The 72,089-nt window shown below is 34.7% G+C and overlaps 8 protein-coding genes across 8 annotated transcripts; 3 read left to right on the forward strand and 5 right to left on the reverse strand.

Annotated features, from left to right (window-relative positions):
* Nucleotides 1–3,510: 3,510 nt before the first annotated feature.
* LOTGIDRAFT_170025 (hypothetical protein) lies at nt 3,511–4,632 on the reverse strand (the record flags this gene model as incomplete). The annotated part of the gene is made up of 2 exons (XM_009068654.1): nt 3,511–4,396; nt 4,448–4,632. The coding sequence occupies 2 exons, from the start codon at nt 4,630–4,632 to the stop codon at nt 3,511–3,513; spliced, it is 1,071 nt and encodes a 356-aa protein (XP_009066902.1).
* A 2,441-nt stretch (nt 4,633–7,073) lies between these two features.
* Nucleotides 7,074–8,588, reverse strand: LOTGIDRAFT_170026 (hypothetical protein; the record flags this gene model as incomplete). The annotated part of the gene is made up of 1 exon (XM_009068655.1): nt 7,074–8,588. The coding sequence occupies one exon, from the start codon at nt 8,586–8,588 to the stop codon at nt 7,074–7,076; it is 1,515 nt and encodes a 504-aa protein (XP_009066903.1).
* Nucleotides 8,589–10,561: 1,973 nt separating this feature from the next.
* On the reverse strand, nt 10,562–11,629 carry LOTGIDRAFT_94166 (hypothetical protein; the record flags this gene model as incomplete). Its single annotated transcript, XM_009068656.1, has 1 exon — nt 10,562–11,629. A coding segment is annotated over one exon (1,068 nt), but the record flags the coding sequence as incomplete, so codon positions are not given.
* Nucleotides 11,630–16,099: 4,470 nt separating this feature from the next.
* LOTGIDRAFT_134668 (hypothetical protein) lies at nt 16,100–17,269 on the forward strand (the record flags this gene model as incomplete). The annotated part of the gene is made up of 1 exon (XM_009068657.1): nt 16,100–17,269. One exon carries the CDS (start codon nt 16,100–16,102, stop codon nt 17,267–17,269), a length of 1,170 nt encoding a protein of 389 aa, XP_009066905.1.
* Nucleotides 17,270–21,462: 4,193 nt separating this feature from the next.
* On the forward strand, nt 21,463–34,575 carry LOTGIDRAFT_134594 (hypothetical protein; the record flags this gene model as incomplete). The annotated part of the gene is made up of 12 exons (XM_009068658.1): nt 21,463–21,619; nt 25,249–25,383; nt 27,990–28,272; nt 30,889–31,027; nt 31,410–31,544; nt 31,865–31,968; nt 32,280–32,404; nt 32,647–32,759; nt 33,092–33,220; nt 33,495–33,594; nt 33,935–34,035; nt 34,396–34,575. 12 exons carry the CDS (start codon nt 21,463–21,465, stop codon nt 34,573–34,575), a joined length of 1,701 nt encoding a protein of 566 aa, XP_009066906.1.
* A 4,781-nt stretch (nt 34,576–39,356) lies between these two features.
* LOTGIDRAFT_170030 (hypothetical protein) lies at nt 39,357–41,996 on the reverse strand (the record flags this gene model as incomplete). Its single annotated transcript, XM_009068659.1, has 4 exons — nt 39,357–39,404; nt 39,447–39,448; nt 40,064–40,895; nt 41,460–41,996. 4 exons carry the CDS (start codon nt 41,994–41,996, stop codon nt 39,357–39,359), a joined length of 1,419 nt encoding a protein of 472 aa, XP_009066907.1.
* Nucleotides 41,997–43,282: 1,286 nt separating this feature from the next.
* LOTGIDRAFT_170031 (hypothetical protein) lies at nt 43,283–46,320 on the reverse strand (the record flags this gene model as incomplete). The annotated part of the gene is made up of 6 exons (XM_009068660.1): nt 43,283–43,460; nt 43,991–44,205; nt 44,649–44,815; nt 45,077–45,653; nt 46,119–46,163; nt 46,276–46,320. 6 exons carry the CDS (start codon nt 46,318–46,320, stop codon nt 43,283–43,285), a joined length of 1,227 nt encoding a protein of 408 aa, XP_009066908.1.
* A 9,596-nt stretch (nt 46,321–55,916) lies between these two features.
* On the forward strand, nt 55,917–58,616 carry LOTGIDRAFT_237010 (hypothetical protein; the record flags this gene model as incomplete). The annotated part of the gene is made up of 2 exons (XM_009068661.1): nt 55,917–56,018; nt 56,676–58,616. 2 exons carry the CDS (start codon nt 55,917–55,919, stop codon nt 58,614–58,616), a joined length of 2,043 nt encoding a protein of 680 aa, XP_009066909.1.
* Nucleotides 58,617–72,089: the final 13,473 nt, after the last annotated feature.

The following is a 72,089-nucleotide window of genomic DNA, read 5'->3' on the forward strand; positions in this document are numbered from 1 at the left end:
CAAATGTTCTACGTCATTGGCAGTATATATAATTGTATATAATTGTACTTTCCTTACACGATTCACATTTCTTAACTTAACGTTATGCATTCTAAAAATTAAATTTCACTTTTTGCGCCTTAAAAATCTGATTTGTTATAATTGACATTTCTCATTTACTAAATTAATTTGTCCTGCGTCTAACCTGTACAATTGCTGTTTTTTGTTCCATTGCAATGTATGGTTTGAATAGATGTCTCTCAATGAACCTTTTACATGACCCCTCAACTCCCCCCCCCCTACCTCCGCCCGCCGAGGTTTTAATTTCATCCGCTCAGCAGATGCAAAGCGAGCAGAAAAAATGAAAGGTATTGTTTCTGACGCAACCTCTTAACACTTTATCAGCTCAGTGAGTTCACTGCGGCTACCAGACCTCAAAATGAATGAGTGAAAAAAAAAAACAGGTGGTAGACATCAATCAAAAGGCAAGTGAAATGATAATCACAGGAAGAGGTGTTTCCTGATTCAATAAAAATGACGACCTCGAATTAATAAATCAAATGTGTCATTTCAAAAATCTTTCTATCATTTAAAATTTCTGTGACACATCCCAGTCAAGCAACGTTATTTGTGCGCATGTGTTGTATATTTTGCATACTACATAGTAAAGGAATCCTATAAGCTAATGAATTACATCATTACATCATTACAAAAACTGCCTTAATATTATAAAAAAAAACCAAAAAATCCAATAAAATCTGTGAACCATTAAGACTTCTCGTGTTTAAAAGATAGTATCAGAGGATTGCCAAGTCTAAATTAAAATTCTGAATTCAAGGGGGAAATAAGCATAATTTTACGATTTAAGATTCACATACACGAACGTGAATTCTTTTCAATCATTTAAATAGGACAACTCTACAGTATCTGTTATGTTACATTAACCTTTTATAATTGCAGTGAACAGAAAGCGCTAACGCTCTTATCGAATACCCAACAGTCCCATCTTAGTCATTCATTTCATCTTCATAGATCCCGAAAAGCTATTGGATTCGTTCAATGGAATCTTGACTTTTGTATTACGATTGGTATAAGTGTGTTTTGTCCATGTGATTTCTAAATGTGAATGAGTAAACTTAAGGTCGGAAGACGATGTACGTGGTCCAGGATTGTTGATACAACAGAAAGCCAAATACATTCTGTGGAATATTACTTCTCGTGTCTGGATCCATGCTTCGTTTATTTGATTCTTCTATATTGTAGTGACAATCCTCAACGGACACAGTACTGGGTACCTTCTCTAGTCTATTACATGGTCTAATCCCATCTTTGGTCATTTATTTCACTATGAGAGACGAAGAGAAGCTATTGGATTAAAGTTTTAAGTTTGGTTATAAAGTATGGAAACCCTGCAGCGTTACATCACAAGTAAAATGTTAAGTAGACTTAGCAGTCCCTTCAATTGTGAAGTAAATGGCTTAATAATTACTGTATAGAATACAAGGAACCCACACTTACTTTATCTGTAGAAGTCATTAAAGTCAGAGGTCGCAGTGACATGTCAGATCTGTATTTACTCTACTTCTACTGGAAATTCGAATCCAAACTTAGAAAGATAGAAAATAATTTGTATTCGACACTAAGAAGTTATATTCAGTTGGGATGCTAATGAGTTTGTTTGAAAGGCTATGTTTTTTTACTACATCTTGTTATGAGAGTTCCGAATTCCAAAACACTATTAGAGTAGATGCCTTGAAGATGGCCCGACTTCATGACAAAAGCATGATCAAAACTTCAGCCTTACGGAACGCAGTACGTACATAGATCGTGGAACAACTTGATCGACAAAATGATAAACCAAGGCAACTCGCTTGATACTAAAATAGAACAAAGTCGACAAGTATTAAAGGCTAACACATTCCAAAATCCAAATATTCAATATTGTATGTTCTTAATCTTTAAATACTCATTTGCCTATTTAGTCTGTATGTCGCTTGCTAGTACAACTCACAGATACTGACTGTTCAAATTATGTTGTACACTTAATAAGACTTTGTCCTACTTATGACTTTAAATAATGGGAACTACAGACAAAAAATCGCAGTGAATGATCAAACACGATAAAGGTTGATGCTATTTTTCTAAATTTACTTTCTGTTCTCTTCAAATATAGTCAGGGCCATTAAAAGTTTTAAGGATTATGACCAGATTCTAAGCACTGATCAGGCTTTCATACGATAAAAGTGGAAACCAGTTAAATAATATTGTATTTCGCGATTAATATGGAAAGAGATAACAAATGAACTTGTGGAAATGAAAATATCTTGTGTTAAGCTTAGTGGAGTTACTTCCCATATCTAAATTACTAAATTGAAGACCGCATACTTATTTGCACATCTCTGCAAACTTTAATCTGTATGGAAATATTTGTAAAGAAGAGTACAGCAGCTTAACCATGCCTCAATCGTCAAGAGTCTCATTAAAAACACTATGACAGGCGACGATAATTTGAACCTTTATGTTCTTTTCAATTTTTTCATTTCAAGGGAAGTAACTCATACATGTACTAATCTTTGCTCTTACAAACATTAATGTTGCAATCAGTGGGCAATATTTCACAAAAATTCTCCTGATGGATCAATTATTAATTCGAACGAAATAATGTATTTTTATTTACCATTTAGAGTATGTGTTCAAATCTAAATGCCTAAGTATTAATTCATCAATAAAGTCCCAACAATAATTATACACCAATTTATTTTACGAGTTGTGTTATCGAAAACAAAAACGAGTCTTCCAAATGACCTAACATATCTCATAAAAAATTACACAAATTTAATATAATAATTACAAAATAGCTCCAGACCGTTCACCTATACTTCATTATATAGTTATGGTCTGTAGTTACATACGCTTCCACGGATTTCGGGTCATGGTACGTAGGGCCCACAGATGTAACAGATGACGACGTAAACAAATACAACGAAATAAAGGGGATATACATATAGTTTGCATTTTCGTGTCCTTTTTCGATTCGGACTATCTGTATCACATTTCAGAATGAAACATTCCGATTTTGTTGCTGTTGGATAAAAACGCACTGACGGATATTACTCCATGCTTATCGTGCAATGCCACATCTCCCATTGAGTAAATACTGATATTTTGCGACTTGAGCGCATCAGTCACACAATCTGTTATATAAACACGACATTTCCATCGATTCGCTTTACTAATTGAATACGATGTGGGTGTTGGATTTGCATTTTGTAAAGGTAACCGGAGAGGTGAAATACAGCTTTATCTGGTAGTGACTTGCTGGTCGACTTTATTAATTTAATTGAAAAATCGTAGCTTAGAGAGGCCAGTCTGCTTTTACTTTTAGTGATACACATATACGACAAATTCATTTCAAACGGAAGTAAATGATGCCAACCATAAAATTAACACATGTTCAAAGGATAGTGATAACGTTTAGTGATACCATGGTAGTTCTAGAAAAGGTGACCTTACATACGTCTTAGAAAAAATTCAATCGCCCTTTAATTTACGTGACACACATCTTCGAAAAATACATTTTAAACAAAAGTATATGATGCTGACCATAAAACTAACGCATGTTAAAAGGAAGGCGATAACGTCCAATAGAAAATATTGATACCAAGGCAGATCTATACCAGATGATCTGAGGTATTCACCACCAAACTTCAACACGTGTTCAATCCAAAATATAGCTTGATCCAAACCATTGAGATCACGAGCTTTCAGAATTTCAGATGCTCTTTGTACTTTCATTTTATATTCAGGATTGTCAATAACTTCATCAATTCCTTTGACAATTTCTTCCTTTGTTGCTTCAAATAAATTCATTGTCAATCCGAAACCTCTAGATTGAACTCTATATGCATTACCAGGCTGTTCAGCAAATAACGGAAATCCCAGCAAAGGAACCCCGTTGGATATGGCTTCTCCCAGACCGTTGGCTCCACAATGGGTTATAAACAGTTTAATTTTTGGATGCGTCAAGAGTAGTTTTTGTGGCATCCAATCAACAACAAGGTTTTTGTTTGTAGAATTGGTGAAGCTGCCCTTAATGATGTAGTTATATTTAGTTTCCTGAAACGCCGACACCATTTTATCCAATACGTCATTTCTAGTAGTCGGAGCAATACTACCAAATGACACGAGCACAACACCATGTTTGGAACGTTCAAGGAAATCTTCTAACTCTGTAGAAAGGGACTCTTTTCTTGAATGTTTTGGTGTTATTTGGCCAATTAGAATTACGTGTGGTAATGTAGGGACTGGATAATCTAAAACAAAATTCCATTCTATGAGATGAAGAGCAGCCTGTTTCTGTATTTCACGAACAGCAATGGACGGTCTCTCTGGAGCATACATGGACACGGCGTTACCTCTAGAAAAGGGTTGGTAGATGATCAAAAAAGCAAAAAATAGAGTGTTGTACAACCGTTCTGTAAATGTCATTTGATCCGACAGGGGTAATCCTTTATAAGGTACAAAAGCTGTTGAGAATGGTATTGCGGCAGAGAAGGGTTCAAAGTTCACGCCAAGGTAGATGAATGATATATTATATTTATACGGAATGACACATAATGTCTGAGCTATAGGTGTATTATCCAAGATAACCATGTCGAACTTCTGCTCTCTGATTGTGGTCATGAACAGTTCGTCTGTTAACATGATGTCGAGTATTTTAAGTGTTGGTTCGATTTGAAGAGGAAACTTCCCAGTTCTCCAGAACTGTTTGATAGGACTTACTTCTTCATCGTTTAAAACAGAATCCATGGCATCGTCCAGTTTCTTGGGATTAGAGAAGGGCACAGCTTTAATATTCCTTTCTTTTATTTTCAGTTTGTCTTGTAGACTATCTGGTGCCGTTAACCATGTCTCGTGGCCTCTTTCTTGCATATAGTCAGCAAGTGTTGCCAGATTCTGTAGATGACTGTAAACTGGGAAACTAAGAAACAGTATTTTTGCTGCCACGGCAATCTGAGACAGCATAAGTAAACACATAAAAATTTGTAAGATCTCCATTATCACTAGTGTGCTCGAGAAACGCTTGCTTCTATTCAAACATTATTCTCTCGTGGCTGTAGTGGATTTCGACCCGCCCAGTGAAGTCTAAAAATATACAATGATTTTTGTTTTTAAAAATTGGATTCACAAATACTTTCAAAAATATGGAACACACACTTGAATTATTAATTTTTGATAACGAATAACGAATCAGTAATGCCATAATTTAAAAGGGTGGTTCAAAGCATTTCTTCGGATCCATAGCAGTCGACACTATATAAGCACTCTTATAAATTAACAAACTACTAGCAACTATTGTAACAACTAATAGCAACAACTGTATGGTTGTGGACTCTGTTTGATAAGGAGGTGGAAACGAGCAGCTAACGGTATGTCCGTGGTCAGTGAGCTCAGGTCGAATAAGGATAGCACAGATTTCAGATTGACTGCGTCCGTTGCTAGCATTCTTTGAAATCTAGCTGTCTTTGGCAGTGGCAAGATCGACGGGATATGAAGTTATACCCCTGTCACACCGGATTGCAACCATATGCGAATTTATGGCGACTAAAAATTCACCAGGTCGCCGGAAAACGTGAAGGAAAGGCGAGAAAAAGTCGTTTATCAACTGCAAACCTATGCGACCATATCGAGTACTCTGTCAATTTTCCGTCGCAATTGCAGCGAAGTAAGGTCGGCTTTCCTGTATGATAGTGACAGACAGTATCAGTAACTTAGGTGACCAAATCAACTTGCCCCACATCATCACGTGTTTATCATAATAACTATAATTTTTTCTTATGTTATCAGTTTTCATTGCACCTCATTTCCATTGCTTGTATTCAATGGGATGGACAAAATAATTGACAAGACAGCGTATTAAGGTCAAGGTTCCGTCGAACTTAATATGCTTCATTCGTCTATTTTATACTGTATCTATAATCCGGCAGCGTACCCAGTCTATTCGCACCTGAAGACAGTGTAAAGATTTGTATGACCGTGTTCGTGGACAAATGTTTGATCGTCTAGACGGCTTTCCCAACAACTTTGAACATGGTCTAACACAGTAAAACAACATACCAGACACAGATCAAAAACAGTTAAAGGAGATAATGCACTTACATAAGATAAAGAGTCCATACAGGTGCTCCAAATATAATTCACCAAGGTTAAACAATACTTGCCTATTTTCTATTATCAATATATCACAGTCTATACTTTCAATATGATCAGGGGGTCATTATATAGGACAGGGCCATTCATATTACATAAAGAGAATTGACCTATTCACCAAATCACATGATAGTTATCAACATATAGGTACAGTTGAGGTTTGTTGAAATATCAACTTGCAAACGAGATCCGCTTTGCAAAGTCTTACTCATAATCTTCTTTGAAGTGTTTCAAAGGATTGCTCAGATGACTGGCGATTCGAAGCATTCGATCCATCGCGTCTGTGGACTTGGACGAAAGACTCTTACCCAGGGGCGTATCTAGAAAATGCCAGAGGTGGGAGGGGAGGGCAAAGATGAGAGGTGACTATGAGGGGTGGGAGAGGTTGGCCAAAATTTTGTGAGGTCCAAAGCCCAGAATCAAACAGATTCCAGATGCTCTGAGATGAACTTGGGGTATTTAGAGGGCTTAATCTTCACTTCAAGGGCACGACCAACTAAATACGCCATTGTCCTCAACAGATTATAAGATATTTTGGACAAATTAATATTGAGACTCCGACCTCCTCACACGGACGAATAGATTAAAAAATGGAGAACATGAGTAGCAAATGGCAACTGCGCAAATTCGGTAGCTATTTATATCTTGAAATAGTAAGCTACATCCATTCTGTGACATCGTTGAGGTTGTTGGTTTTAAATGATACTGTAATAATATTAAATCTAAGAAACATAATATATTGTTTCCCTACATACAGGACCCGAACACAGAGGACGCATAATGCCCTGTGATCTAAAAGCATCGGACCCTGGAGGTTTGAGACACACACTCTATGGAATGTGACGCATTTTAATTGTATACAACATTTTTATAAAACAAACGTATCATTCGCGTTTAGTCTTACTTTTAGAACACATTCTGTTACAAATACATTTACAAATAAGATACATAATAAGAATAACAACTATGATAATACAGATTAATACAAATATAACATCTAATAACAAATATTGATACAGTGGTATATCTACACCAGCAGACCGTAAATATTCACCACCAAATTTTAAAATAGTTTCTATCCAAAATACTGCTTCTAGTGTAGCATTACCTTTCTGAGCATTCATAAATTCTGATGCTCGTTTCACCGTGTTTTTATATTGAGGATTCTCTATTATTTCATTGATCGATTTTACAATATCATCTTCATTATCCCAATATAAATCCATTTTAATACCAAATCCACGGGATTGCATTTTGAACGCATTTCCTGGTTGTTCTGCAAATAATGGAAACCCTAACATAGGAACTCCACCGATAATAGCTTCTCTAATTCCATTGGCTCCACAATGAGTTATAAATAGTTTGATATTGGCATGTTTTAATAACGATGATTGTGGTATCCAGTTCTCAGCTAAAATTTGATTATCACTTTGAGTGAATTCTCCTTTTATGATGTAGTTGTATTTAGTTCGTTTGAAAGCGGATACAAGTTTCTTAAATACTGGTTTGTCTCCAGTACTTGCTAAACTTCCAAAGGAAACTAATACAACTCCATTCTTAGATCTGTCCGAGAATTTCTGGAAATTATTTGGAATTTCCAGGCTGCTTTTTGGAGTAACGTCTCCGATTGAAATGATATTTGGCAGTAACGGAATGGGAAAATGTAACATTATGTTGAATTCAAAGATCACGAGCTCACTTTTACTAATAATGTCCATGAGATGGATATTAGGTTTCTCCGGGGCGAAAATAGCAGCCTCATTTCCCATAGAAAATGGATAAAAAATAAGAATTGTGAGGTATAGCAGTGTGCTTTGAAGCCGTTCTATGAAACTCATCCGTTCGGTTGCTGCTAGTAGTGGTGGGGTTATAACAGCTGGTGAGAAAGGAATCCGATGTGATATAGCATCATAAAAAGGCCCATATAAAATAAAGGGAATATCAAATTTGTAAGGGATGATAACCAACATGTAGGCTATAGGGGAGTTATCCAATACAACCAAATCAAAGTCTTTTCTTTTGATCCTCGAAAGCAATGGCTGATCAGAAAGGATGCGATTCTCCAGCTTTAAAATTGGTTCAAAATTCCGTTGATGCCTCCCTGTCCTTAAGTATTTCTCAACACGCTCTGCAACGACCAGGTCAACAAGTTCCTCGATTTGACTTTCATTTGTAAAATGTATTGATTTTATTCCCCTGTCCTTTAGTTTCAACTGGTCATCTAACTTAGAAGTGGTCACCATCCATAAATCGTGGCCTTTATTGACCAACACATCGCTCACGAAGGCAAAGTTTCGAAAATGACTGTACATAGGTATTCCAATGAATAGAATTTTAGCAGACCATGCATAGTTAATACACAAAATAGATAGCACAGTACACCAAATGACAATTTTCATGTTTATTTTTCAGAGCAATTCTATAAACTATCTCCAGTAAAGTCAACCCAAGTTTCTAGCAGTAAATGGTATTATCCAATGTATTGGTTTGTAAAAAATATTATCCTCTTGTACGTCCTTAATATTACTCAAATGGTTAAAAGTGACACATACATTCAAACGAAAAACATTCAGTAACATACTCTACAAGCACAAACAATTAACAAAAGAGTTCAGATGGCGCGTCAACAGGAATATTATCACAGATAAATGTTTTGCTCTTATCAGAATGTACACTAGATATGCATATACATGTATATAAATTTCTTATATATATTCCAAGTCACTAAAATAACCACACCACAGATGATGCAGTTAAGATGAACTTCACCAGCCAACAATATCAAAGTTTTCAATTCAAATAAATAATATAGAAATAAAAACATATTTGATATTATATCTTGAATATTGACAACATCAAATGCTGCAACACAGAGTATCTATAGTTGTTTAACACTTCTGGTAAAAAGCTAATTGGTCTATTATCCATCCGAAAAACAAGACGCTCATATTGGCCTACAATTGACTCTCACTTAAAACTTGTACGCCTACAATCGTTCACGACACTTTCACTTACATTACATCTGCCTCTATTCAAGATGTCCCTTAAACCTCAACAAATAGCCACCGCTTCCTGTCGATTTCATTTCAGCCAGAATCTGTCAGGAAAGCGCCGCCGATATGCAAAACTTAGTCATTATCACAAAAACCGAGTTAAATTGACCCACCATTAGTCAGTAGTCTGTAGAGAACAGAGTTAATCTATTAAAGTTTGATTAACATTTGTGAAAAATAAATAAATTAATTAATGAAATTTTAATTGTGAATGATTTTTTGAGAATTAATATATCAATAACAAAAACCATTTGAATGGCTGTCGTGTATATTCATACATTATAATCATACATTATAACTTAATAATTAACTGCAAACAGAACTGTTTCGGCCTTCTGGGCCTCATCAATGGAGTGCTGACTGGAGTTGAGGTTTGGCTATATAGCCGCCTCAGATGATACCGCATATGTGTTACCATCGTACCATGCCAGAGTGCTCAAACTAGTGAGCTACGCATACATGCTAGAGACAATGGTACGCTCCAGATAGAGTGCTCGACAAGGTATGAACCAAGGAGCATAACTAAATAATCAAATAAATTTAAAATAAAGAAAATCTGTTTTAAACGCTTTATTCATCTGATTTTGTGCGAGTCAATTCAACTAGGCCCACAATATTACTACTATTGGACTGACTTGATTTACCAAATGATCGCCGAAATGTATTCAAAACCGACCATTTTATCATAAATAAGGTTATGTAGAGCTCTGATTTGCAATTAATATCATTCAACTCATTCAATCCGTTAAAACTAAACAATATTAGACGTAGTAAAGAGTTTTATAAGGCAACGATGAAGCAAAATGTGAAGGAGTCGGCAATTTTTATATAGAAAAGCCGCCATCTTGTAAGGGGAGATAACAATATGAAGTTATTGTGGTCTTATGGTTACGGTCTTGTTGGTTACGAATTCTCTTGTGGAGACTGTGTCATTTCCGGTTAATTCTCTCTGGAATTGCAGGAACCATAGGCATCGCTCGAAGAATTGGAATGTCCCAGATTCACTTATAAAGGCTAAAAAAAACTTTTTACGATCCCTTTAAAATAAACTATTTATTACATTCTCCCATAAATCGCTTGTTGGAAACAGTCAATGACCATTTAATTGCTCTCAAACACTAGCTAATAACATAGCAATTTCTATCCGTTTCTGTGACATCATTTTGTTAATGTAGTAAACGGCACTTTCTATGAAATGTGTACCATATTTTAATTGTATGTAAATTTTATTTAAATAATATTCAACAGATATATCATTCCCTTTTAGTCTTAGTTTTAGAACACATTCTGTTACAAATACATTTACAAATAAGATACATAATAAGAATAACAACTATGATAATACAGATTAATACAAATATAACATCTAATAACAAATATTGATACAGTGGTATATCTACACCAGCAGACCGTAAATATTCACCACCAAATTTTAAAATAGTTTCTATCCAAAATACTGCTTCTAGTGTAGCATTACCTTTCTGAGCATTCATAAATTCTGATGCTCGTTTCACCGTGTTTTTATATTGAGGATTCTCTATTATTTCATTGATCGATTTTACAATATCATCTTCATTATCCCAATATAAATCCATTTTAATACCAAAACCACGGGATTGTAGCCGGAAGGCATTTCCTGGTTGTTCTGCAAATAAAGGAAACCCTAACATAGGAACTCCACCGATAATAGCTTCTCTAATTCCATTGGCTCCACAATGAGTTATAAATAGTTTGATATTGGCATGTTTTAATAACGACGATTGTGGTATCCAGTTCTCAGCTAAAATTTGATCATCACTTTGAGTGAATTCTCCTTTTATGATGTAGTTGTATTTAGTTCGTTTGAAAGCGGATACAAGTTTCTTAAATACTGGTTTGTCTCCAGTACTTGTTAAACTTCCAAAGGAAACTAATACAACTCCATTCTTAGATCTATCCAAGAATTTTTGGAAATTATTTGGAATCTCAAGGCTGCTTTTTGGAGTAACGTCTCCGATTGAAATGATATTTGGCAGTAACGGAATGGGAAAATGTAACATTATGTTGAATTCAAGGATCACGAGCTCACTCTTACTAATAATGTCCATGAGATGGATATTAGGTTTCTCCGGGGCGAAAATAGCAGCCTCATTTCCCATAGAAAATGGATAGAAAATAAACATTGACAGGTGTAACAGTGTGTTCTGTAATCTTTCTTTGAAATTCATCCGTTCGGTTGCTGCTAGTAGTGGTGGGGTTATAACAGCTGGTGAGAAAGGAATCCGATGTGATATAGCATCATAAAAAGGCCCATATAAAATAAAGGGAATATCAAATTTGTAAGGGATGATAACCAACATGTAGGCTATAGGGGAATTATCCAATACAACCAAATCAAAGTTTTCTTTCCTGATCCTCGAAAGCAATGGCTGGTCAGAAAGGATGTGGTGCTCCAGCTGTAAAATTGGTCCCAAATCCAGTTGATGTTTCCCTGTACTTAAATATTCGTCAATGCTGACCGTCACAATCAGGTCAGCAAGTTCCTCGATATGACTTTCATTTGTAAAATGTATAGATTTTATTTTCCTGTCTTTTAGTTTCAACTGATCATCTAACTTAGAAGTGGTCGTCATCCATAAATCGTGGCCTTTTCTGACTAACTCATCGCTCACGAAGGCAAAGTTTCGAACATGACTGTACATAGGTATTCCAATGAACAGAATTTTAGCAGATCGTGCATAGTTGATAAACAATATAGATAACAAAGTACTCCAAATGATATTCGACATGTTTGAACTTTATTCTTCAGAGTAATTCTATAAACTATCCCCAGTCAAGTCATTAAACAATTAAAGTTTCTAGCAGTAAATGGCATTTTATCCAATGGTTAACAAAAGAAAACGTGGATATCGATCAACTTTGTTTGAGCTGTTTTTATGGGTTAGAATAGTAATATCCAAATACACGATTATTACTAGTTCGATCGTTTTAATCGGAACGCTGTTAAGTAGTTCACGTCTCGAAGCGAAACACGTCACACTTTTAAATTCGCCACAAGATGAACAACAAACGAATAGCTAACGCGTCCGAATGGTTTTACAATGAACAGCGGCCTCTTATCAGAAGATATACTATAGATAAACTTTGATTTCTGAATCAAAATATAGTCCAAACGTTAAATAACATAATAACCTAGGTCATAGTTACATGGGTGAACTGTGAACCTAACTCAGAAACGTTTCTTTAATCCTATTGGCTACACACCAGGTTATAGTTTAAACTTTTTAAGTGAACGCTGCTAGCGTATAAAGCGATGAACTGTTATCAGAATACGGTGATCTACACTGTCAGCAAACACTAACTAGTTTCTATTCTTACAAAAAATATTATATAACAAACTCCTTACGTGACTATAATATAGTTTATAGATAGACCTTTAGTAATAACAAATGACCTTCAATAGAGGTAAAACTGAAATACACGTACTAAAACTAACCCGAAACTTCTTATTTTACTGGACACGTTGAGAATAGCAGATACCCTGGGGATTTACCTTATCATTAGAAAACAAAAGAGGCAAATAGTGTTCATATCTTTTCGAAATAAAGATCTCGCAATTCCTTTTAACGGCTGTGTACAATATTTAACAAGATAAGATCTCGCATGTTTCGGACTAATGTAAGTAAACAATTCATAGTAAAAAATAAGGTTGTATATTGGCCTACATTACTAGTATGTATGACAAGCAGGGTTTTACTAAAACTACAGATTAGCCGCATAGAATTGTTGGCTATATAATTTAGACAATAATTGTGACCGATCGAAAATGTGCACACATGCAAGTATATAAAGCGAGCACACATAACACTTATAGTTTGCAATATCAGCATCCGCTCGACGCGAACGTTATCCAGTCATCTACCTACGTTACACTTATCGAGAGAACGATGCAATCACTGGGTTAATTTGAAGCTCAATTAAAGTACAAAAAAGCATGAGCATGGATATTGCAGCCCACAACTCGTGCTAGGTACACTTTTAACAAATTAATTTTGTATATTTAATGAGTACACGTATCCAGTGACCTAGCCCTAACCCAATTTTTTGTGTCTGCTAGGCATACAAAGGACAGCATGAGAAGGGTCTTATCGCTAAAACAAAAGGCTACGTGTGCTACAGGTTGTGCACAAAAAGATCCGGTTGCAAATATAGCTGTCATCCACCATAGCACATTGCAAAGAGGTGTCTGTCTAAGTTTCTGAAATCGGAGCAGAAAAGTAAGTCGTAAAATTGTATCTTAATAATAGTTTAATCTCTTAATGATTCTGACAGCTGGTAGGTTGTATCGACATTGGGAGAAAGTCTTGCACAGGCAAATTCAAGTTCACACTTGATTTGAATGCGATAAAGTATACAGGACGGTGTAAATTATTACTTATCTTACATGTTCATACTGAATATAAGACTGAATATTAAAGAGTTGTGTTCATATAGAAATCATTAACATGTTATTTTTATATTGCAGTGGTCGTGCAGTAGATTAATGTCGGTTACACCCATAGGTGTTTGTTTAAATCATCAGTTACGAGTTGAAATAGTGGCAAGGTAGAGTTCACAGTATTGTCACAGTGAGTAAATAAATACAATTGAGTGAGTAAGTCCAGTATATAGGACGGTCGAGTTATCGAAATCATACAATGTCCTTTTTATATTGCATTCGTCTTACTGGAGACGCATTTTAAAACAGTGTTATATAATTTGTATAAATCTTCACACACGTTCCTTTTGGATGGAATGCGTTAAAACGTGATCAAAGTGAGTTATCTTAAGATTTCTTTTAGAACACCGGGATAACGTCAAGCAGCTGGCGCTCTAGGCTTGTCTCCCGGGATAATATATTGTCATTTTTATCTCTACACTGTGTTTTCTGAATTCATCAAGTGAAGATTGTGTCATCGTTTCAATTTATTTCACTCCTTCGGCATATTAAGACTTTATAATATTTAGAGTTCTCCCTTTAATTCATATAAAAATAATCGGTTAAATACTGTTTTTAAAATGTTATTAAAGCTTCCAGTGAAGTTCATCGATTTGTACTCTGCATATTTGATTTTACAATAATAAAATAATTCACTGTTACAATAGTGCTCAGTACATACAATTGTAAAGCGACATAGAAATACCACTATTAAAATAGTGCTCAATACATCAATTGTAGATTGATATAGAAATACCACTATTAAAATAGTGCTCAATACATCAATTGTAGAGCAATATCAAAATACCACTATTAAAATAGTGCTCTATACATCAATTGTAGAGCGATATAGAAATACCACTGTTAAAATAGTACTTAATACATCAATTGTAGAGTGATATAGAAATACCACTGTTAAAATAGTGCTCAATACATCAATTGTAGAGTGATATAGAAATACCACTGTTAAAATAGTGCTCTATACATCAATTGTAGAGCGATATAGAAATACCACTGTTAAAATAGTACTTAATACATCAATTGTAGAGTGATATAGAAATACCACTGTTAAAATAGTGCTCAATACATCAATTGTAGAGTGATATAGAAATACCACTGTTAAAATAGTGCTCATTACATCAATTGTAGAGTGATATAGAAATATCACTGTTAAAATAGTGCTCATTACATCAATTGTAGAGCAATATAGAAATACCACTGTTAAAATAGTACTTAATACATCAATTGTAGAGTAATATCAAAATACCACTATTAAAATAGTGCTCAATACATCAATTGTAGAGCAATATAGAAATATCACTGTTAAAATAGTGCTCATTACATCAATTGTAGAGAGATATAGAAATATCACTGTTAAAATAGTGCTCAGTACATACAATTGTAGAGCGATATAGAAATATCACTGTTAAAATAGAGCTCAATACAACAATTATAGAGTGATATAGAAATATCACTATTAAGATAGTGCTCATTACATCAATTGTAGAGCGATATAGAAATATCACTGTTAAAATAGTGCTAAATACATCAATTGTAGAGCGATATAGAAATATCACTGTTAAAATAGTGCTCAATACATCAATTGTAGAGCAATATCAAAATACCACTATTAAAATAGTGTTCAATACATCAATTGTAGAGTGATATAGAAATACCACTATTAAAATGGTGATCATTACATCAATTGTAGAGCAATGTAGATATACCACTGTTAAAATGGTGATCATTACATCAATTGTAGAACGATATAGAAATACCACTGTTAAGATAGTGATCATTACATCAATTGTAGAGCAATGTAGATATACCACTGTTGAATCAGTGCTCAATATATCAATAATTGTAGAGCGATATAGAAATTTTAAAACACGCTTTGGAATCTTCAGAAAATTGACAACGGTTCTGGTTTTACTGAATTTAGGATTCATTTCCATATATATTACACATATATGGTTGCGTTATCGAAAATGTTAGCGTGACTAAACATATTTTTTTTCTTCCAGGTTTATCCACTGAAGGTCAGTCATTCAACATGGAGAACTTCATCAAGTGTTTTATATTTACTGTATTTCTAATGGTAACAGGTGTTGCTCCCGCGAAAATATTATACGTCGGAATACCTTTTTATAGTCATTTCCGTAACGTGGCTTTTATAGGTGATGAATTAACGAATCGTGGTCATGAAGTGTGGATGACTGCTCCACCTTCATTGGCGCAAAAGTTGAAACTGAGAGAAAGGAAAATGAGAGTGACAAAATTTGGGGATGCCGAAGCCCTTGATCGCGACACTGATGCATGTTCAGATGGAATTGCTACCTCTTATCTGCTGACGGGAAAACGACCTTTACCATTCGAACAATATAAAGCTTTACAACATAGAATGCTTAATGACAGTATGCTGCTCTCCGATATTAAAGAACAAAACTTTGATCTAATGATTGTTGACAGCACCCCGATAGCCGCCATGTTGGTTTTGATCCCTTATAAATTTAATGTTCCGTTTATACTGTGCGGTGCTTATTACGATCCTTTAGCACTTCGAGTCCCGTTCTCACCAGCTGTTACTCCTTTTGAAATATTGGAAAATACTGATAGAATGACATTTTACCAGCGATTTAGTAGCGCCATGTGGCATTTACACATAACGTATTACAGTCCCTTTTCGTACGCAAACGCCGCTGGAAGGTATGTACCCGAAAAACCAAACCTGTGCATTGTGGATATTATAAAGAAAACGGAATTAGTATTATATGAGTACAGCATATTGTTAAAATATCCCCAGCCAACAATGCCAAATATAGTACTTTTAGGGGACGTAACTCCATCAAGCGACACCCAGATTCCGAACAATTTCAAAAAATTCTTGGATAGATCTAAGAATGGAGTTGTATTAGTTTCCTTTGGAAGTTTAGCAAGTGCTGGCGACAAACCAGTATTTAAGAAACTTGTATCCGCTTTCAAACGAACTAAATACAACTACATCATAAAAGGAGAATTCACTCAAAGTGATGATCAAATTTTAGCTGAGAACTGGATACCACAATCATCGTTATTAAAACATGCCAATATCAAACTATTTATAACTCATTGTGGAGCCAATGGAATTAGAGAAGCTATTATCGGTGGAGTTCCTATGTTAGGGTTTCCATTATTTGCAGAACAACCAGGAAATGCGTTCAAAATGCAATCCCGTGGATTTGGTATTAAAATGGATTTATATTGGGATAATGAAGATGATATTGTAAAATCGATCAATGAAATAATAGAGAATCCTCAATATAAAAACACGGTGAAACGAGCATCAGAATTTATGAATGCTCAGAAAGGTAATGCTACACTAGAAGCAGTATTTTGGATAGAAACTATTTTAAAATTTGGTGGTGAATATTTACGGTCTGCTGGTGTAGATATACCACTGTATCAATATTTGTTATTAGATGTTATATTTGTATTAATCTGTATTATCATAGTTGTTATTCTTATTATGTATCTTATTTGTAAATGTATTTGTAACAGAATGTGTTCTAAAACTAAGACTAAAAGGGAATGATATATCTGTTGGATCATTTTTGTAAATAGAAAATTAAAATATGTGACATCTTATAGAAATAGTGCCCTAAATTTCTCTTATTACAAACTGCATCTCTCCCCTTTGGTCGAAGTCGAGGTGGCTAATCAGTCGCTTGCTCGCTAACCTGAAGGTCCAGGGTTCAATCCTGGCATAGATCGCTTTCCCCCTTTTCAATTATGCAGGTCGGAGAGGCTTACATGGAAAAGCGTCGAGTCGATAGGATGGGACAAATAAACGAAGCCCCGTTTGCTAGGGGCTGTACACGTTAAAAATCCCCCTACACCTAGAAATCGAAAAAGAGGAGACTTATGTCGCTGTCCTGGCAAAATTTACCTCAATACAAAAAAGCATCTTCTTGTGAAATATTACGATATATAACCTTCTATAGCTTTATCCAGAATTCTCATTGAAAACTTTCCTTAACGTTACACGAAAGCTTTACAGAATTCGGTGATAAAAATGAAGACAGCATGTATATAGACTTGAATTTGTAATATTGAAAATCATTGAATTAGAATATTTTGGCTAGAGTTTTCAGTCTCAAACCTTAGGAAATTCAGTGATCAAGAATGGCTGGGACTAGAAATATATATTACTTTTATCGAGCTTGAATGTTAATGTTAATCATTGAATTGGAATATTTCGACAAGCGTTTTGATCTTCAAAACCTGAAAGAATCGATACAGTGATTTGAATGAAGAGTTGACAACATGTATATAGACTTTGAATGTGTAATATTGAAAATCATTGCATCTGGATATGTCGACTAGAGTCTTCAGTTTCCAAAATTACAGAATTCGTCGATCAAAAATGGCAGGGACTAGAATATATTTTTAGACATCGCATATATCGACTTTGAATGTGTTATTTCGACAATCATTGAATGGTAATAATTCGACTAGAGTTTGCAGTTTCAAAATTTTCAGAATTAGGTGATCAATCATGACAGGGTCTAGAAAGTAGAATTTTTAGATATTTCGACTTGTAATGTTGAGTTTTCAGTTTTTTGTTGTCTTAATATTTTATTTGTGATCAGTTCCCTCCCTTAGAATTATCAGTCATCAATTTTTTATTTGTACCTTCCTATTTGTCCTGTTTGTTGTGTATGTTGAACATCAATGGTGGGTCCGGGCAAGGTATACGTACTCTTCTAGACACTTGATACCACTCTTCATTATGAAATACTTATGTTTGATATAATTTCTCATGTAAAAAGTTCATAAGCTGCGACCGATGATTCAACAAAATGTTTCTTTGGATTTCGGGTTATTTTTTTTTTTGCGGTTCGGATCGTTAGTAGTTGGTTTATTTATTTCAAACCTAACAGAATTGTGTGATCGAGAATGACAGTATCCAGAATGAAGAGTGGAATATTCACTAGAAGATAGTTGTAGAAAGATTGATTATAAGAAATGGGTAATTTATTGATGTTGAAATGTATCATTTTGATTATCTAACTCATTATTTGTACAAGTCATGAATAGAAATGAGTTTTATGATTACACTGGCAATTCTCTGTCCATTAAACCCTAGTGTTTATCGACAAAATAACTGCGACTCACATTTTCCGCTCTAGTCATTTGGTGGAATATTCTTGGAACGGTGTCAAATCTCGAAATCAGACCAATATGTAAAATGACACTTGGTGCAAACATACTTCAGAAATTTTGTCAAGAAAATTGATTTTTGTCAACTTTACAATCTGGAAAGATCTTTGCAATCAGAGTTTAAAAACATCCTACATTTCTGTACCTAATTGGGCTAATGAAGACGGGCATCGTTTAGAAAATTAAACTGCGTTCCCAGGGATATTTTTTAGTACATAATTTGCAAGAAATTCAGTTAAAACGTACCATTCAATAAAGGTAACGACAGCATATAGTCAGTGGTTCACAACCTATTTCAGCCATTACAATCGTGGATCAATAACGTGGACCTTTCACACCCCAAATATTTTTTCATCCACAAATTGTTCTCCTACCCCAGATTGCCACACCCCTGACACTCTAGTCCCACACCCCTTAGGGGGTGAAAACACCCCAGGTTGAGAACCAGGGGCATAGGCAGTACATTAATGATAATTGATAATGCCACGAATAGCTGAGCCCAATCAATTCCAAGCTGTCATAAAAGTTGAAAAATTTTAAAATGTAAAAGTAACCTGGACATTACCTCATGGGCCAGACGATGGTGTAATCGTTATCTAAATATAATGATATATTTTAATTGAGAAATCTTTAATAAGACTTGACGTAATCCGATCTAAAATGACATTCTGCCTGCAGTCAATTTTCTGCTAATAAACCTGTTTAGCACATCAATGGAATCACACGGCGTCAAACAAACCATATCTATTGTTATTTATATCATTATTCCTCTTCAATAGATTATATTAACATAACATGTCATATCTTTGCAGCAGATATTATAAAGTTGTTTTCCATTTTCCTACTTTTCTGCACCTCATGGGCTAATGAAGACGAGCAACGCCATGCAATGTTCAATGAGGACAATTTTGCCAGAACAGCGGCATTCGCATAATATATTTCGATTTCCATCTGTTGGGGATCTTAAACATGCACAGTCTGTAGCTGTGTAATGGGTAAAACACACTCTTTGGGGAAACACCAAATTTTGAACATGTGAATTAATGTTAGATAAAATCAGAAGTAAATGGGCCCAGGGCTAACAATTTAACAGCCCCGGCTAATAGGTATTTAGACGATGCACGCTACAGTCTTCACGAAATAAATAATTCAGTTAACAGGAGTCAAGCTGTCCACCAAATGAATATAAATATATCTTTAATGCACTCGAATATTGAATAAACTTCCAAGCACTTCGGTTCTAGAACTGAAACAAGGCATGTGTAGGTTGGTTACATCCATTTATCAGGCGTTTCAATTCCGCCACTTATAAGCAAGTTATGAGTTCAAGTACATTGTACAGTGGAATGAAATGATATGAATGTTTTTCACATCCAAGTTGTCTGCTCTTCATGTCGAGAAGCAAGATATTTCAGGGTTGTATCTTTGAAGTCTTTATATCTGAATATAAAAAAGGTGTGTTTTGATATTTCTAAATGGACTGTTGGACCCATGATCACATTTTCCACAATACAATATATACCACGTTATCATTGTCCATTTCCTACGTGATCTGGACAATAAGTTTCTACCTACTGGAAGACGGGAAACAAATATAATTCTTACCTTTTGAATGGTAATTCTGTGTCTTTTATTAAAGTGATATTGGAATTCGTGTACTGCCTATGGGGTCATAACTGTTTTGAAATGACAGTAGTGTCAATCCTTTTCGTCAGTTACGCATTTGAATGTGTTCCTCACTGTTCCTTAATTGTTTCTTAACATTAATTATATGATAATATTCAAAGACCCTTACGAAAGGTAGAAATCGGAAAAGGAAAAAATAAATGCAAAATGACGCTACTGTTATTGCGATATTACCGGGTTCATTCAAAATCGTGTCCAAATGTATGGAAAAAAATATCCAAAATAGTTTAAAGCCAAGATGTCAATGCTCCCTGTTTGGTCACCCCCCTATCGAAGTCAAACACCTGCGTGTATCGAAGCCTGAAGCTTTAGAAGGTATTATTGTCACCTAAAAGGCTATTTTGAACTATATTACAAAATATCTTTAAAACAGAATATTATAAATAACCAAACTGTCACAAACGTTGACAATAACGATGGGACATTGGCCTATCGACCGGCTTTATAAATCAAGGAACTATTTAATTCTTGTCGAGACTGACCATTGAAACATTAGTTATTCTACTGAAACTAAGCAGAGTCTAGAAAAACGGTTATTTCCTAGCTTAGCCTCATCTTATACATAAAGATGGGTTTATACAAATTTGGCGGGAGAATGTCTCACTTCTTACTATCAATCTAATGACGTTTGCCTGCTAATTAACCATTTCATTACATTGTGACCGATCGATTACGACTACATGCATTTTCATGGTTTCCGAAATTGGAACTGGATTCTTCAACAGACGATATTTGTTTGGCCAAGTAGGCAGATGAGCGGAAGAAAGCGCGCGAAATTATTCTGGACGTCTGTTTCAATAAGAGTTTATGTTATTATAAAGTTATAACGTGTTATTTTTATAAAAAAAAATGTCGCCAGATCCAAAACTTCCAATGGTTATGGATGGAACTACTAAAATTATAGAAAAACCGAGCGAGGAACCGGAGCGAGAAAGTTGGGGCAAAAAAACCGAGTTTTTATTGTCCGTTGTGGGATTTGCAGTAGATTTAGGAAATGTTTGGCGGTTTCCTTATATTTGTTTTAAAAATGGTGGTGGTAAGCATTTTTAATCATTTTATTTCTGTTTTTTTTTCTTCATTAGTCCTGATTACTCCATTTCATGCTCTTTCATGTTTCATATTGACAATTATCAAAGGTTACAGTTTAAACAAAGTTGCGACGTGTTCCCAACATCTTCTGGGAATTGAATAAATTCATTTGATACCATTTCTAAATCTTATTGAAGACCTTTTTTTGTACAGCAAGGCCTACGTTTTTTATAACGGACCTCTCGGAAAATACTTCATCTGTTAAACATTTTGAAAAAAAAGTTGGGAAATTCAATTTTAAAGTATCTTGATAGCCATGGAAAGCAAATTGTGAAACCTTAAGTCTGGTGTCAATGAGACAATGTGTCACATTAAGATAGTAAAAATAACATATAAGATATAAGATATCTATAATTTTTTATGTACTTATGTTATTTCATATATCACCACAAATACGCCGGGTTTAGGTTCTCAAAGTTATTAATATGTTGAAAATATAGGAAATTAATGTAATACAATTTACGTTCTTTTCAAATACTAAGCTTACTTCGAAAAATTATCATAAAATGTATACATTTATGTATGAATCTGCTGCATTAGATTAAAAATGCTCTTCATTATTATCAATATTCCCTTAATTCTTTCCCTCATAGCACACTGCATGGCTTTGTCCGTCTTTCTTATTCCAATGAAGAACATAAATCCAGGAAGTAAAATTCTATTCAACTTTTGCTTAACATGCGTTGTACTGAAAAAAGAAGGAATATTTCAGAAGTCAAAAAGTAAGATCCGTGACGATTGTTGCTCTGGCACGCTCTGCTGTTAAATATGACATTTTAAATTGATCTAATGATATTACTGTACATGATATTACTGTTGATATGGTTAATTATCTATTCTCATTAATCAAATTGACTCGTGTGATTCTATAGAAAACAATAAATCCAATACTTAAGCAAATATCAGTTTCGTGGGGACGATTCTAAGAAATTTCCATGGTCATAGGCTAAGCGTTGGGGTGAGGGAGATAAAGTATAAAAAAAATTCAAAAATTGCCGGAGTCATTATAGAGAAATATTTTCATGTAAAAATGTTCAGAAAATATTGGAAAATAACAGTTTAAAGGACTTCTTGTCGTTTTCAAATTGACAGTAGAGTGCTGTGTTTAGTCTCAAAAGTTAATTCAACTTAATGAATATTATATTTTTCACAATTTTACGAACAATTTCTGTAATTATGCTTATCTATATTTGTAAATAGGGTAAGGTTTTTAACAATTATTTTGCAATATTTCTGATAATAGATTCACCTCTATTTAAGGGATTTATGACGTCAAAAAGTTATAATTATACATACGTTACAAGAGATTGGGAATCACGACCTAACAAATTCTTGGTAATTGGAAATTTGAACAATATCCGGTGTGGAGGAAAAACTTGTTATTGTTATAATGAAAATTGTATAAATCCAATGGCTGTCAAATAATAGAAAAAATAATGTCGTTTCGTTTAAACTACATTTCTACCTACGCTAATAAGCTAAAAATTATTTCGACATATCTGTCTGAAGCTCTTCCAGATTAGGTGGCTCAATAAAATTTCCAATCAATGACATATAATAGATAATATTTCAAAATAAAAATATTTTGTTTGAATTTTGGAGGAAAAAACCAATTAACTCCCTGTTTCTTATAGTTCTAATTATTACGACCTACACATATAACCGGAAGCGATACTTGACTCTGTCTATCAGCCTGTCAGTTGTACGATTTTGATTGTGCAATAATTTGTTACCTTAAGCTACGTTACTGAGTGTAGGTTCATCCCAGGAAGTTCCATCTTCACAATGGTCAAGTTATTACGAAATTTGTCTTAAACCTTGACTACAAAAGCCACCTTAAGATTCCTTAATTCAGCGTTCATTTATCTTTCAGCTTTCAAAAAGCGTCTTCTTTTACCTTCACATACAAATTAAAATGATACTCGCTCAGCGAGGAAACCCTAAGCACAGCAGAGTGTTTGCCAAAGCAGAGAACAAATTTGACAGTGCTGTGGTGCATTTGAGCAGAAATCGCAAACTCTATCCGCAAACATGTATAAGTTAATCAAACTCCAATAGGAATGATTTCAAAAGCACACAACTGAACACAAGCCTTGTATTTTGTTCTGAACAGACATTGAGCTACGCCCATGCTCGCTTGTTTGATTTGTTGGGTTTTGACATCGACGTGAATGGAGCTCGAATCGACCATGAAGATGCGTAGTTGAATCTAAAATCAATTAGACTTAAATGGACCACCGGCAACAGGCAATTTTTGGTGAAAGTGTACTAAATTGCAGAGCATATTTTGAAATGGTTATTTCATATTCTGAACGAAGAGTTGAAGCGAAAACCGAACGTTTTTTTGAGAAAAAAAGGGACATATTCGCCTTTGTCGGGGGGTGATGGGGGTTTTGAATATATGTAAATAGTCTTCAGAAGTACTACAAATGTACGAAAATCACATAATTCCTTCAAAAAACCTCAAGCTAGGAATTTCTCTTTCATTTTCTATATGTGTCTTTTCTATACATGGCAGAACCTCGCGAAATGACGAGTAGTCTTTTTTAAACTTTCTAACACAGATTTTAAGACTCAAATTTCGACGGTGACCTGTGAACATTATTACCGCTTAGTTGAGCAAAACAAAATGCTGTTTCTGAGACTAAGATACGATTGGTCAAACGGATAGTGAAACTCAATCCTTTAATAACCAAATACAGAATTTCAGATACACAATCCTCACCAGGTCATCTAGCTTTACAATGAGGAAAAATTCCAAAATGACCATTAAGCATATGATGACAGTTATAAGTAAGCAAAGACAATGAACTTCAGTGGGAAGTTGACAACGGAAACATTCTACAAAACAAAGACAATCAACTCATATCTTGATTTAAATGGGTTAATAAACCAGTGATCCTAATTTAAAAACAATATGGCGATATGAAAATCTAATCAACTGTTAATAATCAAACTTGACAATGACATTATTTGTTACTGTATATAGATCCTAAAGTCACAATATTACCAATTAATTCACATTCCAGAAAGAAACGAAATGGAATTATATGTCCCATTTCTCTGCACAACATTATACATCGGTCTGGTAAGACAGCCCTGGAAGCAATTACGTGTATATGCTAACTTTGCCGATAAAAGTTCAATTTTGGAAAGTTAACCACGTTTCCAATAAAACTATCCTGATGATGCACTGTGAATCCTAAACGCAGGTCGACAGCATGTGTTGATCACGAGTCTATTATATTTAGAAAAATTCTAAACCTTCTCTTTACAGTTGTTTTCAACTCTGCTTGAATTATTGGTTCAATGAATCTGAAAAGTAGCCTAAAGAGTGTAGAGTTACTCAGATTTCAGATGATTTCATGTATTTGATCTATTTTATTATTGTGTTTGGTAGTTTATATAGATTACGTACTGTTTAGTTCATGGGTATATTTTGTTTTTGTTTTTATTCGTTTCGCAGTTCGGATTGTAAATGTTTGGTTTTTGTTTATTCCATGCCAAGCAACCCGTTATGTTACTAACAAGCGCTCCATTAAGATTCACAATTCCTTCTACATTTCTATTTTACAGGTGCCTTTCTTATTCCATACCTTATTATGTTAGTATTCGGTGGTTTACCTCTATTTTATATGGAACTAGCTCTTGGTCAATTTCAAAGATGTGGCTGCCTTACTGTATGGAACAGAATCTGTCCATTGTTCAAGGGTAAGTGCTATTCCGTTACTTTGTAGTGTCCATTTTCTGCATTGAGAAAGTGGGTACATAGGAATTGTACTGTACCTTTATTTCTCATATTTCATGTAAAAAGATTATTATTGTCACATCAAAAAATGGCGTTTTCAGACCCACCAGGCTCTTCTACACAAGGGATGTAGTGAGACGTATTTTGTAAGACTCAGGATTATCTCAAGCTGTGAAGCATTCGAAATTCAGTTTCCATCATCTGTGGTTTTGTGGTGGAAAGTATGGTGAAGAAGATTTATCAAAACTTTATACTAGTCAGAGTTAAAGTCTCCGAAATCTAACGTTTGCATTATACATATTTACCACTTGAAACACAATTTACGCCTGATACGATGTCTATCTGAAACCGGAGATGACTTTGGTTTGCTTTGATACTTTTTATACTACGAAAACGTAGTTTTCAGAAGGAATGACACCGAATTTTACAAATTTACTGGAATAAGGACTAAAACATGTGGCAATATTCAAGTTGTCAAGAATACTGTGAGTAACGGCAACATTTTATTGGTGATTTGATGGCAGCAGATCGTTGTTATAATGGAAGAATAAGCCTTTTATCAACACATCTTGCACAAAACTAATTATTATTCAAATACCGGTGATCCTTTCTATAATTAGATATGTATCTTTCTACTTTCGTTTTACAATCTCTACATCTTAGTCTTCATTTTATTCCTTCAGATTTAGGTAGCCATAAAATTTAGGTCAGAGATCGTGAACCCAATGACTTCTGTGGTAGAAAGATGATCACGCTTGGTCACTCCTAATGTTGAGATCTTATACCTTGTAACAAATTGCTGGTAGCTCATTTCATTTGCTTGTAAAATCAGTATAAGCCGTGTAAAGGGAAAGATGCTATCTTTGTGGATGCAGGGCCAGGTCCGTGGCCAGACTTGATTGTTCGGAGGGGTAAATAATATATCCGGAGGGACAATGGTGTATGGCATTTAGTTGCAATGGAATTGGTGGGTCGTCGGAATTTTTTCAGGGGACAATCCACTTTGTGCCTTGCCCACCTGAAAGCTTCAGGTCTTTTCAGGCGACAAAAAAAAGGAAAACGTTTACAGGCACGTTGTTGGCTTTGTCATTTATTTCCATATTCAACTATGTCGTGGTCACTTTGATAATTTTGTTCAGTTGTTCAATATCAACTTGTGGGTTGTGGCTTGGATACGCATTATTATGTCTGGTGCATGTGATCACGTGTTTAACGAATACAATCCAGAGGATATCATCCTGTCAATGAATCTTAACAGTAATTTTTTTTCAGACGACTTAAAATAATTTTGATCATCACTGATACAACTGTCCATATTTGTCCTCATCAGTAGATATTTCTGGTATATCAGATGTTTTTACAAGTTTAATTTCCTCTCATTCTCAAGATTCGAGAGTTTATTTTAATTTAATGCATGAATAATCTCAAGTCTTACACTTTGATTTCAAATCGTCTGGGAACAAATTCTCCTATCTAAATAGCTACATCAGTTAAAATAATGTACCACAATGTTATTTACTGAATGGACTCCCTGTGCTGAGTTGTTGGTGAAGATCAAACTCAGTAAAGTACTAAGACTCAAGAAATGTTTTTATGTAAAAGCTTTTTTGAACATAAACGTCAAGATTGGTGGCATTGTACTACAGTCGAGATGGATGGTGCTTACAATTTTCGTGTATCAATCTGCTAGTTGGACACAATCATGTGTATATGATGCTAGTAGAACTATCTAAACATAACTATCAATGGCTATATAAGAATCGTTAATTTTTAAACTACACTAGTGCATTAGTAGAAAAATACAATTTACTTTTTTTATTCTGAATTTTTCTCAATATTGAAATAATGACTTGTCCCACACATTTAGATCAAGAAATTAATTGAAGTAATCGACAAGAAAGATAAGGGTATTTCCTTATTCAGAAAAAAATCTATTTTTCTCGTTCGACATTTAGTTTATTGAGTGTTTGACATTAAAAAGTACAGACACAGCCTGGTATTTCTATGGTATTGTAATTTAGTATTAACATTTGGTTGTATTTTATAAATGAAAAGAACGGAAGAGTAACAGTTCTGATATCAGCTGATGCTGTCATCCTCATATAATAGCTGATTTGATGTTTACAATAACACAACATGGACTTTCTAATATCAAAAGATTCAACATCAAAATTTTTCCTGTGAAACAGAATACTTGATCTTTTTTTCAGTACAAGAAATGGGCTACAATATTTATTTGCCTGATGCCATTATGCAGTTGTGGTTGTCTCTAAAGTATATCCACTCTTTAGTATCCAACGATATATTAATTAGGATTTATGATTTTCATTAAAAATTTACTGCCACCAATACCTTCGATAGTAACATAATATTAATAGTAGGACGTACGCCAAAGGCCCAATCAAGTGCAGTATAACCTAGTCGACACCAGTACAGAATGAAAATGGAGTGGAACCCCCTTTCATTGTATTAGTCTAGAAACGTACAGAACAATGAGACGTTTACCGCTTAATATGCATTGTCCAGACCAATATGACCCTTAACCCATGATTGTTCTTTATAATTACAGGTGTGGGAATGGCTATCTGTATAATTGCTACATTTGTTGCTATATATTATAATACAATAATAGCCTGGGCTGTGTATTTCTTCTTCTCGTCATTCCGAGCCCAGCCGCCCTGGTTGACGTGTAATAACACCTGGAACACTCCACACTGCACCACCTTCAGAGAGCGAGCACTGTCCATGTGTTTTGAGGATCGCAACGACACGACGGCATCCACTTACTCCAACTGTTCTGCTAATGCCACATCTGATGATTATGCTTCTGCTGCCTCCACTGAGTTCTTTGAGTAAGTATAATCTTTGCTTTCTTATTTTGAAAGATTAGTATATGTTACACAATGGAACGAAACTATTTTGTTGGAAATAAATATCATGAATTTATGAGTAAAAGATTTGGTTTTGTTTCAATTTGTGAAAAAATTATTCCATGATACTGAAATTCCATTGTATCAAATTTAGTAATCCATAGTCTAATATTAATATATCTTTACTGTTATATTTTACTGTTTTAATGTTTTACCAATCCTTACACAAGGCAGTATTATTAGGTGGTAAGATTCATAGAGGGTGGGCTATTCATCAACTCTGTCCAACCTCTTCTTTGCAAAATGCACTACTTAATTTTTATCGAGAAATATACAAAGGATGAATTAATGAACTTCTCCAGATGAAATCAGTACATGAACGATATCTCAGTCAGGCTTGCTTCCGGATCACTGGCACAGTAAGGCTTCAGAAAATGAATTATGTCCAATATATGCGACAAGTCGACCAATGGAACCTATTACTGAATTAGAAGACCTACTTCCAACTTCAATGATAATCGAATACTGAATGGATAAGGATAAGAAAGTATATGATATACGGTAAAGTTAAAATGCAAAGGTAAACAAAGAGTATAGGCATCAACTCGCGATATGTCTTATGTATCATGAAGATCATTCGAGTTGTCAGTCAGCACAATAATCCCAGTAGGCTGATTTGAATACATTCACGTTAGGATTGTTTGTAACTACCTGAATTCGCATTGTTTGTGATAATAAATAAATGCCTGGTGTCGTTTTAAAAAAAGAATCTAAGGATCAAAACTTAGTCGGTGGCGGAAATTTTTTACATATATTTAAATATTGGACTTACGATAAATTTCTCATAGGCAGACATACTGGTGTTTTTTAACTGGGAAAATGGTCTATAATTGTTAAAATGACTATTCAAATCGTTAAAAATAGGACAATTATAAAGATAGGTAAATCTGATAGTCTACTCGATTAATCGTATGAGCTCAATGGTCTGAACCGTTGAGTTAATATATAGATTTCAGAAAAAGTATATCCCTATATCTTGTGCTTTATCATATACTAGATATCTTAGGAGTTCGATTACACTCAAGAAAATCGACTTTAATTAAAAACAGTTAACTGCAATCGATAATATCGATACTTGATCTAGTTTCAACACTGAAAGCGTCAAAGATCCTGGTGATTCTATTCAATGTTCTAATAAACTTCCTGACTGTACATTGTATTAAAATCGTACTGGTCCATTGGATATCTTTATATAATGTTATTCTAATGAGATGTCTAGTCACTAAGTCTTGTATTAAATAAATATAAACTTGGAATTAAGGTTGGAAATTTCCACCAAGAACAACAAATAAAGACCTAAATAAGGAATGAAGAGATAAAAAAAAGCTCTCGTGTTACTCAGACTTCTTAAACGAACGAAGCCATTCAGTGACAATATAATAAAACTTTTATAATTTCTTTTAAAGAGAATTGTAAAGTATACTGCAAGTTTTGAAAATTTATGTCAATTGAAGCTGTAGGTCATCATCAATTACTTAATTTGTCCCACTTTTAAGTGATATTCTAACGAACGGTTATACATGTGGCTACGAGTGCACAGAGCATAGAAAGATTCCTTACACAATCATATTGTTACCTATTTTAAGTAAGCATTAAAAATACCTTTAAATGATTGTAAAGAGGTTTTATGAACAAAAAACCTTCGGATTTTCAGGCAGACATCTGTGGTTCTTCCACTTACACTACACGTTTTAGACCATCATTATCGCAAAAGCTTTCAGTGATATTTAAGGATATTTGCGAATGTGACATTCATCTCTATACGCTCGTATATAGAAATATCTGTGACTGATGGAGGGTGGAGTGGGGTGCTGACGCAACAGTTAACATTAATCGTTTTCACTTAACGTCAATTGTTCCATAGAAAGTTGTCAGACAGCGTTGAAGAAATTCGGTCAGCAGTAGTAGGCATGTTGTATGTTATCAGTTATTGAACATCAATACAAGCAATCACAGTATCTAAACATTAGACTGTGTTTAATCATTAGCTATATTAATTAACCAACCCTGAACACCTATTTATAGCAACCTCTTATCTGTACCACTGTCAAAAATAGCATGTTTACTTTGGTCACAATATTTCTTGTGGACAATTGTCTTAAGGTTTCTCATTTCTTCAATTATAGTTTGTTCTCTTGTTTCTATTGGTTAATTTCTTGCGAGAACCATGATACAGCCTAAAAATGACAACTGACAAGAGCCCAATAGTAGGACATAAAAGTACATTGCCTTGACCAAAGCTTGATCCATAAGCAGACACATTCATGTGAAAAGCAATTAATCTATAAATGAAAATATAACCGATGCTTCCGTCATTACAATTTGTCAAGTTCACACTCTACATGCAACGAAAATTTTCAAGAGAAGAAGCATTAGTAGTACAAGTGAACTTCTTTAAAGTAATTATCATTTTGTTGGGTTTATTTCAGATAAAACTCTACAGTTGCAGTTCATCATTTGTACTATTCTTTCAATGGGTTCAGTCTAATTAAAACCAATGTTTATTTTTCAGTACTCATAAACAATGTATATTTTCAGGCGAGAAGTATTAGAGATGCAGTATTCCTCTGGTTTAGATAATGTAGGTCCGGTAAAATGGACCATGGCTCTGTGTTTAATGACTGTATTTCTAATTGTGTATTTTGCCCTGTGGAAAGGAATTAAAAGTTCTGGGAAGGTATATACATGAATACTCTTATTATTTAGATATATTTTGTACATTTCAATACGCCGACTGTTGCGTTGGCGAACAATCATCATCATATACATGTACCATCACCTTCATCATCATCACCATCATGTACCATCATATACTATCATGTACCATCACCTTCATCATCATGCACCATCACCTTCATCATCATCAAAATCATTATCATTATTTCAAAAATTTCTTTGATTTATTTATTAGATCATATCTAATTAGGAACATTTTCTGTTAATATGGTTGTGACTGAAAAATACTATCAAATATTCATTTTACTATATTTTACGACCACTTTTTAGGTTTTTTTTAATATACCTGACACTGACTTGAAACCATGTGAATTTATTTTCAGGCTGTTTGGGTTACTGCTATATTACCATACGTAGTATTAATAATCTTACTAATCAGAGGCAGTACTCTACCAGGAGCGTATGAAGGAATTAAGTTTTTTATTACCCCGAAGTGGGAAATGTTGTTAACAATAACGGTAAGCTTTCCTTACTTACATGACAGAGGGATATTTTACCTTTATTCATCTCGGTAATAGCAATAGCGATTGAATACCATAATGTCATACTGATTGATTGGGACTGCTTGGAACAATAACACGTCTTGAATGATCGTCAGGCCGACTGATCGTACATTTTCGTCTGTCTGAAGCCAGTAGACCAAGGTCGAAATGTTGCTGATAATCTGAAATACCATGTCAAGGTCAAGGATCAACCAAAAAGATTTTCTCAATTCCACACTAAACTGACAATTGTCTAGTGTTATCTTATTAATATTTGAAATGATTTTTATTTTCAGGTGTGGCTTGATGCTGCAGCTCAGATCTTCTTCTCTCTCGGTCCAGGGTTCGGTGTTCTTTTAGCTTTATCTAGTTATAATAAATTCAACAACAATTGTTACAAGTAAGTCAGTTTTCTTTTAAAAGATTTCTTAAATGACATAGGAGAAGCTTTTCTTTCAACTGTTGTCAAAGATCAACAGTGATTCATCTGGTTGAACCAAATCTACGGGCCACACCATGAACAAAATGCATGGGAGGGTTCCCAACCCATTTAAGTCTACGGGCCCCCACCTCATCACTGAGACACCGAGGAGACGTCAGAGTGTTATAATAATGGTCCTCTTGGTATCTGGAGAATGATTTGCTGCTGGCCGTTCAGTAAAATTGAAGATTTATACCAAGTGGTCTTATTTCTTCTGTTTTTATTTGTAGAGATGCGTTAGCTACCAGTGCTATAAATTGTGGTACAAGTCTTTTAGCCGGTTTTGCCGTGTTTACAGTATTAGGCTACATGGCTCATGAACAACATAAATCCATAGATGAAGTTGCTCGAGCAGGTAATATTCTAAATCCAAAACATAACCTTTTAAAATGTTCCAGATTGTATCATTGTTGAGATTTTGATACATGCATTATTTTTTGCAATTTGCATTTAATAACGAACTTTCTTACAAAACAAAACCCCATAGTATTGATTGTATTTTTAAAATATCCTTCACATAAATTATTGCATACATTAAGTCTCCGTGTGACTTGGTGTATGAAAAGTTTGTTCTTATTATTTACATGTATTTTGCAGATGTTGGTTTGATTTTCGTGGTATATCCAGAAGCTATAGCTACAATTGATGGTTCTTCTTTCTGGGCTATTATATTCTTCTTTATGTTAATTATGTTAGGGTTGGACACAACGGTGAGGCTTTATTATACTTACAAACCACACTGGTTGAAATTATATAGTCATGTAAACCTGATGTGATCATATACCAAATCTGTTGGTTGATGAAATATATAGAGTCTACATTATCTACATTCCATTGCAAAGTTACAAAAATACCTTATCGAATACCGAATTCTGCCGACATGTGTCGGATAGAGAATCATTATCAAAAGAATTGGTTTGGAAATGGGGATTAACTTTCCAAAATGTACAGATATTAAACCAAAGTCAGGTGAAAGGAAATCTATTAATGTATTCTGATTCACAGATTCTTATCTTCAACGAACGTAATTTTTTATTTGCAGTTTGGAGGTCTTGAAGCTATTATAACTGGTATATTAGATGAATGGCCATGGTTGAGGAAACGACGTGAATTATTTGTTATCTGTCTGATGTTTTATTGTTTCCTGGGTGGACTAGCCTCAACTACTTATGTAAGTCACAACCATTACTAGATGACTGTTGGTCCGTTACTGGAAATAACATAACTACAACATTATCAGTACTGTGAACTTTCAGAAAGGGAAACCGAGTCGTAGAATATACGAGTTCCAAACGATTGAGAAGAAGGTGGTGCCTTGAAAACATTTTCGCTCTTTTTTAAATCTCAAGATCGTGAAGCCTATAAAAAAGGTTGTGCGTACCTTGTGAAAATTTTTGTCTTATTTCTAGTTCCATTGTTATATACATATCTAATGTATTTTGTAGGGTGGTATTTATATTGTACAATTAATGGATGTCTATGCAGCACCAATCTCCATTTTATTAGTGGTGTTCTTAGAAGCTATAGCAGTAGGCTGGATCTATGGTAAGACTTACATTTTATTTTTGTTAACAACGTCAATATGTTGGTGGTCAAATTCATGCATATTAATCGAATTTTACGGATGAATGAGGATTTATACATTGGCCTCTTGTAGACAGTATTGCTGTAAGTCCATACTTTAAAAAGGGCTTATTCGAAGGAAATGCAAAAATTACAACCAACTGCTTAGGTTATTTTGTAAACTGCTGTAGCCTCTTAAACCAAGAAACCCTAGGCAATGGTCTCTTTTGGATTATCCAGGCACAGTGAATACCATCTTACGTAGGTTCATCTTGAGTGGCTTGAGTGGGAAAATGCCATTTAATTTTGTTTTATATTTTAGGTGTAAAACAGTTTAGTAAAGATATTGAACTAATGATTGGTAAACCTCCAGGTTTATTCTGGCAAGTCTGTTGGGCGTTCATCAGTCCATTTTTCTTATTAGTAAGTATATCAAATATATATATCTTCTAATTATCATATCCAGCCCGGCATGTGTAATTATGTAATGAATAAGTTTTTCCTTTTGGTTCAATACGCAACGGCGTACACAAAATAAGAAAATTATAATCCAAAGTTTGGTTATTTTTTATATTTATTGTTGTTGACAGTGTACATGGACTTTCAATGTCATATTAACACATTTTGTTATTGCAAAATAATAATAAATATCTTCTATCACAAAATCTTTATTGTGTTTAACTGTGGCAGGTGTCTCTAACGACTCGATATCAGAACACATGATACCACTTTTAGGGAAACCAAATATTATTAATTTTTGCGTTGTGTGTTTTATTTTTTCAGACATTATTCGTACTGTCAGTGTTAAACACACCCCCACCAAGTTATGGTACCTATGTCTACCCAGTCTGGGCTAATATTATTGGCTGGCTGATAGTCTTGTCCCCATTACTTTCAATTACTATTTATATGGCTTATGCCTTCCTCAAGGCTAAAGGTTCCTTCAGAGAGGTGAGATATTAAAATAATTGATAATACACATCATACTGGCACAACGAAATGGCAATGATTAGCTTGGAACTCTTTGAAGAGCTCATCATTTGGAATATACTATAGAACATTCGGTCTTGAATATGCACCGAAAATGTAAAATTGGACCAGAAAAGCTATGTTGATATAACTTGTCTGCAATTGTGAAAAATATATTTTTGTGTAAAAATGGAGTCAATAAAAATAGTCAATGATAGTGATGTAACCCATTCAGAATATTCTACAAATTGTTGAGCCTTGACAAATTAATATAGTTAAACAGAATGAAATAAAACTATTCATTCTTTAATTTAGTTTTGATTTGAAAATAGCTTTATTGATGTTATTATTTTACAGAGAGCAAACAGCCTGATCTATCCTCAAGAAACACCAAAACATCTTGCCGAGGAGGGAATACCAGTATACTTGTGAAACTGTTCTGAGCACAGTAATATTTTTAGTTCAAACCAGTGAAACTGCTTCTTGAAGGTGACATATTCTCAGAAGTGGTCAGCCATTATCAACAGTTCTTCCTGCTTAGCAATTCTTATTTAATTTCGCTTTGAAAATACATACTAAAAACCATGGCTAACCTTAGCAGCAATAGCATCTTTTAAACGTATGAATCGAGTGGAATGGATTATTTTACTTGGACATTTTGGTGATTATGACCTAGTTACTCCGAGGGAAGTACATAAAAATACCGAAGCATGACTCAAAACGTGACGCGTAACACAGAACGTGATGCATAACGTGACTCTAAACCATTAACACTTTACGTTACGCTAATACGTGACGCAAAACGTGACGCTATATTAATTGACTTATTTTACTTCATTTAATTCTTGAAGTCCATGTAAATATATGTTTATTAGCTCAAGTTTTATCACCATTAAGGAAACATTAATTTGGTTTTTGATTACAATCTGTTTGCGACTGGAGGAGCAATATCTGTGATTTTGATTTATTACGTGACGGATGGGACAAATGTGATGTGTGTTACGTGATCAAATTGCTTCCATGTATATTTATAACAGTTAATCAGATGTGTATTATACTGCTTTTGTGTTATTCAAGTAGTGTAACAATAGTTTATTATAGTATTGCATCTTGGGCAGTTTTGTAATTTGGAATAATCGGCAGATAAATTCAGCATTGAGACGACATGTTGGAAGTTGTCATAAGATTGGAATCTTGATGCAATGATATCGTGGTAAAATGTTTGTGGTGTTTAGATGTTAATAGATACCAATATTTGACATGGTGACAAAATTATTTTGTTTTTGTAAAATAATATAAAGCAATATCTAGAAATCTGGTTCTGATACAATCCATTTAAGTACAGCTTTGCATTTCGTTTCGCTTTTTTTACATTACATAATTTATAGTTCTATTAAAGCACTGCTGTAGATTATAGTGAAAGAACAAAAGTTCATGTGATCATTAGTTAGTAACACGATTCAAGTTTTTGGTAAATTGAAATGAAATAGCCTGTATCCAGTTACCTTCACGTAACATGACATAACGTTTACAAGGCCTCGGGGCTCAGATTGCCATCAAGTTCCCACGGACAAAATGAAGCGGAACGAAATAATGAGCCTGTATTTTAAAAAGATTGTTTCAGTACCAAAGATCCAAAGTTCATACACAGGTTGTGTTGATATGTATTATTTATATCTGTATATCTACTTACTGGCCACTGGGCTTTCTGAATTTAATTTTGTCCGTTTCTGCTTAGTTCAAAAATTGAATATAACCAAAATATTGTAACGGAAATACGATTTTTAAATGATGGTTTAATCCGACATTAGAATTGTAATCAACACCAATGACGTAGGGGAATCCAAGCTAAATTGAGACAAATGGGTATCTGGGTGGATTTGTAGTACATCACGGGTAAAAGGAACTTCAAAAGTTTGGTGTTCCTTTCAAAATGTCCCCATTGCTAAAAGTCAGTTATAATTGGTAAAATTTTTATTCAGAATGGACAGTGGTCGGACAATAGTTAAGATTTTTGTATATTGAAAAGGTGTTATATGTGTATAATATAAGTGTTTTGTATATTTAAAGTAAATGTTTTGTATAATATAAGTAAGTGTTTTGTATAATATTAATGAGTGTTTTGTATAATATTAGTCAATGTTTTGTATAATATAAGTAAGTGTTTTATATGATATAAGTGTTTTGTATTATATAAGTTAGGGCTTTGTATAATACAAATAAGTGTTTTGTATTATACAAGTAAATGTTTTTGTACATTAATGTATATATAATTTTCTAGTTTGCTTGATTGTTAACATAAGTAAGTTGAAATTGAATCAAGTTCACCCAAAATTTAAGCTACCAAAATTATCAGACAATTTTCTGGAACAATGTGCCACAAAAGTTTTATCACGCTTCGAGTAACTTATGGATATGGTACATTTAATTCTATAGCGTTAGTAAAGAAAAATGTATTCAGTAAACAAAACCATTCATGTTCCAGCTCTGTTAAAGGAGATTTTTAAATTCGATGTTTAAAATGGTGTAGATTAGTGCAGTGTACAGCGTAACAGCATATTTTATTGGTCATGTTGAAAACCCTTTTCCAACTAATTTTATATCATAGTATGCTAAATTAAATACTGTTACATTTCATAAAAAGCGGACCCAATTCATCTTCACTGAGAAGACTTCCACCAAAACCGTGCGTTTCTTAAAACGTAGTCTATACAAAGTTTTCGTTGGAATGTGACCAATTAGTACCTCCAGATGATCTTTGTACTGTTGTGTTTTCTAATATTTTATACTGTTAATGTATATTAATATTATCTCAATTGTGATGAGTTTTATTTGTGATAGGAATTGTGATAAATGCGTATTAGTGATTAATGTTATTGTTAGAATTATTGTTATTAGTCAATACATTCAGGAGAAGAAATTAAAATTGTTGAGAAAACTTTTTTTGTTGCTTGAAGCCATTTTGTCGCTAAACCACACGTGGAATTGTTAGAATCACAGACGTCTGATTGAAAATTGGAATGGCGCAAACACATAAAAATTTTTGCCCTTTTACGGTTGTCGTATGTGTATTTACATTGCGATACACACACCACATATATATATATTCCTTTTTACTGGCCGTTGATTGATTGATCACTCTCAATACGGTTGATTTCGTACAATTTTGACTGTATATGGTTCGCACTATATTTTTACATTAACGTTCCGAATCCAAACCACTTGGTTCCATTTGTTGCTGGTCCTTCTATTTACAGCTATTTACAGATAACCTATGTGAATTAGTTTTTATGTCAAAATCACCCCAAAATATGTTAGTTTTCTTTTTTTTATATACAAAGTTAAAATTGATGTTAGCTTGTCCTTCCGAAATTCCTGATACTAAAAAGGACATTGTGATATACCGGGACCACATTAGAACTAATTGGTATATTATACAAACCTAATCCGACTAATTAGACCAATAGGATAATTGTCTAGAAAACTAATTGAAGAAGTAAAGATTATGCAGTGAATAAGTTAGTATGATATTGAATAAGATTACTACCGTGGAACGAATCTGAATAGGAATTATGACTTGTAATTGATAGAATAACGAAATTAATCCAGAAATATTGCTCAATCTGTTATTCATTTCTTCTATATTAATCCTAGCTGTCGCATTCATACTCGTCTTCCTGGACAAATATTCACAGATATGACGGTAGAAAATCAAAAACGTCAAATAAAAATGGTAATGATGTTTTTCCATGATATTGAAGTGTTTCTAAGAAAATAAATGTCGGCGGTACGAAGGTTCTATTCTGCTTTGAAACAGTATGGTAATAGACATTCGACTGATACTATCTCTTGTACATCAAGACACAGCACGAAGCCAATAACTTTATTCAAATCTCCTAATTTGACTCGTAATCAAACGCCTGTTTCATATAAAGCTACATCAATATCACCGCTAATCTAGGCTTCTTTTCCCAATGTAATTATGCATATTAGGTTTGTAGCCAATCTCTATGCAATGGCAAGTCAACCACGATTCTGGCCCGGACTGAAAGAGTTCAAGTCTATGGATCAGGGCCGACCATTCTGGCTGACAAGCAAAGCCGTTTAGACTCAAATCAATACAAGAAAGTAGTTCTCATTAGAAAGGGATCTACGGAGATCTGACTTGGCAGATGCCACATTTGATAAGCGCAAGACATCTAGAAAATAACCCAATGATCTTACCAGTTTATAAAAGAAACAAAACCATATTATTCTATGCGATAAAGCAGAACACATTTAATTGGTTTTAATTATCAGTCACGAGGTCACTTTCATTAAGTCGGTCAATTGAGTTTTAATGGACTCAAATTCCATTGAAGCTTTAGACATGCTCCAATTAAGAAACGGGGCGTGGTGATTCTATGTGTATATGATGAATAATGTGGTATTGGTATTTTCTTACCATTCATTACTTGATATATATTGTTTTGTGAACTCAAATTTGATTGGCGATTCAAGTCATACTTTCTGTACTTACATGAAGGCACCAGTTCATGAATTTGTTTAAGCCCTTGATGTTCAAAGAAGGCTCAGAAATATATATACATGTAATAAACACGAAAATAGGCATTGTTCATCGAATCTTGAAAAACCCATATTCTACACCACATAAAGTTGCAGATCCTACAGTTCTAGTGTGTAAACCCTTTAGACTTATACGATATCCTCAACAAACGTTCGTCATACCGATAGCGGGATGATGCAAACTTTTAGCCTTATCCTAAATGTTCGGTTTATTTTGGTAACGGGATAAACGATACGTCTCGATCATGTTTAGTTGACTACAGTCAACAAACTCTGTCTACGTGTTGGTATTCGTTTACGACTGCGGGTAACGACAGGGGATGGCACAGGAGAGGGAGATCTAGATACCACTTCTTCAGCCAGTTCATCTGTAAATATAACACTTATCTTTCCGGTATAGGTATCATGAGGCTTGACTGAAATAAAAGAAACAAAGGATTTGTCAGAGGGTTTCAGTCGAACTCCAATCCGCCCCAGAAGCACCACCATTGCGTCAACTGTTTAGGTAGCTTGTGAACAACACCCCAAACGTATATTCTAGAGCACCTCACGATTCTCGTGCGATTTCCTTCGACTTTAAGTGTGGCCACTTTTAGAAGATAAGCAAAAGTAATAAATATTTTTTCATACAGCGTGTAACATTTTTTTTTTGGAATCTCGAGGTGGATTCAAATTAAAGATTAAAATTAAAGTAGTTCTCGATCCAGCAATATAGAGGTAAGGATGCTCCGACAACTGGAGTTATCAGACCATATTCATATATATATATGAATATTGCTTTCCCTCTGGAAACTAAACGGACATGTGTAAACCTTACCATTTACTGTGTTGGAACTGAAACTACTTCTGGTGTCTTTCTTCTTGAATTCCGGCGAGTCAATGTTCGTGCTAACTGTAGAACTATGGATACTTTCACCTGGAAGTGACATCTGCTGTTTCAGTGCATCGGCAGCACCAACCAATATCTTCGTCGTCTTCTTGGGGAGTTTCATTCTTGCTTGAGCATGCGAGTAATATAAAGTAAAATTGTTCACAATAACTGGCACGGGTAATGCCAACATCAGCAGACCACAGAGGGCGCAGCCCGCTCCGACGATATAACCAAGAGCAGTCCGAGGATGCAGATCACCGTACCCTAAAGTAGTCATTGTTACTACCGCCCACCAGAATCCTAAAGGAATATTTTTAAAATCATTTTCACCAAAATCAGCGACTTGTTCAGCATAATATATCAAACAGGCAAATATCAGGACACCGATTCCCAAGACGAGAATCAGGAGAAGAAGTTCTTTAGCACTGGCTCTGATCGTCTGTACCAGAATCTTCAAACCGTTCACATGTCGCGATAACTTCAATATTCTAAATATCCGTATCAGCCGCAATGTATTGAGATAATACAAGCCAGTCGACGTCTCGAGTTCCGGACTAATCCTTATCACAATTTGTCTTATATAGAAGGGCAATATGGACATGAAATCAACCCAATTTAATGCATGCATTACGTATTCTCTTTTACATGGACAGAATATAAATCTGGCAATGATTTCTAAAGTGAAATACGCGATACAGGAGTATTCTACAACGTCTAAGAACAGATATGGTTTGGTCATAGTTTGAGCTTCCAGAACTGTGTGTACATCTAGTATCGTGGCATTAGGTACTGTTACATAACGAAAATTCATGTGTGTTTCCAGACAGAAGGCACCAATAGAAAAAAGAACGAACACCAGTGATATTATAGCCAATACCTAAAAAGTAAATATAATTCTTAATAATATAACAGAAGATGATGGTATATGGGTTTAGGTGCGAGGTACGGTGTGGGATTATCGATACAGCAGAAAATAGAAAAAAGAATCGTTTCTGCATCGTGCCCGGACCCGTACTTCGTTTATCGTACTTCTATTTTCTATCATAACGATTATCCCAAACTGTACAACGCACCGGTAAAATATCCATTTGTCAATGTGTTTCATTGGTGTATTATACAACCACGCAGAAATGATTTGAAGTCAAGAGACTCAAAAGAAGTTTTCTAGCCATTCTATGAGCATTGCCAATTCTTTATGTTTATATCTGCATCATTCTAATTTCACGTCCCAGTTGGTCCCCGTTCCTTCAATTACAGAAAACTCCACTATGGGCAAAACCAAGTGACCAAAATGTTATATTGTTCGATTACAGGAACCACAGACGTGATATGAGCAAGAAGAATGGTGCAATTAAAAGATAAAAATCTATACTAAGACGAAGGCCTGGGGAGCCCCTTTGTATCCCTTCAATTTCTTTCTTTCCTGACCTTAATGTCATACCTTTGCGGCTTTGGTTGAATACGGAAATTCCAGGAGATTCCACAACCGTCGTTTCCAGTGTAACCATTTACCCTCTTTAGCAGCTGGTACTTCCTCAATACCAAACCGCTCTGCAACATGGTCATCGATATCGGAATCCTGCTCATCTTGATTCATATCAATACCATCAATATGAGTTAGGGTCTCTTGAGCATCTCGGTGAGCTCTGTAGGTACTCCAGCAGCACGGCTCAATTTGCCTCTCGTCTATTCCCCAGAATGTCAACTCCTCCTCAAACAGAGGACCACAGACATCTGTAGGAGCATGCAGCTTGCCTGTCCGATAATAATTGATAATCATATTAAATACCCCGGGATGTCGATCAAAGAAATATTCGCCCGTAACGGGATCGCAGTCCGAGTTCTGGGCTTTAGTTTCTGTAATCCACGAGAGTCGTGTATCCGGGATATTCTTTAAGGTCGTTCTGTACGTTTCATATCGTGTTCCTCCAACGTTTATCACTACCCGGTTATTCACATGCTTTGGCGGTAAAGACATCCCCGTCCACTTGCGGTCTCTCTTATTCAACTATTATATATATTTATCCTGAGTAGAAATTGTTTCCTTATCCTATTCGTTCAGTATTATTCTCCTATCCTATTCTCTTATCCTAATCGCCATTCGTATTCTCTTTTCCTATTTGATTATCCTATTCGCTTTCACTATTAGCTTATACTGTGAATTGATCCTATTCACCAATCCTATTTATTTATTATCCTATTCGTTATATATACGTATATCCTATTAGTTGATCCTATTCACCAATCCTATTTGTTTATTATCCTATCCGTTATATATACGCATATCCTATTGGTTGATCATATTCACCTATTTATTCGTTATATATACGTATAACCTATTTGTTTATATACACCTATTCTATTCCTTTATCCAGAATATTTTGTTACAAAGTTCCAAATGACAGAATTTGATACATTATCTAGTAAGAATAGGAAGTGTGATGAAACATGTTGTTATGGTAATAATAATGGTTAATTGTCAATATTTAACGTAATACATGAAAAAGACGTGAAATGAACAGGTGCTCTGACGATTTGTCCACACTGCCATCGATCACCAATACTTATCTGTCAAATTTCTATTATTTAAGATATCAGTGTCCTTCACTAGTCATCTCCCTTCAAGTAAATTTAATTAAATATCGTTGAAATGATTGAGTTGTTAAACAATCTGATGATAAGAAATGGAGAATTAACGATCTGAGAATCCGTGTTATCTCCAGGAATAGTTCTACCTGTATAATGATAGTATCAAATGACATTCCACCAATAGTTCGTTATCATAATTAAATTATTGGAGCATGTTAATCGAGTCTGAGCAGCAGCATGTAGAAAATTACAAAAAATACATAAAATTCGAAATTATTGACTCTAAAGAGTGAGAAGGACGTTTTTTTTTCAGGAGCATCAATATATTTTTTCATAGTAATAGTTAATGAAAATATTCAAATGTTCCTGTATAATGCAAAGTTTATCAGTGTGGAAAAAACGTAATGACTTTATCAATTAAATTCAACGTTGATGTTTTTTCATCTGTTTTTCCAGTTACACACTATCGAGTAACGATATGGTTGTACTATGTTTATAATTCACATATGGGTATTCCAAAAAGGCCTCGCTATTTGGGAGTCTTACCTATATTAATCAGTCAATTATGATATTGTGTACGTCAATTCGTCTTTCCTTATGGAGAGTTTACCCACTAAAACTGTTTATTCAGCCAAGCCGTCTTCATAGAGATTCCAAAAAGCTTAAATCAGTACCCTATCCATGCCGTAATGTTTTTGGAACACGGTTTACTCTGTCTCTTAATTGCGATTCTACTTGTAGCAAGCCTACATCGTGATATCGAGCAAACCTCCTCAAACACAGTTCCGTAGTCCATCTATTTCTACAGTAGGTGTAGTGGTGGACTGAAACTATGGAATGTGAAACTTTACGTCTGAAAAAAAAATGCCATGTCAATTTATTTCTGACCAAATCGATATGTAAGCTTAAACTTCAAAACCAGAATGCTGTGAATACATTCTAAATTTTCCGAACCAGGGGTATATGCCGACTGGTTTGCGACTTTTCCACCGATCTGCAAGATGAAACGTGTAAGTTGCAACACACAAATTCCATTAGATGTCATCGTCCCTCTGACGACTTAGTCCATGACCTTTATTTACAGAATATTACTCAATAGTATCAGGAGCGTATCCAGAAAATGCTTGGCCAAAAGGGGAAGTGTCTATTCGAGGCGAGGCAGGAAGAGGACGAATCCTCTAAGACTGGGACTCTTGGGGCTGTCAAGGGCCTACAGAAGCCAACGGATGAATGTTACACATTTAGAGGGCTTAATTTCACTTTAAAATACTAAGTTTCACAGGCCTGAGTGGGAAAGGGCATGACTCAATGGTCACTGGCTGTACCTGATGAGACCAGGTATTCAAAATTAACCATATTCTGTTACCATAGTAACAATCTTACCGCGTATATCCCTTAATAAGATCTGCTGTATGCATACCAACATTATGGTATCTGGGTTGTACATGTATTAGTTTAACTCGGTCGTGTAATCCATGCGTACGATTCAGATACCGCAAGATTATCAGGTCCGATTTATGCATTTCTGTCCAATTCATCACAAAATTTTGTATCGTTAAAGAGAAATAGGCAGAATTTGGGTAATCCTTGTACAATTTCTGAAAAATAGTATAAATATTGTTAGATTATTATTATAAGAGCAAATCTGAAAACTATATACCAAATATATCAAGGGAGGTAACTAAAGAACAATATTTAGTAAATGAACTTACGATTCTGATACATGCTTATGCAAGTGTCCGTGACAAGGGAGGTAACTATAGGGCAATGTTAAATGACGTGGACTTAAACTTCCAACCATTCTACTCCAAACTATCGGCTTTCACACTGGTTCAAATTCAAGACCAAATCGAACTTGAAAATTTGCAATGCTGGTACATGGTACATGAAAAGAGGGAGGATTAAAGTCAGACGAAAATTGAAGGAATATTTAAAACCGGCATATAAAAGTGGAAAGCTAAACGCAAGGCTGTTGATATGACTCGGTTAAGGTTAATACCAATCACATCGTAGGGCAGAATAAAAGTTTATATTAACTTACATCTAACACTGGTAGAAGATGTAACGGACTGCTCTCGGGAATAATAAATTCATCAAAGTCAATAATAGCTGTAAAGGTATATTTAGATGACCTAGACAGACAGTCATAAACAGGTAATATCTCATCACTAAACATCTGACCATCAGTCTTCTGGAATCGATTTGGATCTGGAATGGAAAAGAAGTGAAATGTAGATAAGTTTTCGATTGTCAGGACTTTGTACAGTAGTGTCGAAGGGGGACGTTTCAAAACATAAATAGTACAAATTATATTCGTCGATGAAATTACCACATGTATCTTTTGAATCGTGTTCTGTTGTCAATGAATATCTCCGCTCTGGACCATGCCACAATATATAGTTTAAAGGGAAGTAACTCAGTATTAATTGACGGACAATTTTGTGACAATGACTTCAATTTCCTACTTACTTTTATCATACGCAGTTAATGTATACGGTAGAATTGTGACTAGACCTCTATTACTGTAATACTGTAGTGCCCTCAATGTTCTAGGGTCTACCATATTGGTGTGGTTTAAGGGGTACACGAAGACTCTTTGAACACCTTGCAGTAGAAGCATCTCCATCCATTCTACTATCAATTCTGGATTCACATAACCATAAACCGCATGTACGCAAACTGAAAGGACCCCTGTTGGCTGTTCAGCTCTAGTGACTACCACTGATGCCCCTTCTGTTCGCGAACAGTTACGGGATACTGACACTACACTTGGTATTTCTGACGCTAGTGATTTACAGCTGTACACAGTGCTTTTGTAGTCCCCCATTCCAAAATGAAATTTCCACATCGCGTCCACAATTATAATTTCCCCACTTTCAAACTGAAAACAACACTGGACACTCGGATTGTATGGTTCACCATTTACAGCTGTAATACGGACGTCAAGTCCCTCTGTAGTTCGAGACGCTGGTATTGCAGAATATATATACAGCTCCAATCCAGGTACTTTCAGTGGATATAATCGAGGCTGGTTAGGATTTTGAATCTGGAATACAATTTTAATTGAATCACAGAAGCAAAATGGATGTATGGTGCCAATGTGCGGTAAGGTCTGTTTACTCGGCACCACTTTTCGGAGAGTCCATATGTTTACTTGGTATATCTATTACAATTACAAAGCCATCATTGATGATAATCAATTGTAAACAACGTTTTCAGAAATTTTCAGATCTAATTGCATGATGAAGCCATATGCTTCGTGCAACTCTTGGCGTTCATCTGTTCATAGTTTATCTTCAATATCTCTGACAGCACCCTCGAAACGATCTCAGCGTTAGGATGTCCTAGGATCTTAAATTCTAACAATGTTTCTAGGATATCATATAAATTCTATAGGACAGGCTTTTTATAAAAGTGATACGACTGAACTATATACAGAATTTCCTATTCCTCGAAAGGAAAGAAACACAGATGTAACCTTTGAGGGATAGATATATGGCCAAATATTTACCTTTCTAGTATACGCTAATACTTTTTCTGTGGAATCTTCTGAGTTCTGAAATAGTTTCCAGTAAAGCGTTAAGTAAGAGTAGCCAAGTTTAGGTATGGGGCTGTTAGTCTTCCTTGTTTTTGGCAAATACAATAAATACAAGCTAGGCAAATTATACCTCGGTGAGCAATATATGACCTGGATAACCCCGATATCTCACCATCTCAACACCTTGATATACTTAGATAACAGTCAATGGTAAAACCTTGAAATCCGATACTGTGTTCACCGAGTTGCTATCTGAACAATTGACACCCCGGGTGACTATGTCTGTCAGCTTGGTATTGTTTTCGGGTTTCTGTTGGCATTACATTCGGTATTTCATTTTGTAAACAACATGGGTGCCATACCCAATATCACAAAGCAATGCACCGGTAAAGAGCTAGAAAGAAAATATTTTTCTCACCTTCATCGGTTTGTCATTGTACACCAGATATATAAAAACACGTATACAAAAGATAAAACAAATAATAGTTAATAATCGCCTTTTCCTTATCATCATATCATTTAGTTACACCAGAAGCATTTTTAGATTTCGCACAGTTTTTGTAATTTGTCAACTCAGCATACCTTTTAGAGAGTCCATGAAACCACTGCATTTATTTCTCAAATTCAACATCCCATTCAGAGAATTCACATTATGTTTATTCAGTATGCTATGACCATTGTGGTTGTTATAAAATCCATAAATTGCATTAGATATGCCTTTACTAATGTCTTTAAATCTATAAATGACTCACGTAATTCAATTTGTATTGTTTACAACCACTAAGCAATTTTTAGATACTATAGCAATCTCACTCATAACACCCTATTACCTTTTAGAAGTCAGATGTGACTTTGCCAACTTGCCTAAATCAATACCAATGTGTTCTAGCTAATATTGTGGATTGTCGCGTATAATTCGATATATTGAATTTTTTGTAAAAAATGTGAACAGTGGCGGCACCAGCCTCCCGAGCGTGGGGGTACAGACTGACACCCTGAATTGGGTGGGTGACAACTGTCCAGGTTGAGATCCAGTAAGTGGCAGCTCCCTGGAAGCACAAGTCTCCCATGGAGCGTATGAGGAGGTTCTCCCTTTTTAAAAATGGAATTGAATTTTGGTGTATAGTTTTCAAAACAAAAGCGGAATGTCCCGTTAATATTATTAAGCTCTGGGTGACACAAGTATCATATAAATAAAAAGAAATAAGAAATAATGTAAATATTGCCATTAGGACAGCATGTGTTTAGTTACGTTACAGGTCTGTATTGATTCTTGATAGAAATTTAATGATTTTATAATACGCAGAAACAATAACAGGTGTCCTATAAACAACCACCCACGAATGCTAGAGCGGTCTCAATAGCAAGATTAAAGTCAAATTCGACTGACAGTTAAGGTTTGAAGAAACATTTTACAATTAAACTACTCGAGAAGCTAGAATTCATGTCCAATAAGCAACCATCATGTCGTCTACTATTAGGCTAAAACCCAAATCGGCTGACTTCTAAGGTGTGATGCAACATTTGTCACAGACCTACATACAAAGGACAGAACGGCAACATGCTAATAAGGCTACCCCAAATGAGTTGCTAGTATTATGCTAGTCTGATAAATTAATTGTAGAATCGATTTATTTCCCCTTACTACGGCCATATTACTGGTTATTATTTTGTGTGTGTGTGTTTGTGACGTAGAGGAGCTGCTATGATGCGCCAGGTTGAGGGGGTCGAATAGGGACTCAAAAATATTACGGGGAAAGTGGTTCAAAGGCAATTTTTGCACATTCAAAATAATAGGAATTTTGAACTTGGGTGGAAGAGGGAGAGGGTTGTGGGGGCAGGTTTAGTTCCGTCAGATAGTCCACAAGCAAGAGCCTCACTGTATGTTGACCATCAAAATAATTTTGAACTGAACTGTGGTACCTTTCCCACATTTTATAACATCAATCTTGAAGCTTCACTAACACCATTATTTCGAAATACTCTTGCTGTGGGGACTGGGTAAAAGGTTTGAATTCCCACTTTCCTTGTCTGTTCTATATTAAGAAGTTTTTCGTTATTGGGAGGGTATACAACGCCTTCGAAATAATGCTTCGTAATAAGTTTAACATTAGCGTTACAATCAGATTAGCCTTTTACACGCCTACGCAGGGCGCACATATGTTGACAGTTTCAAATAAATTAAAATTTCTTAAAAAATTCACAAAAATAAACCATTCACTCTACGGCTCGGTAATCAAATGAGGTATCTACTGGGTATTCAAATTAAAGTGCTGTCCGCATTTCTATTGAACACGAATAGTGGATTGATTAACCACAGGCTCATAGTATTACATATTAACCCAAATTAACATTAATAATATTGAGAAATGGTAACATTATGAGCGATATTAATCAGTCGTATTCCCTGGATAGTATAATATATTAGATTTGTCTCCCCAATGATATAAGTATCAGAATGCAGAATAGCTACAGACAATGGTTTACATTGCCTTTTATATAGTTTAATGGGTTAATGAAAACTCATGTAATTTTACGGAATGATTGAAATGGGTTGAAGTGCACTGTGGGTACAATTTCCCGGACGGATACATCGGCCGATCACAATCGGTCTGGAAGAGATCTTACACATGCACCACAGCCTCGACAATATTAGAGGGTATCAAATTCAAACCTTCCGGTTAAAACTATCAAAAGGCACCCTTGTACCAGATTCCCTATTTCCAAAACCTGTTTATTTGTAATAAGTTAAAGATATGCAGTTGCTGAAGTTGCCAGAGATGTCAATGTCTGTAAAGTTGCACCATAGCCCTAGGATGTCTATTTTACATTAAGAAAATTACAATTCAATTGTTAGGTAGTTATTTTGAAAATGAGAAACCATCATTGGCTTAGTGACACATGAATTGTTATGTCTCTATTTGATTCGAAAATGTAATCATTTGGTGAATTGAATTTGAAATCAAATCGAAAGAAAATCAACCAATATTGCTATTTCCAATTTCCCTAATTGCAATGAACGACATGGCCATAGTACAAACGATTTGAGTGTTATTTTTTCTCTATTGGGATGTTTGCTTCAATAATTCGTCTCTTGAGAATAAAGTTTCTGCCCAATTGAAGAAAACTCGAGCGATACACTGTAAGAATTGCTGTGAAATTTGAGGCATTTTTGGCCAAAAATCTGTACACATTTAAGTCTTCGCAAAATTCGACAAGCGTAGGATAATACTACTACGCTGACAAAATGTACTGCCAAGCACGGTGTATGTATCAGGTAAAGGAGAGCATAACGAATACATTGTTTCGATTGTTTTTAACGATAACTTTGAATGCATGAGGGACAATTTGGTTTTGTACGTATCTATATCTATATTATTTGCCATTTTCGACTGTTGAAAGATCTTTTAAGACCTTTTGTGCTTATTTCAACGAGTAAGCGTGTTTTGCCAGGTCACCCTTTGACAATGTATCGTCCAGCTCGCTGACCGCTAAGAACCAGTATTAAATCTGAGAGAAAGTTTACAGTGTCTAGTATATATTTATTGAATAAGAAAAGTAAATGAAGCTATAGTTGAAGTAGTCGATGTTTTCATGGTATTGGATAAACTTTTATTTATTTCTTCAGGAAATAAAGAGTTGATGAACGTCTCATCAAAGCCGTACGATTGCTGTAAATGAAAGGAATAAGTCATATCTAGAGAGTAGTAACGTGGATTGTAACAAGCTTAATGAAAGCGATGAATGTCTCTAAACTCGCTAACCCTCGGCTAGTGTAATATCATAGAGAATGAATTAAACGAGTGGGACATTCTGCTTGCTGGAGAAAATTAAGTTAGTATCGACGATCTTTCTTCATCTACCAATGTTAGAAGCTTGATCGTCTGTGAAATTCAAATAATACCTTTCACAATATTGTGAATGTCGGGGATCAAATTATTAACGACTCGCTGAAATAATCGCTGCACCAAGTTGTTATGAAATCTTTTCAAGCAACACCTTTCTTATAGACGAGAAAACTGTAGATTGCAATACGACGTAAGCTTATTTCTAATATTAGTTTTCTTGGATCGACGCTTTGAACATTAGAAATGACGAAATCTTATCCCACCACTTTTCTTTAATATCCGTTGGAAAAGATATCATAGCATGCACAAAATGCACGGCACAAAGCTGTTCAGTGATCATTTACAACCACTGCAATCTGTCATGAAGTCTTTTTCCACCAACACTTTTTTCTTTTTAAGCCTATTTTCGTAAAAAAAAATAGCTTGAAGAGTCCAATTTCCAGTGGTACGTCTAAAGATACAAGAAAACAGACATATCGTGTAACAAGAAATTAAATCGATCTCTTAAAATAACCCAACTTTTGAACTTTAAAATAAAATCTTGTTAAGTTTTTTAATTCAAAATAGATGTCGTTGAACTTTAGTTGAAAATATTAAGTTAAATTAAATTAATCGTCCATAAAACTGTCTCTGGTCGGAAAACAATTGGAACGCAACTTACATCAGATAATATCTACGGTTATTAAAATGTTCACGACTATGGGTTATTTTAAACATGTCGAGGAAAACAATTGGATCGCAAGATAAAAGCTACGGTTGCATTACCAAGGTTATAAAAAAACAAGGTTATTGTGTATTGTATATTTTAGACGTACGCTCAACAAGCTTCAACCACGATATCCCCATTGGTAATTATTCCTTTAAATATGTTTTTTTTTTATTTTTTAGTGTCAAATTAAGCAAACCATTTAATTAATTGTTGTTTCTAATGAATTATCATTTATTCTTAATCGTACTATTATGCTCTTATTGCATATAAACATAAAATGTCCATGTATGTACAGTCTGGATAAACAAAAAAAGACTTTTTGACCTTTCTTGATCGGTCACTCATTGAAATTCTGCTGGTAATTCGCTTCTAATTTAGTTAATTATGAATTAATTATGGACATATGTGACAAACTGGTATTTTTCCAAGTCGTTAGAACACCTCTACTTTCTATTTATATAAAGAATTAGCAATTTCATTTACATAAATGAAAATAAGGGAACCCATCTTTAAAGTGTGGTATTGTGTGGACTATGAACCTTGAAATGTTTTCTTATGACCTATAGTTCATGGACGTCATTACAGGAACTCTATCCTTGAAATGTTAAAGTGATCAATGTTCAGTCATGTATTACCCAGATAACTATAGCTGTCTACCATTGTTATTACATGTAAATACTATTACTACTGCCTCATTACTAGATATTAGTCTACCAGGTTGTTTACACGTCGGTAATCGTACCACACTACTCAACAGTATGTTGGTGTTTGGCACACTGGCATTTCACCTAGTTGGTTGTAGGTCAATTTTTGTAATTATGCTTGGAATATTGCTGCTCACTAGTGGATATTGGTCTACCAGGTCGTTTACATGTTGGTAATCATACCATATTAGCTGAAGCCATAGTTGTAATATAAATACTATTATAAGTATATGGCGGTGTATGGATGATTTCAAGGCAAACTATTTTTATCTTTTTAATGTTTTGTTTACTTTAAGGGAGGCAAAACTCTTATTACAAAACGATAATAACTTTGGTTCATGAGAATCCTCTCTACCCGCTGTTCACCAAATTCTGCAAAATTGTTAAATTCTAGTTTGGACTTTTCGGTTTAGTTATCACCATCAATATCTGATTGTAATACTTATCGAAATGTCACACCAAACAGAAGAAGTGATAAACTGTACCAGAGAAATGGGAGAATACTCAGGAAAATAACTACAGAAAGATACCCAATTCTGGAAGCTAACACAGCGCACTTCACGATTTTAATATGATCACTAAGTTTCTAGAATCAAACCAATGAAAGTATTGAAAGAAGGGCAGATATGAATTAAAATTCCATTTGAACAGTTTTGAACTGGATTTAATTTAAAATCAATGCAATCAATGTAATATAATGTTAGTGTTTATGATGTAGTGTTTAATATTTTCTAGTCACCGACTGTTACATGTTTATAATTTATACAAGTTTCCGCCTAACATAATCTTTATAATGTGTTTATTAAATACCATCAGATCAACTGGAACAATGACGTCGTCATCTGAACACTGTTCAACAGACCACGCCATGCCGGAACAGTTATATTGACTGCTTGATCCTTCTGTACTGATTGGTTTTTCTTACACTGATTGATTCATCATGGACTCAAACTCAAAAATGCATTTCTGTCCTAAAGTTCAGCTTTTCGGACAGATTAATTACATATGAGTGAGTCATATGGAAAAATTATGTCCTGAGCTCGCGTTCCGTAGTTCAGTTCAGAAAGGACGAAACAATCGCTTTTTAATAGGATTACATCTCAGGTTTACGATGATCTTTCCTACCGGCTACTCCTCGGCCAAACCTCTTGACATTTACATTACCAGGAATATCCTTTCCCATTTTACGATTGGGTCAAATGGAATAATTAGGAAAGATGATTTATTCCAGGTAACCAGACTTTCACACGCTGACCCATGATTAGATCTCATGATCACCATCGTTTATTTTGCATACATTAGCCGAAAACGACACTGAAAAGAAAGACCTAATTTCATTTCCTTTCTTCAGTGAATCATGCAAATCTGATAGGAATTTTTCTCAATGTGGGAGTATTCGCCGGGCCTTGAACAACCGTTTGTTTATTTTTGTATCAGTAATAAAGCTATTTGAAGGCCATACGGGTTTAATATTTGATATGTTGAATGTTACAATGACCTCGGATATATCTTTATCAATGTCAACTCTTATCAGATCTGGGATTAACCTCTTTATTATCAGTTCCTTTTTCTACTTAATAGTCTGAGTTTGTTGACTTTAAGGACTGACATGACCTAATTTAACGCATTTACTACCTCAAGGAAGACGAGGCACATTTCCTAGGTCGGATCGTAAGAAGTAGGGCGTGTCCAAGAGTGTGCTTATAAAGAAAAAATGCATGCCACGGATAGCTAGTCTATGTAGTCAAGGATGAGTGATACATGTAAAAGATTACAGTGTTAACTCAACGGCAGTCCATGGCTTCTGATTAAGCAATATTAAAACGAGATGCTTTATATTGAGATACTTCTGGAAGCGTCTGGGTAAAATTATTTCATTTTCGATGATTATATATGCTGATCAACACGACTGGTTATTCATATGGTTCATGGTTCATTCCCACTGAATCTGATATCCAAGGTTATGATGATTCGGCTTTGAAGGCGGATGGAGGCCAAGAGAATAATCTCTATGGATCAAATACGTGCCATTTTAAGATGATGTATATTTAATTATTTACAGGAGGGTCTGGATAAATTGCTGACTCGGCGATAACATTTCAGACCCATTATTCTAAGAGAATACCGCGGAGTGTACAAACATTTAAATAACGAATAACAAAACGTCTCACGAGGCTCGCAAGGATTTAGTTTGAAGAATATTATAATAAAAAGATATTTATATGAGTCTATGAGAAACAATTTGTATATTAGTATTAAATATATTCCAACTTTATTCTCTAAACTGTTTCATTTTAAGAACAAACTGACTAATATGAACTGACTTGAAACTTAATTATTTCTGAAATATTATGAAACCATCTCCCAAAAACAGCTAGCATAAAACCTCTTCTGGGCAATTCCAGATCTCTGAAGAAGACGCGATCAATAGCTTTGATCCCTAGAGATGCAAGTTTTTCTGGTGTAAGTATGGATATGATAGGAGAGGAAATAAACAAGTCAGAATAACATCTAGGGAGTTCAGAATATCAGTTATAAAATACAAGGTCTCTTGAGAGGTATTTATATTCCACTTTTCTTACTGGAATTAACGGCCGAATCCTGAAGTTGTTATGTTATATATTCAATGTTACAATTGCCATAAATTGTTGATGAAAATTCAAATATTCAAATTAAGTAAAGCTTAATCATTTTCTTGCTGAAGGTTGCTTTTACATGTATTTTGTGTCCGATAAAAGTATACGCTCCTGATAGTTGTAAGTCGTAGGCCTGAAACATGTTTTTGGTAGCAATGAAATTGTAGAGAAATGGCAATTTTAAAAGCTACTATTTTACTAAATGAAGACATTCAAAGCAATGTCATGACGCTTTGTTGTCTATACTATTTAGATGGGCACATTCAAGAGTTTCGCCAATAAAAATGGTGCATTTCTTTGATTTTCTGCGAAAATATTGTTTACTAAATACCGCGGTAATAATTCTTTGAATTAGTACGGAAAAAATGCTTTGGTAGAGCTTTTACGACTCTTGAAGCTTTGTCTTCGATGGGTACATTTAAGAGTTTCGCCAATAAAAATGGCACTGCGTCATTTGCTTTCATTTCTCTTAGAACATTTTCTATTTAATATTTTTTTCCAACTCGAGTAATTCATTGACTGTAAAGATCTATTAAGTCAAGAAGAATAGGACAGTTAAAGACAGATAAAGAACAAAACATTTCCCGATGAAATAATTTTATTGTTCTCGAGGCTTTTAACACTTGGCCAAGATACATTAGTGTAATGTTGTAGAGTGATTGTACTTTATATAGGAGACGGTAGGAACGGTTTAATGGTCGTTATATTCTTCTTTCTCTCGATGTACGGGAATGAAGAACGTAAAACTCCATATCAAATCTACTCACCGCAACACACCAAAAAGGAGTACTTCATGTCAATGTGCATGAAAGAAGGATGTAAAATTTCCATTTCAATTCATATCACACAACACTTCAAAAAGAACTCATACTCACCATTCAAGTACATAAAGGAAGAAGGTATATATACAATATATTCGGATTTGTCACAACTAATTTACAGTCAATGGCTCAACTAGCTGAGCGGGGGTCTATGGACTAAAGTGCGTTGGGGCCACCCCCCTGAGGAGTGGGAGCCCGTGGACTCGGTTCAACAAGTCCCTGTGGTAGTTAAGCCATATAGATGGATTGAAGCATCATTTTTGAGTGTTTTGCTTTTATCATTAGCGACCGATCCGATGATAGGCTACAGTGGAAACATTAGTCGAATCGAGGCTACCTTTTTTAGATTTTTCAATTGATTATCATTTCGTTACAAACTGGATCGCCCATAATAACTAACGAAAAACCCCATTTGGTTTATTGTTTCTCGCCCACTTTAAGTAGCCTAATAATTACACAAGAAATGGCTCTGTAGATACCAGTTTAGAGTCACATTTAGAGCTTTTCTGCCATGTCAAATGCCTAAAGGAATGAATATTGTCTTAAATAATTGCAGTCATAATGTACCTTTAATGATGGATTCTACTATCGTCACGGAGTGAATCGGAAAATCCCGTTTGTTTTATTGTTTAAATCTCCCACTTAAAGTATACAACAATATATATATATATCAGTAACCTATAAATGTGACACTTGACTGAATCAGTAGCTCTATTTTTACCCAATTGTGTTAACTATGTACTCTACATTTCGTGGAAAAAAAAAATTGTTACTATTTATAACATAAGGAAAATCCCAAGAAATCATGGTTTAAAGAAAAACTGCGTATTCATTTTCCTGAATCTTTAATTTTATTAATTGAAGGTTTCGGTAACCCTGCTTTTTGATAGAGTCTGTATAGGGGAGAGATAGGTAAGTCGCATTATGTATTTCTAAATTTTACAGTTGTTCGGGGATGGAGAGAATGCCAGCCACGCCATGGTTGTGTGATGAGCTTTGAAATGTTGGACCGTATAAATGTTAAAGATGTTCGACTCTTGGCTAAAATACAGCATGCAGTCTTTCATAATACATAATATAGTGTTAGGTGTAAGTAACGATATTTATGTTATGCTATATAAAATCACAGGATTCAGAACTTTTGTTGGGGAAGAGGTAAGGGCAGCATAACAAATTGTGGTATTGACCTGCTCCCGTTTTGCCTTTTTTTCATTTTTTTCTATTTTATTAAGGCCTTCTCTGACCCCGCCCCCTCCACTTTAAAGCTGCCACTTAAAACATTTCTAATTTTAAAGCTCACGATCTCATAGACAGTCATAAATAGAACAAACATAATACATAGGTTATACATGTCGGCAAAAATGATGAGAATTCGAAGGAAGTGATTCAATTACCTACAATGCATACAGTGCGAGAACAGTGCATACAATGCGACGTTATGTCAATAGAGAAGTATAAGTCATAGTCATAAGTATATCATATGATACATACCATTGTGTTTGTGAATAACTGATTTACAGGAAATAGTATTTTAGTAATAATATGACATCATATATTGGTATTATCTTTTCTAATTATTCACCTGATAATGATTTGCAATTTTAAGCAGATTAAGTAGATTCATTTTGCTTTTAAGATCGAAAACTATTAAAGAGAAGGTACGGGGGCAATCATGCTCACGTCTTAACCTTCAGAATGGCTCGAGATAACTATATGATCACATTTAATCCACCTGTCGGGATGTTATCTTTTTGACTGCAGTGTTTAGCTTCGTACTTACTTTATCTTATTTTGTATCTTTGTTATTTTCAGTTATTAATGGATACAGACAACGAAGACATTCTACGTCGCAACCGGACGCAACTCATAAACGACTTGGAACCAAATCACGTGCTTGGAAAACTGTATGAAGATGGCGTCTTGACTGAAAATGACTGTGAAGGCATCAGGAACATCTCTACACAAAAGCTTCGTTGTCAAGAATTACTGGCATTGTTACCAACTAGAGGGAACGCGGCATATGGGTCGTTCCGGCAGGCATTGGAGGACAATGGGTACCGACATATTTTAAACGTTTTACCAAAAACAGCTACATACGATGCGGACAAACCGACCACAAAACAAAGAGAAGGTGTTTGTGAGGAATGTGCCGATGTCATACCTAAAACAACTTCGCATCCAGGTTTAAGGGGCATCTTCAATAAACATTGCTGTCGTTTAAGACGAAGCCTTGAACCTGTCGATGTCATAGATTACCTGTTTCAGGAGCGAGTTCTGAAAGACCACGAGTATGACAGCGTCCGAGTTGCGCCAACAAGACGACAGAGATGTGTTGTTTTTTTTCAAATTATTTCAAAATCCAACCATCCGTCACTTGTGCACATAATCAAATCATCGTTTGCAAAGAAATACTCATTCATACTCAAATACTTAGAAGAGGCTGGCACAAATCAAGGTGATGAAGAAAGTGAACCTGAACATTACGCCAGGGATCTCAATAATGAATCTCTTAAGACAGTTCTTAATAACGAAAGTGAAAACAGAACACAAAGTGATGCCGATGATGAACCAAATCCATGCTCAAGAGCTCAGAAACAAAATGGATGCACAGAGATAATTTTCGATAAAGAAAGTGACATCCCCGGCGATAAAGCACCTTTAACAGAATCAAAATTCATTAATCAGACTGTTGCAATCAAAGAGACACACAGTTGTAACAATGGTCCAAATTTTTCGTTAGGCGATCCAGAGCATTTGGCGATTAGTCAGAATGGTGGAGTTCTGGACCGGAAACTCCTTGTTGCGTTCAATTCCCTCAGCTCTTACATAAATCAAGGGCAATACGATAAATTTGAATCCTACTCATTCCGTATTCGACAGTTCTACCATTCCAATCCCGATATGATGTGCCTGCTCGGGTATCTTCATGCCAGTCGCGATCTCTACAAATCTGATTTCGACTCAGCCAAAAAACACATAGACGATTCCCTAGCTCTCGTTCCGCAAACTACAAACGGGAAATATTTTACCTTAGAACTTTTTGGTGCCAAGACTCGAATGTACATATCAAGAAAGAAAGTAGAGAAGTTGCAGAGTACCCTGGATGACGCTAAAATGATCATTGAATCTGATCCAGTGGGCTGTACAGGGCGAGCTGCTGGGTGGCTCTACATGAACGACGCTAGAAACATCACGGCTCAAATCACTATGCTGAATTTTAACAATCAACGTAATGTGAAATTATATGAAATGCTTCATAATCAAGCAGAGGCCAGTTTCCAAAAGGCTTTATCAAATTTTCAACGAGATGGTGGAAAGGACGGACCATTTGGATTTGGCTATGCGTTATGTCGATTGGCCATTCTGTTGCTACGATGTGGAGATAACGGCTTGACTATGGGTCATTTGGACGTACCTATTCTCGACGTTAAACGTGCTGGAGGCTACATTCAACAACTAGAAGATTCACCATCTGCGATACCTAAAATCCTTGAGGTTCATTTTCTACTCGCTAAATGCGATTATCAGTTTAGAAGGAATAACCCTATTAGAAGTTTGGAACATGCCGAAGCCGCACATGAGCTTGCCACCGTCCTGAATATGCAAGAATTTATTGATCATGCCCATAATAGACTTGTATACCTGAGAACTAAAACTCCTTTAATGATTGAGGAGGTTCATGACGACGAAATTGATAGATTTCTATTCCCGCCCGGGGTAAGTGATGCTGATGCATCTATGTCATCTGATTAATGTTTCGTAATTTATCGGTGGCATCCGTGATCTGATTACATGTTATGTATTTGTTGTTCTAGGTCATATAATATTCCACGAATCAAAAAGGCTGTGACAAAGAACAAGATTTACAAATATTTCCGAAATTCGGTGATACTCATTATTAAACCTCGGCATCGCTGGAAAGTCATTAGGATCTAAATGAAATATCTCAACGTTAAGACTAGTGACATATTTTATTCTCATTAAAATTCATTTTAAACTGAGAGAAAGAAATGAAGAGATTATAAGATTTGAGATTAAAGTCATCGCCGACAAATTAATTTTCCACGAGAAAATATGGTGCTCACAGAAAATACACCGCATAATAAGTTGTATAGTGTCCTGCGTGACGTGCATTATGTGCATGCTACACAATTCTATCGAACTACTTTTAAAAAAAAAACTATAAGACGGGTTATTTAGAAGAATCAAAGAATAATATTACGTGTTTGTTGGTACAAGCTTTTGGGGCTATTGTTTAAGTTCTGGTTTTCTGAAAAATTTACCAGTTCGGGCACATCATGACTTAACAAACTAGAAATTGCTAGAAAAAATTTCTGTAATAGTCTAGTTTTATTTTCAATTCAATTTGAATATGTAAAGACACATGTCCATCTTTTCAATGTAACTAATTATCGCACAAAATTATTATTAATTTTTTTAATGACAAACTTACCCTATCAAATTTTTATTTTGAGTGTACTGAAATCGCAGTGAAGAACTAACAAATGACCTAGTTTTAACATTAGGCCTTCGATCATAACATTATTCAGCATAGAGATTTCTATAATAGTTTAAATTATATTCTTCTAGTCTTTTTGTTTAGTCTTGTTGTGATTATATTTACATATTTACTCATTTTGTTTAATGGAGATTATTATAACTATTTATTGCTTCCTTATATTTCATTGTTGTATTATTATTATTATATATACTATATTTATTATTTTTATACATTCAAACTTGTGTGTAAAGTAAATGTTTCTGCATTAAATTAAATGAGGTGTAATGATTGAAATTGGCTTGAGTCTGGAAGTATCTTCTGTCCGTTGATTTAAGGATGCTGTTGGGTGATATTCTGTATAAGTTTGTGTGGAAATAAATATTTATATTTTATTTGACAAGTTTATTTTGACATTTTTGTGATGAAATATTTATGTATTGTCTGACAAATTATATTGTTATTATTCTGAATAATGAAATATATTCTTTTTGAAAAAACGTTAACATGGTGCCGTCATGCTAGTTTGACACACATCTCAATTATTATTGGACACTGTAAAGACAGACGTAATGATTCTTCAATTCACAATGTCATCAGTTGGCCATACTTGAAAAAAAATATGCACGTTTGATATTTGAATTTCTTTACGAATTCATTCTATATACAACTAAATATATTGTCCAAACGGATACGGATCCCTAATGATATACCACAACAACCCACAGAATTATCCATTGCCTCTCCCCAGCCTTACGGTCCAGCCACTCTCTTCTCATATTGTGATCATTTTTGTTATTTCTCTGCCACAGTACAACTTGAAAGAGACCGTGTTTACTTCCGGTTGATAGCAATAACGACCCTGTTCCTTTTCTCAATCAACATCCCAACACTATATTAAATCAATGTGAAAAGTTAATTTGAAAATGTTATTGGGAACCCTACTGTTTGTTAATGTCTACTCTGAAAGTAATTGAAAAAGAATTAAACCAAACAAATAAATCTTCATTCAAATTCCATTCCAATAATCCATGTTAGAAGCGACAGTAATGAGCTTTTATTTTGTCTGCAGTCAACCTTCTACGATCTCGGTGGGGCAGCTTTAATCAGTGTAAAATTACAATAGACACAAATGCATGTTTCTTGCTAGAAATCATCTGAAACAATCATCACAGTTAATGGGACAAGAGGCTAGGATTAACGCCCTTTAAAGATAGGTTCCTCTGTACCAGAAAATATGAACTTTGTTATACTGACCGAATGAAAAGTTTTGTATCAAACTAAATGAGCAGAAAGAAATCAAAAATTTACGGAATACATATATATACATCCTAACGTAGACTATTATTAGCTTATTTCAGTAGGTCTATATTAATTATTTGTATTTTTAAATAAGGATAACAGTTACGGTTCCTTTCCATTTTTCCAGGATTAAAATATATCGATTTATAGCCTGTACCGCATCTTGTCCGGTGGGGTGAACCTTCGCTATCAACAGTCAAGTCGAACCAGGAACCAATTTTCAAACATGTTGGCGGTTTATCTAGAAATCTATAAGTTGACAAGAGACATTAGAAACTTTACTGTTGTATACGGATCGCTTTTAATCGATGTAACAATTTTATCCGCACCATTTACTGATCGCTGAAGCAAGCCTAGGAACAATGGTTTACAATCAGACTTCTCTCATCGTGTTCAATGCCAATCTAATGTTTTATACGGGAATATTACAGATAATTATTCCACCACTTCCAATGACAAAGTGTTGTATAACCAGGTATTGTTAAAGAATCGTTTGATTGAACATTACAATGTTGTGTCAGTCAGTTATGATCGCAATAAAAAGTGAAAGGATCAGACATTGTTCTTATTATTTATGATCGCAATAAAAAGCGAAAGGATCAGACACTGTCCTTATTATTTCAGATAGAAAAGGTTGTGCTCAGAAATGTAAGGTATTATGTTTAATATTATCATACATGCCAAATTTCATCATCGCAATAATCGCAAAAGAAATCTTAATATCTTCGTTGTCCCAATTTATTAAAAGCCATTTCTCTGTTATTAAAGTTGTCAGAGTGAAACGTTTATTAATAATAAAAAATACCGAAATACATTATCAAGGTCTCTTGTGAATGAAAATTTGAAACGATCAGGATCAAAATTTAAAAATCTCAGACCTCGGTTTGGATCTGAACTTGTACCCCCATGTAAAGCTCTGTAAATCTTCGTACAGGCGTATCTGATCATGAGTTATCGGCCCTGTACACGAATCACGTCTGGTCGGCCAGTACTTGTAAATATCCAGCTAACTGATATCACAAACTAAGTAGTTTTTGGTCGTAGCCAGTTAACGTACGCTTCCAGCTAACCGATAGTACGACTGCAGAAATAGAGTTTTGGAAGTTGAAAATTCATCAGGGCTGGTTGGGAATTGCATGGCGCCTGATTCATGGAAAAATACCTTCAGAGGTATACCTTTGCGTATACAAAGTCAAAGTTCATATCAATTCATGGTGAATGTGACTCAGATATCAAGGCTCAATTTGTGAATTAATGTACAGTAAAAACATCAATATTTTAGAAGGTTAAAAAAAGACTCTTCCAGTCTCTCTATGAAGAAATCTCTCGTCAATGATCTTACCCATTTTATTCACTTACGACATAAGTGTTAGCGATAATAATTAAGCCACGTAGAATAAAAACGTCAGTTTTAATGGTTAATATTGAAATGAAAGGGTTTTAGTGTATCATAATACACCGATTATTCTAATATTCTTATGATCAAAACCATAAAGCTGGCATGTCCCTCGAGACCAATTCTCTTCTTATATCGACGAAATGATCGACCATAAAGTGATATGTTCCGTTACAGAAGAACCATAGTATTAATAAAACACTAACGGAAAATTGTTTGAAACTTTATTTTGCACTTGACAGAATCTGTGTAAAGATACTCCTCTTTCTAATGTAAAAGCTAATGGATTTGAAGCTGGGAACGTTTGATCTATGAGGTTTGAATGAACTGATGGTTAGCAGTGGTTATTCTAATGACTGGCGATATAACTTAATTAGTTAACGCTCGTATGATTACCCATTAGATTTCAACTTTAAATTGAATATTAGGGTCAGATTTTATCAATTGTCATGGGATATCAGTCAACTTTCAATACTGCGATGAACACATTCAAAAGAAGTTTGAAGTAGTTTTCTCCCTATAAGTAAGCTAACCATTGTATTATACAGCTAACAGTAGTTAGTGCAAAAAATTGCTGACATTACAGAATGTCACAGAACTTATTTTTACCTTCCCTAAAGTCTGTTGCACATAATGTTATCTACGATGACTAAAAATGTAAAATGATCTTCAATTAGGTTATCCTGAAATAGACCCCTGCTTCGATCCCCATAGAGAGGTAGCAAAGGCGGACATTTTGGATTATTGTGACTAAAGTTCTAAGGACAACGGAATCAGATTACACGGTTTTGAATTTAATGGTTACAGGTTGTATGTATATGAAATGGGACGCGAGAAAATTATATTCAGCTTTCCCTTTCTATTTCTACTATTTTTATATACCTCTGTGGTAAACAGTATCATAATCTGGAGGAAGCTGTAAAGATGTCCGGCCTTATGTTAAACTATATAATTAAAACTTTCTGTTGCCTTGAAAGTAGAAAATCGACGTCAGAGACTTGTCTAAATGTTGGCTACATAGAGGTCAGCTGGGACTCCAGCCATCGCCTGTAGATGACATTATCATTATATTCCTGGTACCTTTAACCCTCAAACAATCGATCCTCGCTTAGTTTTCATAACAAATTTAATTTACTTGGACCACAAGGGACAGGGTAGACAGATTTCATACGTTCCTCTTTCACAATTCTGTCACTTTGGGGATAGAATTATGTTGTTATTTTTCATTATTCGGCCTACACAGAATCTTAGTTAAATTTAACATTATGAAATTGAAATGGTTTAACATTAACACTTGGAGAGCGTTGGTGAAACCTTTCACTTATACTTATATACATGCAATATATAATTTTATGACTTATGAATATACGTCACATATTTAATTGTTTGATTTTATTTCATTTTCATAGATTGAACTGCATTTTTTCAATTCACACTTCACTCATTACGTCGAACTGAAATTTATTTCACATAACTCTGTATGATCGAAACAAGGCATTCATGCACGCAATAACAATCTATGACAATATAATACCATATCAACCTTATGAATTTGTTCGGAATTAGTCTTTCGGACTATTTCGTTTAATCGAAGACGGTCCTGAACTCGAAGACGGTCCTGAACTCGAATCGGTCCTGAACTCGACGATGGTCCTGAACGCAAGACGGCCCTGAACTCGAAAAACGGACCTGAACTCTAAGACGGTCGACAGCAAAGGTCTGAAAGGTATTTTGTATCCATCTACATCGTCTGTATTTGCAATATCGTAATAAAATAGTTATAGAAAAACACCCACCCTTTCTTCCGTTCTACCATCAAGAACACTATATACATCAGTGATTTTCGCAGTATGTCAAACATTTTGAAATCCTTTGAAGAAGCATGATGAATGCTACATATTATCCATTTCAATAAACGTACATGTATATTATATGTGATCTATATTCACAAAGTCCTTGAAATTGGAATATTTTTCCATTAGATTTGAAAGCTGAGAGTAAACGAATTCGTCACAATTAAAGAAATCTGCTGATTGATCACATTATATATAAAAGAAGAAAGAGGGTAAAGTTTCAATACATAAAAAGAGTAAATAAGTTGTAATTTATAGCATAAAGACATCAGAAGAGTATCACTTAACAAATTAATGGTAAGAAAATAAATCGAAGGGATTCCCTATATCCCATATATGCTTTATGATATTTTTATACGCTCACACGTAAGATGGGCGTATATTGTAATCACCCCGTCCGTCCGTCCGTTCACATTTGGCTCGTGCTCACTCTACAGGCTACAGTTCTTTATGGATTCTTTTGATTTTTATTTTGTATGTCAATGTTGTTATGAAGATGATCCCTATTGATTTTCGTGATGATCGGATAATTTTTCACCGAAATATCGTGTCTGACTTGACGTTTTTCTCTATTAGCTGTATTGTGCAACTCGTGCTCACTCTACAGGCTACATTTTTTTACAGATTCTTTTGATTTTTATTTTGTGTGTCAATGTCATTATGAAGATGATCCCTATTGATTTTCGTGATGATCGGATAATTTTTCACCGAAATATCGTGTCTGACTTGACGTTTTACTCTATTAGCTGTATTGTGCAACTCGTGCTCACTCTACAGGCTACAATTCTTTACAGATTCTTTGGATTTTTATTTTGTGTGTCAATGTCATTATGGAGATGATCCCTATTGATTTTCGTGATGATCGGATAATTTTTCACCGAAATATCGTGTCTGACTTGACGTTTTTCTCTATTAGCTATATTGTGCAACTCGTGCTCACTCTACAGGCTACAATTCTTTACAGATTCTTTTGATTTTTATTTTGTATGTCTATGTCGTTATGAAGATGATCCCTATTGATTTTCATGATGATCTATTGATTTTCATGATGATCGGATAATTTTTCACCGAAATATCGTGTCTGACCTGACGTTTTACTCTATTAGCTATATTGTGCAACTCGTGCTCACTCTACAGGCTACACTTGTTTACAGATTCTTTTGATTTTTATTTTGTATGTCAATGTCATTATGAAAATGATCCCTATCGATTTTCGCGATGATCGGATAATATTTCACCGAAGTATCGTGTCTGACGAGACGTTTCACTCTATTAGCTATATTGTGCAACCCTGTAGTCACTAAAGACTGTTTAATCATTTCTGACAGCTGCCAGTGGGCGTATGTTACCTTGCCTGGCAAGCTATCTTTACTCTTTGATGAAGGAAGCTCCCCTCAAGGCTATTTACCATTCGGCAATCACTGTCAGTTTTCGTAAAGCTGAACCTGCAGAGCGCGAGCGGAACATTCACGGTAGACATTTTCGACTATTGTCTTGCAGATACATTCTGATCACAGAAGAATTCCTACTTATTGTAGCTTTGAACATTCATCTTTTTCAGGGTATAGCTTGAAATGAAGCATACAGTTCTGTCATCATTACAATTTTAGTTTCAAATATTTAACTCTGTCAAACGCTTAATGAAGCAATACAGTGGGTATAAGAAGTGATTGAGTAAATGAAAGTCCCCCAGTTGAAGCAATAATCTTCCAGTGGCAGTAAGCATAATTACTTACCGTGTAATAATGTGAGAATTCTTTCTATATTATTGGTCTATTATCAAAATAGGATTTTGTATATCGTAACATCTATGAAAAGGACCCAGGTGCTACTGTCATACAATTAAATTTTTAATCCATAACGAGAGAAAATAAATTTTAATAATGATAATAAAACGATAAGAATAAGATTATGTTGTAAAAGTTACACAAAGATATTTATCACCGCATATTATTTGATAATGAATTGCAGAATACAATTGAATTTCCTGTTTGTGATCAGAATTTCTAAAGTATCAAAGAAGTTTTAGGATTCATTTGAAAGATGAGATTCTTTTTCTTTGCAAGTTTATTCCTATCCTGGGGCTGACAACAATCAAAGAAGTCTGATAGAAAATTCCTCTCAAGTATAAAGAGTCCATGGACAAAATCGACAAATGGCGGAGAATTATAACTCAATCATTATTTATTTTCATTAATTCAATTAATAAGACTAGAGTATAACTGCTGTGAGACTGGTTGTTCACGTCAAATGACAACAAATCCACTTGTTTCTCGATCAATAACAATGTTTTCTACTGTTATCAAGTCGTAATAGTCTGTCTGAAGTGGGGTTACATCAGTTTTAAAACGTCTATTGACTGGAGTTTAAGTGGTGTTAAAAATACCTTTTAACAAATCTTTTGGTTTGTTCTTTTAGAAAGTTTTTGTTATTTCTATTCCCGTCTCGGTGTGATTCAATAGAGTCAAATTTGTGACATGTACACCGAGTGGTCTATTGTACTCCTAGGTCCAGCTGACAGGCAATCTGTTCGCTAGTCAGAAAAGAGATAAAATATTCAATAACGCAGGACAAGGTATAAGCAAGATGATCAGAAACAAAACTATCACTGCAGAGCCCCGATAATCTCAATTTCAATACCTGGTGATTTTTGTAATACCAATGTTAATATTACCAAGGGATGGCATGAAAAGTGTCCACGAGGTCAAACGCCAGACAAAAAAAAACGTCCAAAACCAATTGAAATCTAAGACATTTACCTGATAATAGGAATTCATTCTAAGTACCCTGGCACTCTCAGATCCGACTAATAGGGAAGAGTAATGCTATTTGTTATAATTAAACCACGAGTTAAGATTATCGGCTCTAAACGTTGCAACAATACAACTACTCAAACTGCTTCTATACTTGACATGAAAAGCGGATTCTAGCAAATAAATTGATACATGGGCACAATTCTGATCTATATTGAAAAATAATTCATGATTTGTTTTTTTGTAACTTCTTCTTCTTCTTCATTAAGGCAGGGTTAAATCCTATATCCTTTAGGGGAGAGGGGCTAGTTTTTAGGTCCTCAAATCTATACCCTAGTAAATGCAATCATTATGTAAATAGCAGATATGATATGATGATGGTTTTTTATTTGAATTTTTAAATGAAATGCCTACATCATAATTTATTAGGTAAATAAATCAGTGCCTATAATCTATTTAAAGCAAACGTGATAATGTAAAAAGCGTGATTCTTAAACGAGGAATTAAAAACGATTTGCCGGGCGGTAATCAGATGACTGTTGGTAGAATCATGTAGTAGGATGAAAGAGTACAGCTTGTGTCAATAGAATCTGATGTTTGATAGAATTAGAATGACTTGAAATCTGATCGTTACACATGTTCTTCTGACATCTACTGACACTAATATCATCTTATTTACTTCCTACATATTGCTGTTTTATTTAATGCCACGATCAATTATTTTACCATTTTAAGGTGGGATTGATAGTCCAAAGTCTCGTATGGAGCGCCTGTGGTGGTTTTCACGAGAGCATTTTTTGAAAAATTGAATCAATTTGGTGCATTCTGACAAATACTTTCGGGCAAACACTTATTAAAATGAAAGTGACAATGCAATTTGCGGTGCAAACCTCCTTGGGGACCAATTCTGCCCTTTCCCCATGTACCCCCACTGGCGCTTGCTGTCTGTGAAGACAAAATATATTTTAAAACGACAAGAACTGGAGAAGTGGTCGTGTTAATGGAACTATAATGTAATTATTGAGCAATAAGATCACATTGATGATTGGAAGTTTTTAACACTTAACGTTTCCATGTTCCTGTCTTTACCTTTCCACGTCTCACATTTTACCAAACCTAGTTTCCTGACATTATGATTGTGAATTTACATTTTACTTAGATGACAGATCGAGAATAATACCATGTACATTAAGGTGACCCCAAACTTATATAATGAAACAGAAATCAACACATTTGTCATTTTGTAACAATTCCACGTGGGTATGAATGTGGGCTGGATTCAGGTTGTATTTCTTTTAACATATCAATGTCTAATAATGTATTTTAAGGATAGGCTTGCATATCACAAATACTCCAATAAAGAACTGTTAGGTATCACAGAATTAAACTTTTGAAGCTTATAGTCAACGGAAAACATCCATCGTTTTGCTTTACATTTTGGACTATTAATTCCTTGATCTGGAATTTTTTAATTGACCTCCCTGTTCAAGTGATATCAACCCGATGTCCCCTTGTCAGTGATGCAGGTCGGAGGGGCTGACATGGAAAAAGCGTCTAGATTCGGATGGAACAATAAACCGAGGTTCCGTGTGCTACAGGCTGTGCACGAAAAGGTTTCTCGACAGTTGGAAACCTAAAAAGAATAGGCTTATACCAATTTCTTGGCGCAATTACCCGCATTGAACCCTGCATGGCGTTGGTCGTCTTCATTAGTGCAGAAACGTAAGACGTAAAACTCCATTCTTTTAATTTCATTTGTCCGTGTGTCAATACCCACCAGTCCTTATACGTACGCTTATTATCTCTTTTCGTGTAATAATAAAATTGTGGACGCTAATGGTATAAATTTGATATGCACGTAAACCTCATCCCGCTTACCTCATACATCCTACAGTGACTGTTTTCTTGTTGGTAGACGAACATCTGTCAAGAATTAGTATTCAAGTTGCCATATTTTACATTTGATTACAAATTTACTGCTTAATTAGTTTGAAAGATTTTAAACTAGGAATTACCTTATTGAATACATTAACATATCTAAATTAAACGGCGAACGACCTCGTGATGCTATTTTTGGTGTCTTGTCTGTTGTAATTTAGTTATGCCTACGAATTAAAGGGACAATAGTGCCTTAATGTTTGCTTCGCCGGAAATTGATTGCCTTATGACCTGATCGTATATTAACATATTTCTTCTTGTGATCAGACTTCGACCTTGTAGTTTTAAAGAGGCCCGTAAATAGCCCTATTTCTCAGGTGGTGGGGAATATGGGATGCTCAACTTTTTTAATCGAAAGGCCAATCAAGACATACGCCGTAGCACAGGCAGCTCAGTAAACTGTTATGATAACTAACAAGGAGTTTTTGTCGTCAACGGTCAATAACCAATCCCCACCCCTTTAACTACAGGCCTGATGTCAAATGCCTTTCCCCGTTACAAACATTAAATAATGTGTATTTTTCAACTTCATGAATTGCTGATAGTAATTTTCTAATTCACACGGTTTTGTGGTTTGTGCTGGTGATTCAGACACCATCGTGTATCAATTTGAATATTATGTAAACATATTTATTCTATAGGGAGTGTTTTATTCCAATAAAATCATATTAAGTTAAATTCAAAACCTATATCTGGATAATTTCACCATCAAACAGAACCATGCTTAATTAACTTTACATACAACATGATCTATTTGTTTTCCACTTGGACTAGTATCCAGATGCAATTCAAACAAACCCGAGGGAACACTGTTTGTATAATAGAGGTATTCGGTGTACAACAGAACTACTCCCTACAGCTTTACATTATTCATACTTATAATATAATCATTATTTCGTAAGTCTATGTATACTACAAATTTTATTTTGGTGATAATCAGTTGTAATTCGAAAGCCTGGCAATTTTTTCTATTGCTACAACAAAATAGTGTCCTGGTTGCACGAGTCTTATCTGACTTGGACCGAGAAGTAGGATGCTAATCTCAATTTTATTTCATTGAAAATTGTAGTTGCTGCACTGGATTAGTTTTATCGGGTTACGAACGTACCGTTTCATTGGCACATGTATCTAGAATGACAAAGCCTTGTATCTATGACGAGAGTAGTTCAGTTGTTATTGATAATTCCTTGCAACAGACCTTGAACTGCAAGAAACGCAAAGATGAAAACTTGTTTTTCAAAATTTCTGGAAATATTATTTGGTTTACATTGCCTCTAGAGTTTTTTGCAATGATGCTGACAAGTTCCTGTCTGGACGAAAGTCAATACCTTTTGATTTGTGTTCCAAATGCCATTCTCGGGGGGCTACAAAACAGACACGCATTTGATAGCAAATCGAACAGTATTCTCTTGAGGGATGACCAATGATACAGACTATAATTCCCTAATGCTAGAGAAAGTGTTTTGCAATGCCATTAAAATAAATAACTATTCAGTCTAAATATCACTCCATTGTTAATATCTGAAATAATATAGAATAATTATCAGATCTTATTAATGATTATTATTATTTAGCTTGCTAATGTTCTTCATATTTGTATTATTAATAACAATATCAACAATATTATTATTCTCTTAATGACAGGAAGGGTCATTTTATTTAATAAATCTATTATATGGTCATTTTCGTTTCAATAATATCAACACCAATAGAATCTAACAAACGTTTCCATTTTCAACTGTTCAACAAAAATCGAATTTCAGATATGATAACTCAATCACCAATTCATTCTAAGCACCTTCGTCTGATGTATAAAAGCTCTTGCAAGATTGACTTGACACGATATGGTCACATGTACATAATTAACAGGAGTTTTAATGGAGTTTTACGTCCTTCTTTTTTGAGTCTGTAGGTTAATCTGTAGGGGATTGATTTCCATCTGTCGAGGGTGTCAAAGTGTAACAATTACTTTATTGTCCCATCTGAACCGTTGGATACCGCTTCTTCTATCTGCATTACTAAGAGAATAGCTCTAGTACTAACTGGGCCTATGATGGTACCAAAACCTCTTTTCCGAAGCCTCTAGATTAACGAGGAGGTTTCAAACTTACCAATATCCAAGAACTTAACTAGACCGAAAAAGTTTGTTGTAATAATCCCTTTCCAGGAACGTATTTCTGAAAGCCCAAGCAAACTATGCCCCGACACAACAGCAGTTTTGAATTGTTAAAATGGAATTACTACCATGATGAAATTCAACTGTATAAACTAACAGAGTTGAGAAGTGGGTATATGTAGAACAATACAACATACTAATCGTGTAATAACTTAACTAAGTGGATTATTTTTACACTTACAGATGAAGTCTGACATTTTTCGCAAATCTAAGTTCCATCAACTTGATTATTGTGTTTGTTCTTCTCACTTCGTCTCTTGTAACCATAGTGGTGCAGAAAAATACGAGGTAAAACTCCATTCATTTCCTATCATTTCTCGTAACCATGGGAACTCGACACACCTCTATGGAACCCTAATTTCAGGCGCGATACCAACTATATTGTCTTCCCTGATGCCGCTGAATTGCAAACAAAAATGAAAAGTGCAACAAATATTAAGGAGAAAATTTGATTTCAAAGATGTATTCCTCTATTTTAATACAAGCCTAGATAGATGGAATGCAACAAAATAGGCTCTTTGGTGAAAATCTCGAAAAATAATAGATTCTAAGATATACGTTAATCATATAGATTAATAAATTTTAAAATATTGAAAATCGATTTTAGTGATTGATTAGTCAACTTATCAGAACAATTAAATTATTTTTAGTTAAGATTTCGAGAGTAAGGTTCCGGGGTTTATTCTGACCCAAATCTCTTGTAAGAGACCACCTTCATTAGTAGGCCGTTTTGGATATTCCCATGAGTGGTCGCTTAACATAGTTTCTTCTGTTTATCAATTGTCTTTTAAATTCTTTGGTCTCTTCAGCATTTAAATTGTAACAATAGAATATAACTGGACAAAATCATAAAAACCGCTACATATCATTATACTTAGGTCCGAGAGCCCCTAAAAACGGACCGTAAACTTTTTACGAAAATCTTGATGATCACCAATTTCCAATACTTTTTGCGATTCTAATAAAACTAAGCGTTTTATGACGTATCTATCGTATTATTAGCAGCTTAGATAAATGCAGAAACCACAGACATCTGACGAACATTCGGTAAGTAACCTTGTTACGAGATTTTTGCCCCCTCCGCCACTGCATTTGGCAAGTTGCAAATAGACATCTTAAAGATCCAGGTACACGTATAAACGCCTCTTTAAATGATAAAAACAATCATGACAATTTTCCATGTTCCTGTAGGAATGGTATTGATTTAAGACTGGAAAGAGCCGTGGCTGAGCCGAGATTAAGAGGGAAAATCGAGAAGACAAAAGGATTAGCAGGTATCGACTATTGGTTCATTTCTTTAGTCAGTTTGT

Source organism: Lottia gigantea (assembly GCF_000327385.1).
Source record: "Lottia gigantea unplaced genomic scaffold LOTGIsca_92, whole genome shotgun sequence".
NCBI lineage: Eukaryota > Metazoa > Mollusca > Gastropoda > Lottiidae > Lottia > Lottia gigantea.